The sequence below is a fragment of the Poecile atricapillus genome, chromosome Z (genome assembly GCF_030490865.1).
Source record: "Poecile atricapillus isolate bPoeAtr1 chromosome Z, bPoeAtr1.hap1, whole genome shotgun sequence".
Classification (NCBI taxonomy): domain Eukaryota; kingdom Metazoa; phylum Chordata; class Aves; order Passeriformes; family Paridae; genus Poecile; species Poecile atricapillus.
This window is the reverse complement of record NC_081289.1, coordinates 26,247,794-26,316,973: the sequence shown is the minus strand read 5'-3', so window position 1 is coordinate 26,316,973 and position 69,180 is coordinate 26,247,794. Positions and strand designations below refer to the sequence as shown.

Sequence of the window (69,180 nt, the reverse complement as noted above, 5' to 3'; positions counted from 1 at the left end):
CCCTTGGGGTACTTTATACATCCTGAGCCATGTGGAGCCAGGAAGAGGCTGGTGGTCAAAAACGAGTTGGTCTGGTCCTATGTGGACTTGTCAAACCTCATGCAGTGAATTCCCATTTCTTGCTGCTTCCTGCCCTGACAGCCATTTGTCCAACTGCAGCAGTTCTGTTTGCGCCATGCAGCAGGGGAGGGGCCAGAAGGCACCTCCAAAGTGGCTCCAGTGTTTGGAGGACCCACCCCTCAAAACCAGCAGCTTTTCCATCTGTGTGTTGGTGTTGCCCTCCTGCCTTGCGAGTGGCCTTGCGCTTGGGCGACGAGAATGCTCAGAAGCGTTACTGACATCTTCCCTCGGCTCTTCTCCCATGCCAGGCCCAAAACTTCTCTGTCCCTGCTAACTATAGGGTGGAAAAAGCAGTAATACGAGTTGTGGGCACTCCCTCTAAGGAGACCGCAGCGTGTTTGGACCATCAGCCTGAGTTTCGCATCGCTGCATGGGGTCTGCATCCCACCCTGGAGCCTGCTGGCTTGTCCAGGCAGGTACAGCTGTTACCAGCACTGTAATACCTCTAAGGACTGGTTTGACAGGCTGCTCCTGCCTTTTGTAACTCCCACTCCCAAATTAATTTGGGGCAACTTGCCACAGGCTGCCCCATCTCACAGGTGCCCCAGAGCTGGGTTTCCCTGCTGTGCTCACACACTGTTGGCCGAGGGCCAAACCGCTCTGAGAATTATTGCTCTCTGTGCTGCTGGGCTGTTTCAACAGCATCTGATGTGATACCAGAAGTGTCACAGCCTGGGGGGAGCAAAGGATGGCCCCATCCCCATGGGTCTCCCAGGAACCAGCCATGCAATTGCATCTGAGTTGGAAAACCGTGGCTCTGAAGGGTAAGCTGCCCCCTGCTTCACCTACCCTTGCTGCTGTGCCCACCTGGTGGTAGAAATCCCTCCTGAGGAAGGCAGTGAGTGAGGGGGGCTCTGCATCCCCCTGTGCCTGAGGTGCTTTTGTCAGCCTGCTAGATCCTGGCTGATGGATGGCTGCAGGCAGCAAATTTGAGCAGCATCTCCATGCCAATTTAAATAAATAAATGAGTCTGAATGCTTCGCCTTGCAGAATGGCATCTTATTCAGCCGTTCAAGCATCAAATACCTTCGGGATTCTTTGGGTCTCAATTTGCAGAACTATTTCCCTTTCAAATGCTCTTTTATTTTTCTTTTTACTTATTTAAACCTGTTTTTCCTGTAGTGAACAATCCTTGCACGTGAAAGCAGGCAGCTTTTAGATGTTGGCGGAGCTTTCCTCCAGACTGAAGAGGGATCAGCAAACTCTATTTAAAAAGGTCTTCCCCAGCCCTTGCAGCTGGTGGGGATGCAGAGTGATGTTCTGTGGCTCAGTTTTAGTTGCAGCTCCCCAGGGCTGCCAGACTGCTCGCGGGAAGCTCATTGCTCACAGCCAAGGCTGAGTAGATGTGCTGGTGCTGAGGGGAAGCTCTTGCTCACTCAGGGCCAAGTAGCAGCTGTGGGAGCTACTGCTGATGGCAGCTGCAGCCCCCTCCTCAGCCCTTTAGATGGGTCTCAGGAGCTGGAGGGTGGGAAGAACATGTATATGTCCAAAATACCACAGATGCCTTGAGGACAGAACAAGCTCAGGCCTGGCAAGGTTGCATTTAGCATCAGTGGGATGGGGGAAATTGATGAGGTGGGGAGAAGGGTGAGGAGATGTCTGTTGGCTGCATCCCCTCTGCTGAGCCCCTTTTCTGGGAGCTCTGGGCCTCGGGGGTTGCAAAGAAGCACTTGGTTAAGCTACCTGAGGCACCTCAGAGGCTGGAAGAATGGAACACAAATGGAAAGAAGCCGGTATTATTTTTGCCAAACATGAGAATAATAAGCAATCTAATTCAATGTGTTTGAACACCTGGGCATGACACACAGCAGAGCTTCCTCAGAAGCACAGGACTTGCCCTGTGTATAATCTAAAACCTCTTCTAGCCGATCTCTAATCAAGGCATGATGGATCAGTGAATTAATGTAGGGGCTTAGTTATGTTTGCAAGATCTGTGTTACTGTTGTTGGTCATGGCAGTGTTTTTTGACTACTTCATTCCATCCACATAGCCCCTTAGGCTGATCACCCTCTCCTGCCCGCAGGTACTCTGCTCAGTGCAGTGGCCAGGCATGGCACATCACAGGTATTTAGGGACAAGCTGTGGGGTTTCAGGGCAGGACACTCATGAAGGCGCAGGCTCCTGCAAAGTAGCCAGGAGCAGTTCTCCCAGCACAGTTTCCTTTTGCTGGCACTTGCATCCTCCTGCTTTTGCACTGCACTTTTGTGTGCAGCAGCGCTGCTCCTGCAAGGCTGTGCTGGCCTTTTGCACCGGTGTAGGAGGATCTGCAGGTTTGTGCTGGTGCCTTTCTGAGGGTGTCTGGTCTCTCTCTAGCAGCAGTCACCATGGTCAAAATTCTGCACATCAGCCAGGCCATAAAGAAATGGTTTGGCCTTGTGTTTTGGACACACTGAGTAAACACGGTGCAAACTCTGCTGTATTCCTTCAGCTCCTCCATCTTCCTGCCAGCTCCTCAGGAGCCCCAGCTACCTTCCCTGTGCTGCAGATAATGCGGAATTGACTCTATCCCTGTTGTGGATCCTCCCCAGGAGCTGTGGAGAGGATATGCTCCCCAGGGGGCTGGTCTTCCCTGGTCTCTCTCATTTCCAACCAGCCTGTGTGCTCAGTGTAGCTGGAACAAGGGGAGTAAGAGTGTCTCTCTGACATGCCTCGGTTAGCCAAGGATGGCACTGCTCCCCTGTGGGAGTGCCACTGCTGCTGGAGTGATAAACTAGAGGTGTTTGGGGATTCGAGAGGAGAGCGAGGGAGCTGGCGATGAGCAATTCATTGCTGTACATCTCTGCAAACAGACACCACCAGCACGTGGGAGCTGAGCTCACAAGACTGGGGAGCCCTGTCCTTAGCTCTGTGGAAATGGGTTTCTGCCACTGATGGGGTGGTTTGCAAGTCTTTTCTTGGATCTCAGCCATTAGAAGGGGACTAAATCCATTTTATAGTCCTCAGCCTCCCAAGTCCGTGTTAGCACGTTGCAGCCCTCCCTGTCTGTTGGCAAGAGCCAGCTCTGGGAGCTGTTTGATGGGAGGAAGCTCAGGGCACCTTGGCCAACACTACAAGTGGCCAGGACCAGGACAAGCAGCACAGCGCAGTCACTCAGTCCCTCCTCAGCTTTCTTTGCCAGCACTATCCCTCTCTACCCCCCACTCTTCACAGCCCCTTCCTATCCTCAGGGTAGCAAAACCCAGTTTTGCCCACATCATCCCCCCACCATGACCTGTGCTGGCTCCTCCCCAGCTTCCCCTGTCCTCAGAGATGTGTATCTCGCTCTGACCCTTCATGTGCATGGTGCCTGTAAGGGACCGAGCAGGGCCAAGAGGAGTTTGCTGCATCTTGCTGATGTTTCCCAGGCCCCGTGCACTTCTGCAATTGCCATCCACACACAACCCCCACGGTGGGAATGGCTCCAAAACCGAGTGCTGCAAGCAGCTCGGCTGCACGTGAGTCCCTTCACCAAGTCCAGCTGGGGAACTGATCTGGCTGAAAAAAAATCCTTTTCTTTTTTTTTTTCCTTCTTACTTTTTTTTTTTCCCCCCTCGGTTATTTTTTAATCCAGATGAGCTCCTCGACCTGGTGTCCTCTGGCTCCTCCAAAAGAGCCAAAGGGCAGCCTGGGGGTAGGCTGGAGGATGGGGACACTGCAGAGTTCAGCCCACCAGCAATAGAGCTGCAGTGTCAGCAGTCCAAGGCGAGTACAAACACCAAGCTCTGGAGCCACTTCCTTCCCTTCCTCCCTACAGATCAGGAGTGACACCTTCCCACAAAATAGCTGGTGCCCAGAGAGCATGGCCACTGCTCCCAGCTCACAGGAGCTGGCTCAGATTAGAGATTCCTTCTCCTCTGATGCTGAAGCCCTTTGAAATGTGTTTACATACCAGGCGGCAATAAAAAGTCAGAATTTTATTGGTGCTCAGCCAGGGAATTATTCCCATTTGAAAACCCTTGTGTGACTTGGTTTTTTTCATTGTGCTAGCAAAAATAAATGGAGGCACTGAAGTGGGCATGGAGAAATTGGCAGATCAGGATGCTTGTTCGTCCCAGCTCCACAGGGCTGTCTCTCTGGAGGTTGTCTGACGTGGTGTGTCACACCAAATCCTTCTGGTTTCGATGCCTGTTATATTTTCCTAAAGTGGCAGTAGGTTGTCCCCACCAAGCCCGTGTGCCAGATCCCTCTTTTGTGCTACCTCCCTGCCACGTGCCCCTGCCAGATGATCTGCTTAACAGGGTTTGGTGAACATGCTGAACTTCTAATGAGGCCATCACAACCCCAGCATTGCTGCCTGGGAGTGTTTCTGCAGTGACACTGCTGCAGTTTGTGCCTCTCAGAGCTATTTTCCACCACAGGGACTTCATCAGCACTGGATAAGTTGGGAGCCTGGAGCAGCACCCTTTGCCATCCTCCTCTGAACTCATTAGTGAAGATGCCAAGGCTTGACTGGATATTTAGTTTGCTGGCACTTCCTTAGGCCTCTGTGCCCTAAATAGCACTCAGCAGTCATTTATCATCGCAGCCCAGGTCCTGCAGGCAGCGCGCTTTCGCATAGCTGTATTTATAGCCTTGTCAATTTTCATTCTCTTTTTCAGAAACAGAAGTACTGATATCCTCTGCTGAAATTTCCTGTCGAAGCTGCCACCCACCTGTGGTTCAATAAACACCAGCCACCTCTCAAGCAAAGTTTGTCACAACGTAATCTTCTCTCATCCCTTGATCTCCGCTAGCTGTGGCTGCTCTTGTTCTGGAAACTACCCTCATTTCTGTGCTATTGGGCACAAAATTGGCTTTCCCAGTGGATGCAGAACCTTACTAACCCTTGGACCTCACATCTCTCCCCTCTCACAGAGTCATAGAATCGTTTAGACTGGAAAATACCTCCAAGATCAAGTCCAGCCATCAACCCAGCACTGCCATGTTCACCACACGTTTTGATTTGTGTCACGGGGTTTGACTGCCCTGAGGACAACAAAACCAGCACGTGTCCATCTGGTAGTGAAGTGTGGGAAAGGCTGTGGCAAAAGGCTCAGTGCAGCAGCGTGACTCCCAGCTTCCCTGCGTGGGGGATCCTGCAAAGCCCACAGCCGGTTTGGCAAACAGCCCACGGGGCCATCTATGTCTACAGGAATCACAGCCCTGCTCCAATGCTCCGGCTCAAGAAATTGGTCTAATTAGAGAAGAGTGAAATGCTTCTCCTGCTTGGAGAGTCTCAGGTCCCCAGCCCACTTAAAGCTCCACATAAGACCATTAGCACGACAACGTGTCTCCCCAGAACGACGCATCCGCTCGCGCGCTTGGCAGGCGGCCGACCAGATGTAGCCAGGCTGTCCGGAGGTGCCAAGCATAACAATTAACAGCGCCTTCCTGGTGGGGCTGGCAATGGCAGCTGCAAACTGCAGGCACGTTCGGCCGCCCACCTTGCTTCCAGGCACGGCATAGTCCTCTTCTCTACTCCAAGAGACACTGCCGGGGCTCAAGGAGATCACAGAAAGGGTCTCTTGGTGCCAAACAGCTGCAGGACCTCGGTGACTTACCAAAATGAAGTCCCATGGTAAAGAGCACCAGCTAGTAATGTGCCTCAGCTAAATTACTGAATATTGTACCTTATTTCTGCCTAAGTGCTGTATCGCTTTGGTTTTTTAACATGCCGAAGCGAGCTGCAGTTCTGGAAACACAGAGTCACTTCAAGCAGGTGAACAGCCCTTTGGAGTTTGGGAGGAAGGCTGCCACGTTCCTTGCTTGCTGCAGCAGGCACAAGCTGTTTATTAGGTCTTAATTACGCCCTTGCTATCCGAAATTCTTAAATTTGCCACTAAAGACAGAATCAAAAATGTCACACTTTTGCAGTTCAGATATTTGCAGCTATGAATAATACACTCACGCACTCATTTACTAATGGATACACTTCTCCTCTAATTTCTTTCCCCCTCCAGACATTTGCAAAAGCTCTTTTCATATTCCCACTACATCTTTAGCAAGCAGTAAGAGCAGTAAGCCATTCTGTTTTGTTGCTCTTATCTCTTCTCTGAAAGCTTTTATTGACTGCATGTTGGTTTTGTCTCCTCACCTTTTCCATTTCCCATCTAGCCCTTTATTTTCTTTTTTTTCTCTTTTTTTGTTACTTTGCTGTTGTTGTTTCTAGCCTTCAGATCTCCAAGAAGTCCCTTGTGGAGCTATTTTGGTTATTCCTCAATGCAGCAGCTGAGAAATCCTGGAAGAGGTAACAACAGGAACAATAAGAAAAAGCAGAGTTGGCTCCAGAATTCATTTGGATTAAGGGGTGGGGAGTTCAGTAAATTATTGAACTACCTGAATGAAGAATTCATGTCAAAACCTATTTTGCCTTAGTGCCTGACTCTCATTTGCATTTAAGAGCTGTCAGTATTTTAGGGGTGAGCTCTGAAGCTGCTTCTCTATATGTTTCTTGCTTCAAAGAGAGGGATGAGCCACTTCTCTCCTTACATAGCAAGTGTCTGCAGGACTGGGGCCATCCTCCACGCTGAACCAATGAGCAGTGCCTGGCAAGCCCATTTAGAGATGAGTTTCTGTTTCTGCCCTCACCCTGCAGCAGCACCCACAGCAAACCTTTAGCCAAGGCTACACTGGGTGACCCAGCCAGTTTGCTCCACTTTGCCTAAAACTAGGCACAGAGGAATCCCTTTCCTGGCATGGGTGGCCCTTGCACAGCAGGTCTGGAGACTGGATGGAGACAAGGCCTTGGGGCTCTCCCCTCCCCTTGAACCCATGTGCAACCCTCTCCCTAGCTGTACGAGCAGGACCCTGACCATCCAGAGGTCATGGATGCACCGGGCCTTTGGCCATTTTGCTGAGCGGGTTTGCAGCCAAGACAGGCGTTGAGGGGCTCTGGTACCAACAAAGGCAGGAGGAGCCCCAAGCACACAGGCAAACAAGAGCAGCTACCTGCTCTTCAATACCAGCTGCTGTGGGAGCCGCTGGAGTGAGGGACTTTCCAAATCTCTGAGGCATGAAACCACTAATAGCTCAGTTTTGATCCCACTACTTTGAAAGGAGTCCTGATTTTTCCAAACTCTCATCAGAGGTTGGAGGCTGCCGCCTTTGCCCATTTTCACTTTGGTTGGGAACTCTCTGAATTGTGTGTCCAGAAATGCCCAACTACCTCAAGAAACCTCAGTTTTAGATTACTGGGCTTGTGGCTGCTTTTCAAAACAAGCGACAGTGGCTTCCCAAGATATTTTGGTGGCTGATGGCAACCTTAGTGCTGTAGTAACCACATGGGTTTTGTGCAGAAGCATTTCTGTAACTTCTGGAGTGGGAGGTATGAGGTTGTCTGCCCTTCCAGAACCTCTCACTCTCTGAGTATTGACTTCCCTCGTTACCAGTCCTTTGGACATCAAAGCAGCTGGTTCACTGAGGACCTTGTTCTGCAGAAACGGCCTGGTGTTGTTCTCTACTATCAATTGTTTTTTGTAAGGAAGAGAAAAACTCTTTGCCCAGCTCAGGCAAAGCTAGCAGAAGAAATGCAGAGTTTCTAGGTCATACTGTTTTTGAAAGATGAGACAAAAAGAGAAAACAGCTTAGAAGACTCTTGAAACACCTAGCAGCCCGAGAGCCAGTGGCCAAGCATTGCACATCCCAGAAGATCGAATCCTCTCTCACCTGCCTTGGAAACACCTTGTCCCTTCTCACAGGGCTCCTGCTGTTTGCACCCAGCCAGCCCATGGGTGAACTGATGCCTCTTTGGGGGAAGCATGGAAGGGAAGATTCACCTCCAAGCAAGAAGCCGTAGTGCTGCCTTCGTCCTATCTGCCCTGGCTCTCTGGAGCATTCCTAGCCTTTTTCTTTCCATGCTCCACTGGAGTCTAATCCTGCATGCAGAAAATTCCTCATGCATTTTGCTCTTATTCCTTCAGGGCATCTGTTTTCTCTTTCATTCTGTCTGGCTGTTCAGCAGCCTGAACTCAGTTACTGTAATCCCTCCATCTTCAGTGATGTTCTCAGCTTCACATAATAAATATTAACAGCTTACACGTATCTTGGGGTTCTTATGCAAGGGCTCCAAATAGCTTTATGGTTCATACGCACATGGGGCTCACTTTATTTGCCAGCAGAATACAGCCACCGATGAGACAGCAGTTGTTTAGCAACCTACAGTGACAACACACAATAGTTAAGACGGGAAGTGAAGATAAATATCGTATCCATTTGAAACTCCAGGAGGGGATTGGAGTTGGCAGAATATAAGTACTCATGCTGAATTTTTGCCAGAATGCTCTGAATAGCATTCCTATGCTTACAGAAAGAGTTATAGAATTTAAAATACCTAACCTGTCCCGAGCGGCTTATTTACAACTCATGTTGATGGCATGGAAGTTTAAGGGTGCCAGCAATGCTCTTCACCAGAGAAAGGTGAGTCACTCGAGTAATGAACTGTACAGGATTACTCTAAAGCCCTTCCTCAGACATTTTGAGGAAGGAAAAACCAGATTATTTTGTATAAACAACTATCTGTTATCTATCAAATAAAATTACATTTGTATCTTTTAGGCAGTCCCCCTTCAGCTATGGCTATCTCCACCCTGAGAAGACACCAGGCCAATTGTGGCATTTTTTCAGTGGTGCCACAAACTCTTGGATGTCCTAACACTGAAAGCCTTAATGTGGTGAGGAAAAGAGGAGGTGAGGGGAGAGGAACACATTCCTTCCTCTTCTGAGCTTGGTGGCTGAGGGAGCAAGGACTCTGGTTGAGGATGCTGCATTAGCCTTGCATGATCCAGGGAGCACTGGTGGTATCAAATGGCACTCACTCACCATATGCCTCTTCCCTGTTGGAAAGTTCAGGTGTGACAAAAGCAACAAAGTGAACGAGAAAAAAACAGCCTGTCTTAGCTTCAGCTGATGCCTTGGCTGCTGAAGAAATCCCAAGGCCTGTGTGACTTACCCACAGGCCATGTACTGGAGCTGAGCGTTAACTGCTGGCCATGACCCTTCCTGGCTATTCTCTGCTATTTAAAGATTTTGTTATAAATGGGTGTGCTGTTCAGCTAATGGAGAGCTTAAAATAAAGAGGTCCCTAGTAATCCTTTAGCCACAGAGATGCTGAGAACCTCAGCTTTAGGTGGCATCCAAAGGCCTGTCTCAGTGGCCTGAGTACCACCAGTGACTCTCAGCCAGAGCTCAGGGACAAGCAAAGCATTCCCACTACTCACATTTTCTGAGGATAGAATGTCTCATTTCTACCCTTGTCTTGCAGGGGGATAGCTCTTGAAAAATAATATTAGCTGCCTTTCAGACAAACTTATCCCAGATATTCGGATCTTAATTTGCAAGCTTCTTTCCAGCAGTCCTGTGAAGCATAGCTGCACTGTTTTTCTCTGTCTAGGTCTTTACATTTCTAGTGGTTTTGAATTTCACTACAATGCAAAAAGGCCCCTGCTTTTGTCTCTAGAGTTTGCTCTGGTTCTGTCCTCTTCCAGCCACTCCTTCATTTTAAAGGGGCAGGAGAAAGGAGGTTTTTCCACATTTGTTACAACCTGCATCTTCCCCTCGCTCCCCAAGGACAATATTAAATACCAATATTGGCTCATGAGCCTCCTGCCCCTGTACACAATGTTCAGTCTGTTCCTTTGACCTGGACTCCTAAGCCATGGCTTACAGAGCATGCACAGAAAACCTACTTTCCTCTTCTTTTTCCCAGTGGCTGTGCAGGCACAGCTTAGTGTGATCCACCCGCTCCTACCCACTTTATTTTTTTGTACTTCCTAAACTGGTAATGATGCCTAAGGATCAGTTTGTTTTGTGTGATCTGCTTTATATAAGTGTGTTGGCAACTCTTAAACTTTTATCTGGAGCATCCACTTGCTGGAATATTTCCCACTGGAACAGTTCTTAGTATAAGTTCACAAATACCAGAGATAAATGGGATGGGTGAATAAGCAAGAAAAACTTGTTTATACAGCTATTGAGATCTGTGTCAGGTTAGGGAACATAGAATAGGACAAAACCTTTTCAACTCCATTTCAGTCCATACCGGGATCAGACTATCCTGTTAAGTAGTCACACAACAATCTGGAGGATACGACCCCCAGGTCAAATGACATTTTGGAGCAGCCCTGGATGGCAAGGCCAGGCTGGGTTCAGATACCTGAACTCTCTGCTCCTTGCAGGGCAGAGGCAAGGGCAGAGGACAGGGTTGAGAGGCTGCCAGCCCCTGCCATGTTCAGCCTTGAGGACAAAGCACCAAACCTCCTGCCTTTGCCTCCATGCCACTGAGCGTCACCTCCCTGACAGGGCTGGAAGGGTCTCGACAGGAGGTGCCTGTGCTGGCACGTTCAGCACACCCAGCCTCCCCGGGAGCTACAGGGGGAAAGGGAAGCACAAGCTTCTGCAGGCAGTCCGGCAGCGCACAGAATCCCGCAGGGCAAAGCTGTGCCAGCGGGACCTGGAGGGGGCACCGGCAAAGAGCCACCCACAAGGGATTCCTGCTGTGCCTTCCCAGGAAACTGGCATTCCTCGCCGCTCTGATCCTGCCCACACGCTCCTCAGTGAGCTCAGGTCTTACCTCTGGGCACTCAGTGCTACTTCATTTACCCAAAGGGATAAATCCTCCTCTCCTACTTTCCAGGCTGGCATGCCACACCAGTGCATCAAACCTGCACACCACACACCAGGGCTTGGCTACACACAGGCCTTAATTACAGCATTCCCTGCTACATCACCCTAATCCCCTCTCATCCCCCTTCTTCCTAAGGTGGCAAGCCTAGATGCAAATATAAACGCAGGAAAGAACCCCGGCCAGTTCTTCCTCTTCCCCCTGCTCCTCTAATCCCCTCTAGCCCTCTCCTGGTTTTGCCTGGTGCCTCATCCATCCCAACGCCCCAGAGGTCCCAGGTGCTGCGGGTCACCCCCGAGGCCTCCCGCGTTTGCTGGGGAAAGGCTCGCAGGGAGTGAGGCAGGCTCAGGGGACGGCTGGAGCCGGGAGGGAAGAGCCTCGCTTGCCGCCTGCCGTCAGAAATCTGAACTGAAGAGGAGGATTGCCGTGATCCCTATGCCTCGGCCAGCAAATCCAGGCAAGATGGGCTCCTGTGTGCAGCCAGCAGGACACTCCTCTCGTCGCTGCACAGCTCCCCGCTCTGATGCGAGGGTGCCCATCTACATCTTCAAGGCACCACGACAGAGTTGTGACTTCCAGCTGTGCAGCACCAGGTGCTTGTACAGGGAAACTTCATTACAAACTCCATCCACCCTCTACACCTTTCCAGATGGCCTACATTAAGGGAAAAAACGTGCATTTTACCTACAAAAAATAATAACCCGTATTTATGGTTTGACTCTAAGCCATAATTCTCTGCCAAAGCTCAGGAAATAAGTAGACAAAGAGCTTATGCTTGTAAGTCACCTGCAAGGCTTCAGGCCACTTTTTCAGCAGCTTTCTTCCTGCAAGGTGCAAGCCTCTGTTCAGGAGGAATAGGTTTCACCAGGAGGAGCTGTCACACCCACACACAACATTATAAGGAAGAGAGCAAGCCACACGGGTGCCAGTGACTGTAGCTATAAGTTATTTATTCTGCAAAATAGAGGTATCTTCTATGGAGTTGAACACTGGAATCACAGCATTATGAATTGAGTTGTGGAAACATTATGACAGCACACACACACACACACACGCAGGTACACACGTGTACACCTACACACGCGCACACACGCAGCCTTCCTACGGGCCTGACTCCTGCCTGATCCACAAGGAGCCCTCTCCACACCTTTATTCGCTAAAACCTGCAGTGAGGGCTGCATTCAAGACCGCTTCCCCTATTCCCAGGGTGTCCCAGGGCTGGGCAGGATTGGGAGCATGGCAACACGTGTGTAGTGCACGAGATCCCTTGCTCAGTGTGCAGCACATCCTGGCTAGGAGTCAGCTCTGGGCAAACGCAGCCCTCAGTGCAACACTCTCTCTCTTGCCTCAGTCTTTGCTCACACAGACGAGCACGAGGCATCTGCAGGAGGCAGATACATGTTAGGACACAGTCAGTGCTCCCTGCTCGCCATGGTCCATGTTCCAAAGCCGGTAAAACTCTGCAAAATCCACGTAGGGCTCCACACGCCCATCCTCATCTGGCTGGAGCGAGTGGGTGGGTCGGGAGCGGAAGAGACCTCCATCTGAACTCGAGCTGCTGCTCTGCGTGTGAGTATTGGTCGACTGCAGTGTCACAGTTGGGCTTTGGCTAAGGAGGGAAAAAGAGAGAACATAAACATCTTTATTCTACTCCACCTGAGGCACTGGACAGGAAAAAGCACCAGAACAAGCACCAGTTTCTTCACAGATCAAGCTATCCTAGCCGACAGGTAAAAAGTTGCAGTCATGTGCTCTATGAGAGCACTAAAAGTGTCGAGAACTGATTGGAATTTGGTTCTCCACCAAAGGTATCTGATTCACATTAACTGGAAGGCCTTAAGTACAACCAGGCATCTGAGGAACAGAGAGGAAGCAGTAAAAAGCCAGGCATGCACTCTGCTGGCCTCCCCATACCCAGAACAGTATGAGCTTTACGGGAAGAGTCTGGCAGCCAGGAAAGCTATTCTTGCATGACCTGTGCTGCAGCCAAAGCAGCTCTAGTGCGTCAGCCTCATTGTTGCTGGAGCTACAGAGCACAATACCCACAGAGCTTCTTCACTGTGCAGTGTGTACACACCGTGCAGTGCCAAGGGCCCAACCTAAACCACAGCCACTAACTAGTATGACCCTGCAGAGTGGACCCAAAGAGGACCCAGTTCTAAGCTTTACCCACTTTTTTTTCCTTGGATGTGCCTGTAAGCAAATCAACTTCAGCAGCGCAGCCTCTCCAAGAGCCTTACAGGTGACCTGCATAATCCCTCCTCCTTGCTGAAATGAAGGGCACCCACACTCCCTCTGTGCACAGCACCCAACACACTTGGCACACGAGATCCAAAGAGAAGGGCTGCTCACTGCCCTCCAGCAACAGCAGCAGATGCTGCTCCCAAGGCATGTCGCCAGAGCTGGCCTCAGAGCTGCTGCTTCACTCATTCCCACTCCTCACACAATTGCTTTCCAGCTAACACATTATGCTGACTGTCAATACTGTAGTGTGGAGGGGAGCACGCTCCAGATAAGGGACTGACTGACAGGTAACTAACAGCTGTCTCTGCTTTTCAACCACTTCATACAGCATGAGGTGCAGGGAAAACTGTGGGAAGCAAGAGAGCAGGACTTTACTTAGTGAGGGTGGGGGTGGCTTCATCCAGAGTTGAGCTGCTGTGGGCACCATTGACCATCTGGCCTTGAGAAGGCATGACAAGAGACAGCGTGACACTTGTCTTGCTCGTGCTTTGGGAGCTGGAATATGGCACAGAGACTGGGTAGACACGGCCTCCTGAGAAGGGAGAAAACAGAAACTATAAAATGCAGTTCAGACATGAGCAACTGAGGGTGCAGCACAGCAGCAAAAAAACCCCAAAAATTTGTATCAAAGTGACCTTGATGCTGTACTGTATCCTGTCAAATTGTCACAGATTCCACATCTCAAAAGCCAATAATCTGTTAAATATGAAAATTCCTTCTACACCAACTACCTCCTGTCCCAATGTGAGGTGAGTGCTGGATCAATAAAGAGATCTTATCTTCCTCACCCCATTACGTTTCATTCTCTCCCCAACACACCTTGCGTTGGTGTCAGCGTGGGCTGGCTCATCTCACCCAGGGGGTACCCAAAATTCCTCACAAGGAGTGTCATGTCTTCGTGACGGGGACAGAACTTGGACCGCTCCCCACCACTGGCGAAAGTGTCACAGTGAATGCGCTTAACTCGGTCCACCACTGCTTGTGCCACAGCATCCAGTGACGTCTGTTTGGCAAACTCTGTGGCTATCATGGCTGCAATTTCCTGGGCACAGAAGGGGAAAAAGAAAAAAAGTCACCAGAGGAAAGATTTCTAGGAGATTTTGGAGGAAACCTTTTCCTGCCATCTGATCTAGGAGTTTTTATGGCAACTCATCTGACTGTGATGCTTACCTGCTGATATTGTGCTTTTGTGCCTTGAGTCATCCCACTTCCTTTAGTGGGCTACTACTCCTAAGGGACAGGCAGCTGCCTAGAAGAACTGGCTTGGCAAAGCAGCTCCCATATCATTAGACTGGAATGGGGTGGCACAGGCATTCAGCCTGGCCAGCACTGACAGCACAGATGAGGAGGACAGCCTGTATGAAAGGACAGCTGACACTGCTGGAGTGAGTCAATAGAAACAAGAATGTCTCCCTTGTGAGGAGGCTCACCTGGTTGGCCTGCCCAGGCCCATGAGCTGCCTCCAGCGCTTTGTAGAGCCCTTCTGACATGAGCACCAAGAAGCCAGTCACCCCATCCAGCGAGTGCCCTCCGTGGATTTCAGGCTCTGCTATGATGGGCTTAGATTTAGCAGCACTGGAAAGAGACAGTAATTTAGCATTTAATGGTGATGTAGTAGGTGAGAATGGAGTGATGATGAAGAAAAGGAGGGCTTAAAACCCCACAGCTGAGTTTTTCTCACCTGAGGAGTTCAATATCCGTATAGCCGTATTTGACTTTGTAATCTCCAATGCGCCGAGTGCTTTCCTGCCCACGAATAGTTCCCACTTGTTTTATTTTCCCTGCATCCAAGCCTGCCAGATTGAAAACCAAAAATGCTTCATTAACTTTGTGAAAGTTGCAGAACTTCCTCTGAGAAAAGAAATATCCACAGTTACACAGAACTGTAAGACAAAACGAGACACCGAAGAATCATCAGGAGCTAAAGAGGGAGAAGAGGAATAGCTATGTTCCAAGGAACACCTTTTCATTAGTTCCAAGCTGGGAAGGAGACACACACAACCCAGCAGGCATACTCTGAGTGCAACAGTTGGCCCTGAGACAAAGCCCACATCCTGGTCCAAAGCCACCAGCAGCAGCTGGCCTGGTTGCACAGGCATTTGCCGAAAAGGCAGCGGAACATCTGCGCCTGTCAGCTCTGGACTGTGTGATGGGAGAAGGCAGGAATCAGGAAAACATATGTGAAGGATTCTGCTTTTTCTACCACCTGTAACTGACCCCTGTTCCTAAGCTCCACATGACAATTTCACTAACAACAAACTGAACTGAGTATCTTGAATAACAACGTGCTCAGGGCTGACCCTCCTTGAGCAGGAGCTTGGACCAGATGACCCACAGTGGCCCCTTCCAACCTTACCCATGTTGTGATTCTGAGAAAAGGAGAACTATCTACAAGAGACACTGAATTCGCTCAACTGCTCAAATTGATGTGGGCTACTCCTAAAATAAGAACAATGATCAAACAAGTATTTATTTAAATAAACTTATAGTGATATAGCTCTGGCAGGGCCTAGGAAGTAATCCCATCTAGAGGAAGGTTCTAACAGGAACCATCTGAGTGCTGCTACTATTTGAGGCAGGACTTGGAGCAGTTGATCCACTTACCTGGTCTGTTCTGGCAGCCCCCCTTCCTCATTATACCTAGAGCAATCAGCCAAAGCACCGAGATTTTATCTAAGGATGATTGTCCTCAGTACAAGGTGAAGGCAGGGGTCCAGCTGAAATTCTCCCTTTGAGCCAAAGCAAGCCTCACTGCACAGATGGCTCCACACCTACCCCAGCAGTAAGACACAAGTCCTCCATCTGCTGCAGACCACAACTGACTCATCAACACAGCCTGGCTCATTTGCCAGCTCCTGGCAAGGGAGGTACATGCCATCGACAGACACAAACACAGGGAGGCCCACAGGATGCCAGAGAGGTCATGTCTAAATCACAGCAACTCTCCCAGGGCACTGAACAAGCTGTGATGTGCTGCCTGAAGAACCACAAAGCACAAGAGCTCTCCCATCCTTCCTCCAAGACAGGGGTGGCACAGGCACCATCATGACAGATGCTGTCCCCACTACCTCTTACCGCTGTGCTTCAAGCTAGCCCAGAAACAACCTCCCTTGGGCCCCCAAAACAGCCTGTGCACACTGTCTGGTTCCACAGGATTTTCCTTCTGCTGGCACTGTAGGCAGGAGCACCAGTGCTGCACCAAGTTAAGGTTGGTACATCTAACAGTTCCCTGTTTTCCCATGGACTGCAGCTAAATTCTGCATTTTTGGTAGTAATTCCCTGGATTCTTGTATTCAGTATTCTGTTTCACAGCATGTAACCCTAAGTGCAGGAGTAGGAGTGGGAATGAAAGAGAAATAGAATAAAACAAGACCTAGCAGCAGAAATTGCACATTAACAGCCTCACCCGATAAGAATACATCTGCCAGGTGAATCTAATGAAGAATGCCACCTTAGGTCTGCCTAAATGAAAGTACAGGACCCAAACATCTCAACAAGAAGAATGTGGTACCAGCAATCACACAAGTGGGTCTGGGTTAGCTCTAGACCAAGAAAGCAAACATGTCAACCACTGTAAAGGAAAAGAGAAATTGCCTAAAGCAAAATGTCAGCATTAAGAGTTCAGTAGTTACTGATGTGAGAGGAGTAAATGCCAATGCTTGGCCTGGCTCTGTCTGAAGTGAAGCTGCTTTTTTTCAGCAGCAGCTCATACAAAGGCAAATTGAAATGTACCATCCTGAGGGTGAGGCATCACACAGAACTTAAAGCAGCATAACTGTGGTTTGCCTCCACAGGAGCCGTCATACATTGTCTACTTCACTTCTACCCTCTGGCTCTGTGCTTCCACTCCTGCCTTCCTATCGACTACAGCAACAGCTGGAGGGCAAATCAATGCCACTTTGGCAGCTGGACACAAAACTAACACTCAAAACTTGAAACAAAAGTGTAGTTTTCTGCTGGGTCAGTGAGATGAGCTTACCCTGTAGCCCCAGAATGGCTAAAAAGGCACAAAAAGAAAGCACTGAACTTGTTATCTGAAAACACAGTAAGCTTCTTTTTATGGTTATTTATTGTTCCTGTGGCTTAAGTCATTCTTGGTCCCAGATAAACAGTCATGCGATGTTCTCAGCTAAGAACACGAAACCCAAATACTCACCCAGCTGAGAGAAGCGAAAAAGTTCATCTTCATTCTCTGTCGTATGGTCCACATTGAGCTGGGTCACCTGCAGCCCATCCACTGTGGACTTGCACAGCAGTGCCCGATTGGTACCTGCAGTGGGAGCAGCGAGATGAGGCACCAGATAGCCCTGCTGTTAACAGGGAGAACATATCCAAAGGGAAAGGGAACAGAGACGGGAATAAGGACAGAAAAGAAGAGAAAGGCTCATGTACTGTCTCATCATGGTCTCCAAAAGGCAGCCTTGCTAGCAGCATAGTGGACCTGCTAGGCAGCTCTCCATCCAGACCTGAGCTGCTACTTCCCAAGAAAGTTTCCTATTTCTCAGTGAACCTGCACTACTCCTCTCAACCCCTTTCCCCTCTGTTCTTTAGCCACATGCACCACATCAGCCAACATCTGCAGGGACGAAGAGCCAGGCTGATTTCAAGTGCTTGTGTAAGTAGCAAGTATATCACTGCTTGGCCACAGACCAAAGACGCTCTCCCCCACACTCAAATTTCTTTTACTTCCTAGAACCCCTGCCATCCTCAGGCATTCTGAGACTGAGCCACTGACAAAAAACAACTCACCCACATTGGCGATGTAGAGCTTGTTGTTGAGAACAACAGCCACAATAGCCATGGCTCCTCCAGAGATCTCCTGCTCTACAACTTTCAGTCTCTCTACAATCTTCTGGTACTGAGGAGGGAGCTGGTGGTGAGGGACGCCCTGGAAGCCAAAATGAGGGGGAAGCTTAAACGCACAGTCCACGACACAGAAATCTCAGCTGGAATAAAAATTCTGTAGGGAGGGGACTCATCTTGACAAATCTTAGCCTTGTGTCATGCCTGTACAAGACATAAAATTTCCTGTTCAATCCTAGCAAATGACACAGCTTTGATGTCATTCTGGAGAGGACAGCCCAGTACACTTGAAGAATAGAGCCCATATTTGCCCAGATGCTGCACAAATTTGGCCTTTCCTCTCATCTGCACGGCTTTGTCCTGGAAGAGCCACACGTACAGGCTGAACTCTTTGTGATACACTCAGTTCCGTACTCAGATAAACAATGTCAGGTCTAAGGAGTGCCAGTATGAACAGGGGGAAATCTGGGAAACGGACCAAGGCACTAGCTTTGCTTCATGCAAGATTCCAGAAGAGAACCATGGAGAAGTAACTTTCACTTACAGCCTCCTTTGGATCAAACTGACTAATATGCCCAAACCTCATCCAGCAAGCTGGAAGGTGGGACCTCCAGCAAGCTCTACTCTTAAGGTACATTACCTCTGGTAGCTGAGACTGCAGGCTGGCCTTCTCTGCCAAGGCATCATCAATGGACTCCAGGAAACTTCTTTCCACCACATCAAAAGCCTAAAAAAGTCCATAAAGAGAAGCTAACCTCTTATCCAATGCCTACAGACTTTGGGGCAACCCATCCTCACCTCTCTAAGACCAGGTCATAATCACTGTACATACAGATTTTCAAGGACCACTACAGCACATTGAAACACAATTGTTTCAGCACAACTAGTTAACGGCTTGTAAAAACAATCTGCAACAACTCAAAACACCATAAAAATAACATTCACAGCAATGTCAGAGACCTATCTGATCTTGTGTGTTGATCCTGTCACTCAAGAAAGCACACTCACAAATCCATCTCCCCACACATTAAGTTCTCTCCTTCACTCACTGTCATCTCCTTCATAGGCTAACTTGTTCCTACACATCCAGGGAAGACTGGCTGCAGCTTCCTGGAAAGCTCTCAGCACTGTGCTGAAGGAGCCAGGGGACAGATGGGATGAGGCAGGAGTGAAACAAAGCACTACAGATGCTCAGGATGAGTGCAACTGCAACCACCAGATGTTTCCAACCCCCACAGAAATCAGATGCTGCTCCCCTGATGGCAAAGAGGAGGTGGGTAGTGCAAGAAGCAGGAGCTGCTCCCACTCAAAGCTTCTTTACCTGCAGCAGAACTCGACGCACATCAGCATCGCTGTGATCTGCATGGAGCTGGCCCAGCAGCAGTTCTGCAGAGAGCCTCTGACCCACAAAGTTGGTGACTCGGTTGCCATCATAACCATTGAAGACACCATAGAGGTAGCAGTTGTTCTCGCTCCTGCCAAGAGGGTAGAAGCAAAGAGGTCACAGATCACTGCAAGACACAGATACCAGTAGCAAGTTACCATAGACACCTCTTGCATGCTCAGGCCCCACCCTCTTCTTCCATGTCCCGTGTGACAAACTAAATACCTCTTTTACCTGCTCTGTGCCAGCAGGAGTTGGTGTCCCAGGTGCAACCCACTTACCTGAATTTTAACCAGTTATCTTCCAAGGGGTGACCCTCTGTCCCCTTGCCATCTGCACTGTAGGAACGGTTTGGAGCTGAGCCCACCCCAGAGAGATGGCAGGATGGTAAGTCATCTGTCCAACTGGGCTGCTGTTCCTGGCAGACAGGAAGAGGAAAGAGACCATGTAAACCCCAAGCATCATGAAGTGAGGATCATGGTCCAGTACAGGTTACGAGTCCACCCCTACTTTGCTAACTAGTAGCACTTCCAATAACTCTGCATTTCCCCGCTGAAGAACAGCATCGCTTACCACATCCCTTCCCTCTGAAGCTAAGCTCTGGATGCACTTCGGCTCTTGTTAACAAGAAACCAGACGCGAAATCTGCGCTCAAGTTTTGCACTCCACAGCGTTAGCTTAGCTATTCCGATGGTGAATCAGATCCTCAGGCACCCCTGGCACGGGAGTGCAGGGAAAGCTCTGGATTCTCCCAGGACTACTCAAGCAGGACAAGGGACCGGGGCCTGCTGCTGCAGCCAGCAATCAGACAAACATCCCCGGGCCCGCCATCTCCCGCTCGGCCTGCAAAGCCGAGCCAGCTGCCCCCTCACAGAGCGGGGCACCCCGACGCCCGCAGCACTGGCACGGCCCCCGCAGCCACCTGTCGCCCACCGTGCGCTGCAGAGCGGCCGCTCAGCCCAGCGTGCGGATCGCTGACCACGCAGGGACCTCCGCCGCCCGGGACCCCCTGCCCTCAGACGGCACAGCGGGCGACAGAGCAGCACCCCACCGCCCCACGGCGGGGGAACCTCCCCCTTCCCACACGGCAGCGCGGGGGGCGGGTGAGGAGGAGGCCCGGGGACTCCCTCGCACCCACCTGGGGGGTGCGTGTGCACGGAGGGGGGGAAGATGCCACTCACACTCTGCAGCAGACTCCTCCTCTGTGCCGCCATCTTGGAGCGGGAGCGGCCGCCTCCCGCCCGCCACAGCTCGGGCCCGCTCAGGCCCCGCCCCCGCGTGAGGCGGTGCCGGGCCGGGCCCGAGGAGAGCGCTCGGAGCTGGAGCGCTTGGAAATTTACCTGTCCTTACAGCTTCCTTCTGCTCTAGGCGGGGTGCGGGCAGCCTCATTTCTTACCCGTGGCCTTCAAGTATGTGAGAAAGAAGCAGCTGTTGGCCGCCGCTGGCAGCGGGTGTGTGTGTGGCGGGGGAGGAAAGAGGGCCAGGGTTGTGAGGTTCATATACAACCATGGGATCATCGGGGTTGGGAGAGGCGTTTGATATCGTCCAGTCCGACTGTCCACCCAGCACTGCCACTGTAAGCCCTAAGCCGCATCAGATGCTGTTTAAACACCCCCAGGGATGGTGACCCCATCACCTCCGTGGGCACCCTCTTCCAATGCCTGAATAGAATTCCATCCTATTCCACCATAACAGTGGGGAAAAAATGTCTAATACCTAATCTGAATCTCCCCTGTCTCAGCTTAAGGCCATTTCCTCTAGTTCTCTTACTGCAGGCACAGTAGAAGACACCAGCCCTCACCTCACTACAACCTCTTTCACATGTTTTAGAGAGCAATGAGGTCCTTCCTTAGCCTCCTCTTTAGACTAAAAAGTCTCTTTAGACTAAAAAACCCAGGTCCCTCAGCTGCCCCACATAGGATGTGTTTTGTAGATCTTTCACAAGCCTTGTTGCCTTTTGCTGGACCTGCTCCAGCATCTCAATGACCTTTTTAAAGTGAGGGGCTGAAAACACAGTCCTTGAGGTGCAATTGATACTGCAAATCCTGGATCCTGTGAAATGGGCTCACCCTGAGTGCCAGAGAGCCCTGAGGTAGCCTGGTGTTGAAATGGTTTTCTTAGTAGTGCATCATGTTCCAAGCAACCTCTAGGGAAGACTCAGCCCAGGTACCAGCTCTCAGCTGCACCCTGTTCCATAGGCACTGCATCCATGGCATCCATGTGTCTCAGCTTGTCAAGTCTGTGTCCTGCACTTCCCCTCCCTCTTTTGCAGGCCATAACAAGGATGTAGTTGGACCATGTCCTCAGGGAAGCAGTAGGAAGGTGTCTAGGACAGATGACAAGTGGTTCTCAATCCTCAGCGCAGTTTGGAGCAGTTCTTGGTAGTCTTGAGCCAGACACAACAGTAAAAATCACTTGTGTGCCTGCCTGAGCAATACAGACAAAAGCAGAGATCACTGATTTTGCTCTTATTTAAGATCCATTCTTGGCAGAGATAGGCTGTTTCCATTGAATCAGCTCTGCTGGGAGAGGAGGGAAGACACAAGATTCAATCTCACTGCTTTCTCAATATTCTAAGTCAGCAGAAGAGCCCTCCAGGAGCGTGAATGGCGTTTCTTAATGTGAGTGATGGCCAGTAGTCAGGCTGTGGCAGCAAGGGCCTGGGGAAGAGCCCTGTGTGTTCCCTGTGTGTATTGTGGCTGCAGGGGCTCCAACATGAGAGACGTGCAGTTTCAGTCATGGGTAGCAGTGCAGCTGTGATGAGGGTGGGAGTGTTAAATAGTCTTGACTTCCAGCAGTGGCTTGATACACTTCTAATGACATCTTTGGAGCAGATATATTAGATTCAGATGCACTTCAGAAATAATGGCCAGTTAATTAACCTCATTTTATGGAATGATGGCTTTTGCTGCAGGGGTTTCTGCCAGAGGATTCCCAGCTTCCTTTCTTGTAAATCCTTTGTCTATTGTTTTGTTACATTTCTTTCTTCAAAATATAGATCCTTCCCCTTCATGCAAGGCTCACAAATATACAGACATTCAAGCAGAATTAGGTACACTGGCAGAATTACTTTTATAAAAGCTTATATTATGCAAAGATAGAAGAAAATGCTATATTTAGAACCTGGGTCTACATATATTTTCCTCAGGTTTAGGCTTCTGTATAAGCTCAGTCTCAGTGATGTCATTCAGAGTATTCCTGTGGGTAAAGCTGTGAATAGGTACAAATAATTATAGGAATAGATCTGAAGTCTGTATTACAAGTAAGACGGACAGATTTAGTACTGACAAAAATTTGTTTTCTTGCTGGTATCAAAAGAAGAATTCCCAGTGCTGCAGAAAAACGCATAGCACAGCATTGTCCGTGTCATTAAAAAGCTACAGGCAAGTGTCTTTGCTTTAAAACAGGATGACACTTTTTCAGCATTGCAGCAGCAGCTTATGGTTATTTAATGCCATTGAAGGTTGCAGTCATGCACCTTGATGAGCACAGTCAGACTCTGTCCTTGCTCAGAGCGACACTGAAATCAGCAAGGCTTTGGGTGTGCCCAGAGACTGTCAGTACGTATTGCACTGCAGGACTGGGAATTCAGGAGTCATTTCTGTCTTCTTCTATCCATAAGTGAGTCCTTTTGCGACTAACAAGAGCAGAGTCTGTGTAAGAGTGTGATAAGGCAGAATGTGAAGTCAATGAGAGAGCAAAACAACTTTCCTAAAGATACAAGATAGAAAATGTGCCACTTCCCTTGTTTGTACAATGGCTTGTCACCTCTTGCAGTTAAAAATGTGCCCAGTTCCTAATTTAAATATCTGGCTTCAGCTCGTACTCACTGATCTTTGTCATTTGGGTTTATCTTTTTTCCTGCCAGTTTGCTCTGGAATGCAGACCTGCTGCAAAGCATTTTTTTTCTTGGTGAAAATACTTGTGCCAGATTCTGCTTGGATATTCCTGTGGTTCTGTCACTGAGCTTCTGCCCTAACCTTGAGCAAGTCAATTAGCTACTTGACTTAAGAAAAAAGTAAATAGTAGGTTTTAGCAAATGAGGCCATTTGCAGCATTAAATGTGTGTTTGTCCAGCATTTCACAGTCCTCCAAAGGAAAGTGTTACAGAAGCTGGTGAGCTGCTCCATTAATGTCTGCTCATTGAAAGCTTTATGCAGCACTTGAAAGATGAAATAGTGCACTGAGTTTCTGCTGGCTGTATTGATCAAACTTATTTTAACCTCTATTTATGCTTGTTACTTTCTGCAAATCCTCTCAGAAATTGCTGTGCTGTATTCCTGTGCAGCCAAGATCTCCCCAGGAATGCAGGACATTGGTCACTGAACCTCACCATCCATGCACAAGTAAATTAATTACATGATTCAGTGGCTACCAGATACACAGCTCTCCCTCTCATGTTAAATTCCCACATTTCTCGTTCCTCCCTCTCTTTTTGTAATCTCCCATTTTCTCTGTCCCCAGTGCTAGGGATTATACACACAGTGTTCCTGGTGACAAGCTGTACTGCTGCCTTCCTGTTTTTATGGAAGTTTTCTCTGCAGGAAAGGAAGCATGGCCACTGCTCTGCTGCTGGATGAAAGATGAACAGCATGACTGAGCAACGTGCCACCGGGAGCAGGGAGCTTGGGGCAGCCCCTGCACTGTGCTCTTGTAGGCACTCAGAAACCAGGAACCATTTACCAGATTTTTTTTTCTGTTTTGATGCTAACAGAGGCTGGGGCTGGAAAGGAAAGCCACGATTTTTGGCAAAGCTTGCAGGAGGTGACATGGAAAAAAGGAAAGGTGTCTCTGACAGAGCCAGCTTGCCATACTTGCTCTGCTCCTATGGCAGGCAGAAAGGTATGGTGAGGGCGTGGAGCTGTGAGTCCTCACACAGCTCCACCCCGAGGTCACCTCATCTACCAGCTTCAGCCTGATGCTTCCCACAGGTACAGGTGCACTAATGTTCCTCACTTCTTTGCAGGTCACTGTTTCCAGGCATGCTGGAAAGTAAGATGAGGCAATAAAAAAAACAAGTGTTAAGGAAGAAAAGCTGGAAACAATAGATTCTTTCCCCCAGCACCCTCTTAGAGTGTGTGTGCCAATGTGGAGAGCTACTGCCAGAGAAAGGGGAAATAATGAGAGTCCTGATCCCCCCAAGAGAGAGTCAAGACCTCTGCAAAATAGTTTGTACAGTTTTAGGCCAGATGGATTTTTGAGGGAGGGAAATGGGTTGTTTCATGTAATTTTATTGAACTCCTCGATGCACTAAACAGAGTTTCATCTCCTTGAGTCCTGGGATTATGTGAACTTTAAAAAAAAGAAAACAGCTTTATAACAGAATTGTTTCTAGATGTCATGGCTGCACGGAGAAGCTTCAAAACATGACTCATAAGCATGTGAAATACCAGAGAGCAAAATTAAAGAGATTTTAAACGATTAGAAAACACAAACAAACTAGTAATGTTGGAGTCCTACTCATCTAAAATGCTTGTTTTTGGCAACATCTTGTCTCACCAGTTCTTAATTCCAATTGTTGCCCACACAGACATTTGCCTTTCTGTGGGCTTGGTATCTCCAGAAAACATCCACCCCAAAAGCTGTGACTGTAGGAAGGGTCTTTGTCCAAACAAAGATTAATCATGAAACAGATGGGTCGGTCCACCAACACTTTTGCATATAATGTGATGTGTAGCTGCAGTGTGTGCTCAATAGTGGCCCCAAGAGGGGAGACAGTTTGGGGGATGGCTAGAGCCTGCTCACCATCATGTGCCTCTGTTTACTGTCCTCAAACCTCACAAAGGTTGGGAAATGTGATACTCAGGTACTCGGGTGACAGACTCATTAAAAAGGGATGAGAAGGAAGCTTTAGCTAAGCATCAGCACAGGATGGGATTTTGAATTTCATTTTTATTGCAAAGCCCGTTGAAACAAGATCCTTTTTAGTGGTGGGCTACCAATCACTAACACCCACTGTGGCCCTGAGAGCTCATTTCCCAGGATTTGATTATGTTTTGAAAACCTGCAGTACACCAGACACCTGAGCAATGGTCACACATAGATGAACAGAGATAAAGACACATCAAAGGACTAAACAGATCTGTTTCCCTGGGTGTGGAAATACAGGTGTTTATTTTCATATGGATTTGTATCCTATATTCCTCTAAGTCCCCCATCCACACCCCCTATTGCAACATCCTTTTCACAGTGAGAGTTCACTTCTAACATGGCATGTCAGGTTCCTCAAGTTTTCCTACTTGAGAGACACTTGATGTTGTGTGTGATTTGAAACTTAGGCCAAGTAAAACATGTCACCATTAGCTTCCACTGAAACATATCAATAAGGGCAATTCTTTAGGTTTCTTTCTTCCATCCAAGCCACTGATTGTTACTAAACTTGCCAGCTTGGCCATGCAGGAGCACAGGAGCCAATGGTCTTGTAGCAAACCAAACTAAAACTGCATCCCTCCCCAAAGAAAAAAATCCAGACCATTTTTTTTTTTTTCCATATAGTATGGTTATTTTGAACGTCATAACTTTATTGAGACACCAGTAGTTACCACCTTCACTTTGTTAACCACAAATATATAGGACATTGTAAACACAGGTGCCGAGGTGGCGGGGTTTGCTGTAGTTGAATTTTGGAACGGACAGGGGCAGGGGGAGGGGGAGGAGGGGTGAAGGGACACTCGGGCTTACACAAGACCACTCAGAGGATCCTGTATGCGGCAGGCCATCCATGAGTCATCGTATATACGCATATATGTATAGCTTTATATTATACATCTTTTTAAATATATATATATAATATATATACTATACACAGGCAGTAATGTGGCAGGGGAAGGGGCAGGGCAGCCCAGGTGGTGTTACAAATGCCACACAGGCAGCAGGGAGTTGTCTGGATGTTTGAACTTGCTGCATGAGGTGGCCTCACTGGGTTCCTTACCTTGTACCTGCTCTGGGGATGGGAGCTGAGACTCCTGTGGGAACCACCCTGCAATGCTGCCTTCCTGGGTCCTCCCAAGTGCTTGCAAGGGTATAGGGACAAAGACACCTCCTCCCCTGTGGGAACTGCCAGGAATAACGCAGAGAGGAAGGGCATGTAATGAGGTGATGAACAGGGTGATGGGGATACGGGTGATCCAGGGATGGGGACACATCAGGAGGCTGAATCCACAGACAGAACTGGGGCAAGGTTTCATCATCTCTTTGCCCTTCACAGCCTCTGCTTCCATGAAACAGTCCCTTACTTGTGGTCTTCGTAAGATAAGAAGACATCAAGGGGCCATTGCTCCCAATAAGGGATGTGTAATCCTATAATGTGGATCTCTAATTGGAACAAATGGCAGAGGGGGAAGAAAGCCACCTTATCATTTTGCTTGTACAGCCTCCCCTCTGATCTCCTAATCTCTAGAGTAGGGCTGATCTCACCCACACTTAGAATGTAAAAGGGACATGTTCCAGTCAGCTGCTCAGGTCTCGCCTATGATCACCAGAAATAGGCAGCGTCTTATCAGAAGCACCTAAGATAAGATAACCAGCCCTTTAGGTAGGTCTGTATGTCTCATCAGCTACAGAACCAGCCAAATGCCAATGGAAATTGCACTCTGCATTTTAAAGGGCTACATGCAAACAAGCAGAATCCCACTCCCAGGTCGGTCACCACCAACCCTCCACTGCAAAGGCTGAAAGCACATGAACCCAAGCAGAGTATGTCTTCTCCCACGAGCAAAACAAGTTGTCCAAGTATCTAATGTTGTAGAGTGCCCTGTCACATTAATGCTCTTCTTATGACACAAAGCAAGGAGAACAGCGAGATGGGAGGTAACCCAAGATGAAGTCACCTGGCTCATGTCTCACTGAAGTGGTGCTCTGAGGGGGAGGCTCATTCCTGCCTCAAGCCCACCTGAGCCCATCAGCTGATTACATGAGGGAAGCAAGCCCAAGAGGATAAAGAAAAGCTTGCTCATTAGTCAGCCCCAAATGGTGTTTAGACACCTACGTAACTCTGATGGGAGGAGGGGCATGCAAGCTGCTCCTGCACCACACCCCAAAACAGATCCCCCACATACTGCCCATACCTCTCCTTATGTGCCTAGTCACTCACAGAGAGGGATCTCCCAAAAGGTACAACACATTTTTGTGCTGAGGGATGGCTACTTACAGCCTCCACCTCCTCTTGGTTCCCTCCCCACACCCCAAATGAAAGCATGACACAGATGAGTCTGGGTGAGTATAATAATTTCTCTCCTCCTCCACCTTGTCAATCATTCTTCTTCCCTGGTGGGAGACAGACAGGAGGGTGTCCCCCCACATCCAGTCACAACAAACCTCTCTCAATAAAGTAAACCCATCCCAAGCCTAAATATTAGGCTGAACCCACAGAAACTGAAGCTCAAGGGTCTTCCTTCCAAAAAGCACCTCTCCTATTTACAGTATTGCATTCACTTATAGCCACAGAGCAAGGGATGTGTGCCTGTGCCCAGTCATTCCTGCTGTGTCCTTAGGGCTACCTGATCCCCTGTTCCTGTCCTCACCAGTGGGTAATCACCACCAAGGCAGAGCAAGCCTGTGGAGGACAAGCCATGGGGACAGCCACTGGCAGCACAAGTGTGCCGGTAGGAGCAGGGAGAAACAGTGCCTGTGTAGAGAGGAGAACACTGCTCCACTTCCCTCTGGGGGCCTGCTGCTCTACAGTTTCTACCCCTTCCCTATCTATGGGGCGCTGGGAGGAGGGAAGAACTGGTAACCTTGGTGTCCTCCAAATGAGATGTTCACAGCCACAAGCCAGACCTATGTCCCATTCTCCCCACTCCTAGGGGGAATATGAGGAATAGGCTGAATGTGCATTGCAGGCACCAACAGATTTTGGATCTGTTCCTGACCTCTGCCACTGAGACTAGTGTTGCATCAAGCAGGGTGACTGCCTAGGGGATGGACCTCCTCACTGCTGCAAGGTAAAGCCTGCTTCTTGTGCTCTGAGATATGTCTGTGCCTGGGAGAATTGTCTAGGTAGCTATTGCTGATTTATTTCCATTTAGGGGAAATCTGGGAATCTGTCTTCACACACAGACCTAACTTCTAACTTGAAACAGAGAGTGGGCTTACACAGTTGTGTCTTTACTTGGAGCAAAATCATGAGGAGTGTGGAATGACGCCCATACAAGCTCTATCTAAGAGTCACTGCTGCCACCTAGTCGAGGCTTTTAAGTCAGCCAGGATCTGAGATGTTGCAGAAGAGCACTAAGGTATGGTCTATGGCAAGTACAGAAAGTCCAGTTTTCAGACAACTCAGTCTGGCCCAAATCAATTCTCTGCACACCAAGACCTCCTCCCTATCTGAGTGGGAGGCAAAGTGCAGCCGTACAGGGTAGGACCCTTCCCAGCTTGCATCCTTCCCTGCACCCCTCTGCAAGAGCCAGACACCTGCTGGCCATCCCAGCAGCAGTACTTCTTTCTAAGTGGGGTCCTGCTCCATTCCTGTGTTCTACACAGATGGTGTCAGCAAGAGGCTTTGTACTATTTTAAAGGAACAGAGGCATAGAGGAAGGTTCAGCAGGACCTGAGGAGCAAAACTATCTTTCTCCTCCTCCTGCCCTGGGTGAAATGACAAAGCTGCCCTTTCCCCCTTGAACCAGCCCAGCTGGAGTTGAAGGCTCTCAGGGCCCTCTAGAAGCCCACCTCCTCCATCCTGCCTCCACAGGCACTGGATCTGGGCCCAGAGACTGTGTATGGCTCCCCTCCTGCCTCATCAAACACTGGTCTGGGAAAAGCAGTGACTAGCAGGATGTACAGGTGAGAGGAAATCACCTCCACCTCAATCCATGGGGGCTGAGGAAGGAGTGAATCTCAGAGCACTACCCCTCCACTCCGCTCAATCTCTTGCTGTAACCTACAGACGTGCCTGTGATTTCTGATTGTACCTGCAAATCTTCTGTTTTCCCTTCCCATTTTCTCTCCTTGTGCTCCTCCCCCTCCCCAATACCACTTCTCCCAAACCCTCTAAAAATAAAGCACCCCTCCCTCACTAGCATGTGGCAGGGAAAAGCCCCCATCTTTACATGGAGGACATTGATCCTTCTGTCCTCCAAGCCCCTCCTCACACTCTTCAATGCTGACTCCAACACCATTCTCCTCCCTGAGCCACGAGGTGCTCCAGACCAGTTTGGATGCTCCCACATCTACTCCAACCTTTAGTGATACCATCTCTTCTAGGAAGGTCCCCAGTTCCTCTCATTTCTTCTGTTCTGCCTCCAACACCCTTTCCCCTGCCCTGCCAGTGCCATAGCTCCTCTCCTGTCCACAAGACAGACTCTGCCCTCTGTAACAAGACAGGAGGGAGAGGAGGAAAGGAGGGACCTTCCTATCAAAATGCAGATTTTGGAAAAAATTGATTCTGGCAGGTAGCTTGGTGGGAGAGGAGAAGGAATAGGTGATAGGACCTTTTTTCCTTTTTTTTTTTTTGCCTTTTTTAAAAACAATAAATAAAAACAGATGACCCAGAAGGCTGGAGCATAGCTGAGAGCCACCTCTTGTACCACTATGCACGTGTCTTGTTTGTGCCTCGGCTTTCTGCCGGCAGTGGGAGCAGGGGCAGAAGGGAAGGGGGAAGGGAAAGGGGCATCGGTGGCTCAGTAGTTCTGCGTTTGGTACCCCTGTGTCTCGGTGTCAAAAGCATCTGCTGGAGGGGGCTGCTGGTATGTCCCCACCGCATCTGTAGCATCCTCCTCGTTCGTGTAGGGAGCATAAGGCATGCCGGAGTCCTGGCTTGGGTCCATGTAGTCCTGGGAGAAGAGGGCCGAATCGGCACCCAGCTGGAAACGCTGATACGCCAGGAATGCCTGGCCCACCTTTAAGGGAGGAGGTGAAGGGAGGAGATGGGAAGCACAGAGGGGAGGGAAGAGGAAAAAGAGGAGGAACGTACCGAAAAAGAGAAACAAACAAAAGTGGTGTTAGTAGTGGTTATGGATTAGTGTGCAAGGCCCACCTGGCAGATTGCCGGTGAAATGCCCCAAGAGCATGGAAGTCCACACTCTCCCACAGAAAGCACGAGCCCACAAGGAGAGAAGAAGACTGGGCAAGGATGGCTGCAAGACCAGCTGGCTGTGTGCAGCCTTCCAAGGCTCCCTGCTTTCTCTGGGATGTTCAGGGCACCTCCTGTCTGCCGGTGGAGTTTCACCAACATCACACAGGTCGAGGAGGCTCAGTTGGCATGTGGTTATCCCAGTCAGCCCCTCCTGGCTGTGGGAAGGCAATCTGCCTCAGCAACACCAGAGGGCTTAGCTGCTGGGCTGCGTGTACCAGGCCATTTAACTTGTAAAGGCCAGTAAGGAGAGCAGGATTTGACACCAAGTACTGAGGTAGAGGTCACCCCCTGAAACACTTTCATCAGTCAACATCCACAAGATGTAGCACAGACCTTGGGAAGGAGCAGCAGGAAGCAAGGCAGCTGCTTCCCAAACCAGGGGACAGTTTGCAAGTAAACTGCTGTCTCCTGCCTCAGGCACTGCAGGCAGGGCACCTTTTGGTGGACTGGGGGAGCAGGGTGGCACAGGGTTCAGCAGGCGTGGCTCACTGTCCCAGAGCATCCCTGAGAGGTGAGCAGTCTAGCAGGTGATGGGGGAGAGATTTTTGGGGAATGAGGTTTGGGAAGAAATGGAAGAGATAAAACGATGGGAGCAGAGGGCATCTCCTGGCTGAAGTATTAAGTCTGAGCAGTCATCAAATAAAGGCACAGTGGTGTTACATAGCATTAGTTAAGGTATGGGTGAGGGAGAGAAGGGAGCAGAAGAGGAGAAGAAATTGCCAGTTCCAACCTTCCAGAGGGAGACGCCCTGTTCAATGGACAGCCCCGCACCAATTCAATGGCCCATATCTTCCCATCCCATGCCCTGCAGTGACCACACACTCATAGTCAGGGCATTGGAACCAGCTCTGCTCAGTGACCTCCTCCAGCTGCATCCCTCCACCCCTTCCCCCAAATTCTCCTGTCAGCAAGGGGCACTAAGGCAGCAAGGATGGGGAGTTAGGGAACAGGGTATTGTATTCCTCCTGAAAATTAATGTCTCTGAGTCTCCGGAAAGCCAGAAATGCCAGGAAGCCCTGTGAGGAGAGAGAGTGGTGTGGGAAGGAGAATCAGTAAGGTAGAGCAAACCAGAGTGTTTGACTAAAATAAAAACAAACCTCAAGGAACCAGGGGAAGAGGATGCCTGTTTGGCCACTTGCAAGCCTGTGCATGGGAAAGGATCACTGCAGGTGATGACACCTCCCAAAGTGTCCTGAGGAATCTCTTGCAAAAGCCCTGCTCCTTGTCTCACTTTCTGCTGGAGCTTTCAAGGGGCTTTTGGCAGCACTCGAGTGCAGCACACAGCTCATGAAGGGAATACACACTGCTGTTCCTCAATCTTGCTTGGTGTCACCATGGTGAGGGTGCTGACAGCACAACCCTTTGCAGCCCCACTTCCTCTTGGACAGCTCTGACCTTTCCTATCTGGCCCCTACAGATAGGGCCTGTAGGAAGAAGAGAAGATAAAGCCCCAAGGGCTTATGCATGGAGACAAGGTTAAAATGCTTTCCTGCTTGGCACTATCCTGTCACTTGACAAAAAAATCACTTGTGCTTGGTGCTCTCAGATGCAGGAGGGAATCAATATTTATATTGCACCCAACAGTTTTTCTAGGAAACTAGCAATAAAGAACTGCTGGGCAAAGGACCATCTTAAGACAGCACCATCACCTTCCTAAAAGGTGACCCAGTGAGGTGGCAGTCCAGTGGTGGGTAAAGAATCCAGAAGAACAATGAAGACATCTTGCATGACGGGAGCAAAGGTGGAAGGGAGATGGGTGCAACCCCTGGCCTGCAGGTCCCTTCTCTGTTTAGTGTCTGTAAGGTGAAAATGAAGTCCTCTGACACACAGAGAAAACAGTAACAGGCTGTCCAGAGAGGTGGTAGATGCCCCATCCCTGGAAACATTCAAAGTCAGATTGAACTGAGCTCTGAGACACCTTGATCTAGTTGCTCTTTGCAGGGGGGTTGGACTTTAAAAGTCCCTTCCAACCCAAATTATTGTATGATTCTATGACAATGGTGGCTGGGGAGCTGGCTTGTCCAAGGCCATATTAAAGGTCTGTCAAGAACACTCCTCACTGGGATATGGGACTCTCTTTCCCATTGTGCTTATTAGTGCTCTAAAACCTTCTTCCATATAAGTTTTTGAGTCCCTGTTTCGTTCCCAACCACCTCCTCTCCTGCTTTTCTTTCTCAGAAGCCATGTGAACTGAGATCCCAGAGGGAACCACTCTTAGCCAGTCACCTTTCATTCCCCACAAGATAATACAGCACAGAGGACATTTGATCCAACATCATGGCTACTGTACTCACCCAGGTAAAGATGGAGAAGAATGAGAATGTGATGGCTGCTCGGGCTGCATCTCCTCCCTCATTCAGTGGGTTGTCCTCTGGTTTTGAAGCTTGCCACTGGTTGGTTAGAAAGCAGAAGCCAACGAACCAGAGGAATGCCCAAAAGGCTGGGATGGACCACCACCAGCATGCCAAAGGGAAGGACAAAGACGAGAAGAAGATATGTGTGAGCATAACATAGATATATTACATTTCTCTGGAAATTTCAATCCTCTGAGACCCACCACTATGTTGCAGATTGAGCCAAACTGACTGCTCAGCCAGTCTGAGCCCAAGTGAGCTGGCAGGCTCCCTGACAGCAAATTGTCAAGGTGACCAAGAGGTGTCTGCAGAAAGCACCTCAGGAGAGTTCATTTGCTCGTGTTTGGATTGATCACAGGACTTGCATTTGGCCTTGGGAGGGAGCCTGAAGGGCTTCCAGTACTAGAGACATCACCTGGGCTCTATGAAAGAGCCACTGCTTCACAATCCTGTCCTGCAAGGACAAGCAAAGAGCAATTCCTTCCACAGGAGCTGCAATAGAGTGGGAAGCAGCTGGTCTGCAGTTACAGAGACCAGCTTGTACTCAGGACAGAACAGCTCAGGGACTCACATCAAGGAAAGGTGCTGAAAGATCACTAACATGTTGTGTCCCCAGGAAAGGGGTGAAGGTAGAAGGTACTGACCCTCTGCCAAGCACAGTGAGAGAAATGGGCATTCCAAAGCAACAGAAAAACAGGGCACAATCCTTCCTCTTGTCTTGTCAGCTCTACGTAGGATTGCTAGGCAAGGGGCTAACTGTGAAAGAACTTGCAAGCCTGAAGTCCTTTGCAAATTCAGGTGCTTCACCTGATCCTGCCCTCACTCCATTCCTGGCCCCTTTGACATACTCCAGGGGGAGCCTGACATGGAGCAGTTTGCCTGAATGGCTGGAATAAGCCAGGAGGAAGCTCACCCGAGACTCCGATGTCCGAGAGCACTGCCTTCTTGCGGTCCTTGACGCTGCTGATCTGCGGGAAGTAGGCATCCAGAGCCAGGTAAAGAAGGCAGCTGAGGAAGGCGAGGACACCCACGGTAATGCCATAGTTGCAGGCATTGTGATTGCGGTTGAAAATGCAGTGCTCTTCTACCTCATCCATGCGGTTCACGTACCCTTCATTGACAATGGAGCCGAACACCACGATAGAGAACACCTGGTGGGGAGGGAGGCCGGAGACACATCAGGGCAAGCACCATCTCTCTGGACTGGCAGAAAGGAGCAGAGTTCTACAGGGGACAGACACCCTTTACCAGCACCTTTCTGCTCTGCTGAGCTCCTGCCCTGCTGCCTTGCCCGAGTTGTAGCCACAGGGAATTTTACATGGTCTCATTTTATTTCTGAGGATTAACTTAAAATAGGACATTTTTAGATTGAACCTTCTTATCCATCTGACCTAAAGTGATGCAAAGCAGCTGCAGTCTGGAGTAAGGGTGGCTTCCCACAGACACACAGGGAGGTGACATGGAGTATAAATTGGGATATGGTTCTGGTGCGGGTGCCTGCATACAATGGCTTCAAGTAGTGGAAATCCTCTTAGTCTGCTCTTACTCTCCCACTCACTCCTTTCTCTTCAAGAGATTAATTGTTTCTACCATGCATTTGTTCACTGATTTTATCTATCAAGCTACTACGTTCTTTTCCCCATCCACCCTCCCACAATCCACAGCCCTGTTTGCTCTGCAGCTCCATTCTGCTGGGCTTCCATTCTCCCCATTTCCCCATGGCACACACCTCTTTCCACCAGTTTGCCAAGAGCCTGCTTCATGACAGCACCTATCCTTCTGTCCAACATATAGGTGCCTCCAGATTTCAGAGGCCAAAACAATACTTCAGGACCCTACTCCAGGTCCATTTTTCAGGGCCATTGTGAGTCGTCCCTACCTGTCACTGCCACTGCCACTGCATGTTATTTTAAATCAGGCCGAATTAAGGATGAGTCCAGGTAGAAATGCCCTAATCCGCAGTTGCTGGTCTAATCTTTGCTCATGGGCTTAGCCTTCGTCGCCTGCCACAAGGCTGTCCCTCTTTGACACAGCAGGTTCACCAAAGCAGAGAGCTATTTACAGCAGCCCCAGTCCTGCACCTTGCATCTCAAACAAAAACGCTTTCCCTTCCCCACAGAAGAAAGCGGGGAATATTAAGGCAGCATGTACAGATTTTTCTTTGCAGGGCATCTGGAGATCCTCACTAGGAACAGCCGACTAGATGCTGCCTGCAAGAGCCTCAGAGAAATGGGAATGGGACTTCAAGTATGGGATGAAATTACATATGACGTGCACTAGAACATTACCAGGGTACTCTGCCAGCATGGGAAATGTCTGCACAAGACCTGGCACCCTTGGAACCACCAACCCATCCCCAAGGAGAAGCAGCATGTAAGAAGATGAGGAGGCCAAGTCTTCTACAGAAAGTGGAGCTAGGTCTGAGTCTTTGCCTGCTCAGGACCCCAGTTCCACTTAACCCAACCAAGCACCAGAAGACAACCCAGAAAGCAGAGAAGGAGCTTTGTGAGTGCAGGGAAAATGGTTGATGAATGCCAAACCAATACACCACCTATCATCAGTGAGGCTGGATACCTGAGATCCAAAGCACAGACCTCTGATGCATGGCCTGTGACATTAAGAACCAGAGAAAAAGCCTTACTCACAGTCCCCCAGCAGCCCTTGAGCAGATACTCAACATCAACCACATTTCACCTGCAAAACTCTAACAAATATCCATTGACACCAATATTATTTTTTCACCTCAAGTCTCATAATTGGGTCACACTTGGGTTGCTGAAATTGGGTGTATCACGCTAGAGCAAACTAAAAAAAGCTGGAAGCTGGTGTTCCCAAGCGTAGGAGCTGTATGGGTTCTCTGAAAATCACAAGAGCTTTTTAAGTTTAGAAGTAAAATAACCAATTTGTCCTCCTCCTCATCCTTCTTGCAAATCTAGATGGATCATATTTTGCAGAAATTGCCCGTTTAAATTAAATAAGAATGTCTTCTGCTAGAAGCAAAAATTTCATCCTCAAAATTTTAGCCTGAATAGTTTGGAAAGCAGCAAAATTACAATTACAACTGACAATTACAGCCAGGCTCTTCCAGTGGGATGTCTAACACACCTTCACAACAGGCTGGGCTGACAGGTCTGCTTAGGGTCATTGACAATAACACTCTGTTCCTCTGACCCAAGGAAGAGCTGACAGACTCTCATGATGTGACATCCCAGTATGAGGCTGTGACCAGCACTGATGCTGACACCTGAAGTACCAAACTCCATATATTGAGCCTACAAAATGGGTGCCCTGTTTTCTGCAGCATTCGACAGAAAGCTTATCTTCTTTTAGGAAGATGAGGAACAGCCTCTAAAGTAGCATAGTCTGGTGTTCAGTTTTGGTTTAGGACTCAAAACTGGTAAAATGTTGATTCCCTGAGTCAGACAAACCCTTGCAATGAGCTGTATTGTGAGTCTCTGCTTACTCATTTGGGATGAATGAACTTCTGTAATGGTCTCTCCCCAGAGACACATCTGTGGAGATACATCCTGATGCACATCTTCTCTCTGCTTTTACCTTTGGGTTTGCTGCTGGGCTGGGCAGATTAATTTCTTTTTGCATTTGCTCTTTCATACCTTTTTATGCTGGCACATCATAAAGGCACAACTCAGAGTCACAAGACTAGAGGAACATCTCCCTCTCCCTAATTTCCAAGCAGAGGTGGCATTCCTAAGCTTCCTTTCTCCATCTGCAGACAGCCAAGATGCCAGACTTCTCTCCTAGGAAGAGAAACCCGTTTCACAGCCTGGAGGTGCCCAAGGTATGATTTACAGGCAAGCATTTGATTTCAGATGGAGTTTTCTGTGGAGATTCCACTAAGCATGTTCTCACTTGTGAGCAGAGTAAGACACTGTGGATGCTTATCTTCTCTGTCCCAAAGTACTCTTTGTCCTTAGGAAAGTTTTCTATGGACCAAAGCACAGTAGCTTAAGAGATGTCTCCTTCTCTCTGTGTTTTCCTCACCATTGGTATCAGCTCTGATCCATGCTCCACTCCATGGTACTGCAGAGAGGACAAAAGAGGGGGCGTGCTCCCTTTGCCAGCCTGTCACCACCCTGATGGCACAGCAGAACGCTGTGAGGCCCCACTGTGCACAGAAGCCTTGAGCTGGGCTGGGTTACACTGACTGGGCAAGAATGAGCACGCTCAAACCGGAGATTCCAGGCAGAGCTGGACAGCAGAAGAAGCAATTGCTGCTGCTGCTGCTGCTGCCAGGCAACATCACCTGTTTTATTCCCATGACGTCCATACCCGGAAATTGTTGTGACAAACAATGTTCTGAAAAAAAAAAAATCATAGTTCTGAGAGCTTAGATCTTGCAGTCTTTAGGAGAAACAGTTGCACACTTCATCCATGGCAGCTATTTCTTGTTGGTAAGGGAGCACCAACTGATGTGGCAACCCATCTTAGAAAGAGCAAATATATTTTGTTTCCTTGATTTCACAATCCATGCCCTGCAAGATGATCCAAGCAGCAGATGCAGAATGAATGACTGCCTAGATTATAAACAAAGCACCAAGTTTTCAAGGATTAAGTGTTTATGTTCCTGTCCCTATCACATCTGCAGCACTTGTAAGGAAATGCCAGCGACCACCAGCACTGTTCTGGCTTCTTCTGCTCTGTTACTGCTGCTTGTGTCTTCTCCTGCCATTTGGCACCCGCTGCATAAAGCCTTGCCTACGGCCACTAATAAAGTGGCCCAAAATACACATTCAGCTGCAAAGAGGAGGCAAGGAGAAGATGGCAGAAGTCTTCTCCTGAGTGAGCAATGAGATGCAGGCAAGTGGCTTGTCTGCAGACTAAGAGGAGGCCTTCCGAGGCTTCCAAATGCAGCCCATCTTTCCACTCAGCAGAGGGAGATCACTGGCCACTTTCTTATGCTTGTTAACAAAAACCAGCCAGCCATCCCCAGCTTTGTGCACTTAAGCTGCCTCATTTCTTCAGCAAGGCTGCTTCGGTCAGTTAACAGACTTGAACTAACTAGATTTTTAGGTTGAGAGGGTTTCTTTAAGCCTCCAAGAGCAAAATCAATTGGGCAGGTGTGCAGCCTGTCTGGAGGTACACATTTAATAAGCAGTAATATATTTGACTACACTCAAAAAAGGACAGAAAAGAGCACTTGGAAAAGATCTGACCAACTCAGCCGTGCTGCTAGGACCTGGCTTTGCTCCACTTCACTGCTCCTTAAACACCACATCAACATAGGTTGTTGCAATCATTTTCTTTGATTCCTGTTTTCATCTAAGAGCTTTGAAGACACCAAGTGTAGCCCAGAGCCAGATGCATTGCAAAGCTGACAGAGGCAGAGCAAAGTGCCAAAAGACGCAGCAAAATGAACTTAATGCTTAGCACTGCGGGGAGGAGACAGAGAAGATGAGAGTTGTCCTCTCCTTGTTTTTCAAGAGGCTCATGCTGACCCTTACAGGCACATAAAAGCTCACTACAGTGAGAAAAGTGCAAACTAGGCAAAATTCTGCATCTTGTCATAAAATACCCTTTTTAACCCCCCCTTGGTAAACTAGGTAATATGATTTTGCCAAAAGCTAAGGTGAGAGATGGGAAGAGAGGCTCTCCAGTCCCTCCCCACTGCAGGCTCAGCCCTGCAGAAAGCCAGGCAAAACCTCCTGAGCATCATGTGAGGCACTTTCCACCATGCTGCCCATCCCCAGCTGTGCATCAGATGCTCCTGAGCATCATGTGATGGATGCAAAGCACGGCCAGCCTCTGGCAGTGCACTAGGTTTTTCCTGCACCTCATCCCAGGACTTTGTCATGCTGCCTTCATGACTTCATCCCCAAGATCCCCCTGATGGCTGTGGTGGGGATGAGACTGAAGAGGGTTTCTGCTGAGCTGCCTGCTTGGGCTTGCCGCGATGCCCTCCAGTCACAGCCTCTGTCGCACTGCGTGCTGCCTCTTCCTCTCACACACCCCGCTTTTTATTCTGTTATAGAGAGGAAATAGTTTGATGACATAATGTTCCTCGTGGGACTTCAAATCAAATCCCCCTCAGGCAGAACGAAGCCATAACCTCTTCTGAGTTTGATCTGGTAATGACCAGGAATAAATCTGTTTAAAAAGAAAGCAAGAGCAGGAGATGGTGCAAATGACAAACTGGCAGAGATGATCTGACTTTCATTTTCATTCAGCCACTTGCAAATGGAGTCTCTAGAAAGCTTTGGAGTGCCCTGCGCAGACATGGAATATTATTATTATTACTATTATTATTGTTGCTGTTATTATTATTGTTGTTGTTGTTGATATTGTTATTTTCATTAAATCTACTTGTATTTAGTTCATTTTGAAGAAAACACATGCAGGTTTTGAGATGCATGGGACTGGCAGCTTGGAAACAGGCGGCCTCTATTTATTCCTCCCAGCCAGCACCATGCAGGCAGCCTCCTGCCCACAGTCTCGACAGTCTGAGCCTTGTGCAGGTGCTGCAGGAGGCCAGTCTCCCTGGACCTCATTTCCCTGAACATGGGACAGGGGGAAAAGCACAGGTATACCAGCACCTCCCTCCCAGCTCACCCTCCCTGGCCATCAGCCACGTGGCACCAGCTCCCTGGCCAAGGCTGAGCCGGAGCAGGTGACTGAAGGGAGAAAGGCTCCGCATCCCTAATTCCTGCCATGGGATCTGGGACACACTCTCCTGGCCAGCCAGCTTTTTTTTCACACATGGTTTGGCAGCTGACTGCCTGGCCATTAACCCTTCTGCCTCCCACCAGACCTGTGCTCAGGTCTCATGCACTTCCCATGGTTGAACAGCATCTTCTGTCCCACCACTGCTGGTGACAGCCCTCCACAATTACATGTCCATGGTGGTATCCAGGTTCCTCTGTGCTTTCTAGATGGTCCCTACATTGCTGTGCCACTTGTCAGTGAAGTGACCACCCAAAAGCTGCACCTTTCTCCTAGATGAAAAGTTCAGTTTTCTTTCTAGCAACACATCTCGCCCTCCTTGGCTTGGCTGTGCCAGCATAGGCAGACAACTGCACCCCGTGCCACCTGCAGTGCCTGCTCTTCTTGCAGCCACGTGGGTCCACTCTGCTGCCTTGTTTTGACACAAAGATTTCCCTCAGCCATGTCCCATCACCATGCAATTCCTCTGCTTCTCTCCCCTGTATGCCTCTCATGTTTTGAAACAGCAGATTACATATGGTTGTCTTATTTTTTGTTCATGTTTCTGACTGTCTTTGGTCCCTATTGCTACTTCTCAGACTTTTATCTGGAAATATCATTAAAGAGAGATTTGTTTCTGCTCCAGATCCTTCCTGGAAATGCTATGCTGGAAACAACACAACCTGCTGTATCCAACCTGAATCGGTGTGCAACTGTGCATATCTGTTGTTCATCTTCTGACACAGCCTTTCACCCAATCTCAGTGACAGCAAAGCTCCAAAAATCCTTTTGAAGCTGACCTAGGCAAGGGCATCCCATGAAGAACTGTCCCTAGGGCTTGACTGAAAGCACGTGCTTTGAACTGCCGTATTCCTTTCATCTGCACCAATTTACCTCACAAGCACACAGCCAGCGAGTGTGGTGGCTGCAGCAAAAATGGGGTGGAGGAGCAGAGGCAGAAAAGCATGAGCTATGGGTCAGGAACATGGGCAATGCTAAATTAACTGAGGAGAGAAAGAAGGTGGGAGCCCAGTTGCAGCTGCTTTTAGACTAACAAGGCCTCCAGGCTCTAAGGCTCTGTTTAACCGCCATTGCAAACCCATCCTACGTGTCCTTGGGAAGAGACAAGTGGTATTGTAAGCCAAACATGAGTGTGGCAGGCCAGGGATCTGCTGGCAAGGCAGGGCATGGGGCTCTCTGCCATGCTGTGGCTAGTTCCCATCCTCCAGCTTTCAGGTGCCAACCTCTCAGAGGGAAGCCAGGAATGTGGTTCCTGTCCTTCACCTGCTGTGTCTGCTCAGCTGGAGCGGCTTGGGATGTGCTGGGGGTGTAAACACAGGGGCCAGCCCTTCTGTACTACTTCAAATCTTCTGGATGCTCCTATCAGACAGAGAACATGGTGGCAATAGCAGCAAGTGATGGAAAAGGAGACTGAGTGCCTCCCCTCACCAAACCTCCCTTCGGAGAGGCAGTGACCTTGGTGTTGGAGGGGGAATTGGCACCTCAGCCTGTGTGACAAATTTTAATGGGCTGCTTTGTCTGTGCAGCACTGGTTAGAAATACTCTTACTCAAGCTCACATCAAAGCAAGCTGGGCCTGCTTCCAAAAACTGAGTTACTTTTGCCTTGTTAGGCTTTTACATCAAGCAGCACTTCAGTTTCTCCAGCCAGCAGGTTTCCAAGCAGACAGGAGCACCTGGAACAACCTGTTTCGATTAGCATTTTACTTATTTATGGTGCCAGTGCTATATCCAATGCCTGTTGGTTGCAGAGGAGCCACCCAGCTCCCCTGCACTGGCTGTGGAGAGCGCTGCTGCACTGCCCTGTGGGTCAGGGCACAATGGGAATAGGTAGGGACGTGCTCACACTCGCCTGCTTTATTTCAAGAATAATCCTGGAGCTGTGCAGCCCTAGCTCAGTGTGGGTCACCCAGCATCACGAGCTCCAGCTGTAGCAACAATAGCTCCAGCTTCTGGGTCACCTAAACATCCAAACCTGACATGGCAACCCCACAGAGCCACCACTGATCACCAGCACACACACCAGGCAACCTTTCTGTAGGGAGACACTCTGCTGTGCCTGCTGACCTCCAAAGCACCCACGAAACCTGAGCTGCCTCACAACGCTGTCGTGGTGGACAGATGTTCCAGAATTGCTAAACTCTTTCCATAGTTTAGCATTCTCCTTGTCAAATTTACCCTATCTCCTCTTCAGCAAGGAGCAACATAAATAATCATCGGTCATCCCATCTGTTCCTCATCCTGCAGTTCTCCCTGGAGATTTGCTGCCACCTCAATTGGGCTGTGAACTCCCTGGGCAGGAGCCACTTTTGGTGCCTGTTGGTAAAAAGCCATATGCACCTCTGTGCCATCATGAAGTCTGCTAAAAGGCAGCATGACCCAAGCCCAAGGTCAGTGCCTGAGGAAGCAATCATGGGAATTTCTGCTCTCAGTGAAGGCTCATCACGTGAAACAGGCCAAAAGGAGCCTCCAGCTTGCCCTGGAGGGACAATGGACCATTCATGCCATGAGCAGGATAAAGGCAAATGAGATCTCAGGAGATGGCAGGCAAAATACTTTCAGTGTGTGCAAAAGCATGTGAATGGAAGGATTCTCAGAGAGACCACGAGGAGGGAGAGCCCTTGGCCACCAGAAGAGTTTGGCTCATAGAACCTGGCACTAGAAAGTCTAAGTATGGGTGCAATCACAGTTTATAAATACCCAGGGGAAAACACCAGGGATGGAAAAGCACCATTTAAATTGAAGGGCAAAAGATCACAAAAGTAAATGGATACTAAAGAGATTAACAGTGGAACCCTCTCTCAGAGGAAGTGAGAAGGGAAGAAAACCACAAACTAGTCTTTTCTCAGCAAAGTTCCTCCAATTTATGGAAGGGGCCATAAAGGGTCTGATGCTTGTGACAGCCTGAGAGAGGATTTCACTGCCCACAAGGTCTCCTCTTGGTCTCAAGTTTAAAGAGAAGACCAAAACTTCATCTAAATTTTTTATATTTGGGATCAGCTTTTGGTTCCCCTGCTTTGTTAAAGGAGAGATGCTCAGGAGGACACACAAGACCAAGACAGTGGTAAAGCTGAAGAAGGAAGGCACAGCCTTGCACCATGATGGTCATGGTGCACCCTCCCTTGCTGAACTGCTGACCTGGAGCACCTCCAGCCTCTGCAAAAGAACTTTAATTTCTAGGGCCGAGTGAAGTGCCTGGGGTAAATCCCATCTTGTCCTCTGTCAAGGTCAGATGGGCAGGGAGAAATAGCATGGGGTCCCAAAGAAATGCTGCTCTCCAGAAAGTGTTTCCTGCCAGAGGAGACCTTGCAGGGCACAGAAATGAGCTCAGCAAGCAAGCCAACAGTGTCTGAGATACTCTGAAGCAGATTAGGTGCCTAATTAAAAAACAAACATATTTCTCATTCTCTCTCCCTCACCTGGCGCCTCTGGGAAGCCAAAATCCTGCAGTGCTTGGATGAAGGGGAAAAAAACCCCACCAGACTGAGAGACAGCTAAAGATAAAATTCTGCCACAGAGATTAGCAACGGGAGAGCCTTTGTAGGTCATATCACGTCCATCATCCCTGGGCACACAGGCTGGCTCCACTCCAGCCTCCCAGGGGCGGGGGGCACGCGTACCCCCTCGCCTGGCGCCCAGCAGCAGCCCCGACGCAGCCAACCCGCTCCCAGCGTGATGTGCTGTACTGTAAACAAGCTCAGGCAGATGGACAGACAGACAGAATGCCCGCATTAATCAAGTCCTCAGCTGTCCTGGGGCTTTCCAGCCGCCCCTCCGAGTCACCCAGAGGGGATATCACGCACCCACCCGGCTGGGAGGACAAGGGCTGCTTTCCCACCACCACCAGCAAGCCAAGCCACCTTCCCTTTTCCTCCTTGTTTCCACCTGGCACCGCTTTTATTTTATTTCCCCAAAGCCAGCCTGCTGCTTTGCCTCCCAGCTCCCCTGCGCATGTGTCTCCCCTGCGTTCTCTCCCTGCCTGCCCTCCCTTCTCCGCTCCCGGCTGAGACCTCAATCTCTCCCCCGCCAGCTCGCTGCTGCAGCTCTCGCTCCCTTAATCCCAATGACCTTCTTGAACAAACGCGCCAGCCCCATGGGCAGCCATGGGATCAGCGTCACGAGAAGAGGGAGAAACCTTCCCAAGACACCCCAGTCAGGCTCCTCTTTCCCCCTGCCCCCTTCCCCACGAATTACAAAGAGGAAAACATTACAGGGAAAGCAGGCTGGGGGGCTGAGAAGGTAAGGGTAAAACACAGAGCAACATCCAGCCCTCACAGCCCGCCTCAACTCACCCCAGCACGGCCTGAGCCCAGCACTCTTTGACCCCTAGGAAAGCAATTCCAGGACTGCAGCATCCCTCCTCCCGGGTTCCCCCTGTCACCCCACATCCTGCTGTCTCCCTGCATCCACCATGAACACACAGAGATGGAAGAGTGAGAAGACATCCCACCCTGGAAACCACCAGAGATGGAGACAGGGTCACGGTCCAGCCTGACTCACTCTTTCCCTCCCCACAGAACAAACCCCAGACCAGCCTGCTCTCACCCTATATGGGCCTACATCCACACACACAGATAGACGTACATCCAGCTGTACGTCTGTGTGCAGGTATACCTGGAGATTTATACATACAGAGATACATAAACCCAGAGACAGATCCCTATATCCAAACATACCTGCAGATATATATAAGAGACAGAGCCATAAATGCTACAGAAGCATATACATACATATCTCTGTGTACAGATCTAGGCTGTGCAGAGACCTATTGATGGACACATGCATATTATATACGTGGATAAATACGCATACACACGCATATATAAAGCATATAATAATAAATATGTAATACATAACAGCATACGATGATAACATATAATAACATGTAATGGGATAGAACATACAGCGCAATGGTTTTATATGTGTGTGTATGTATGTAGGTGTGCGGGAAGGTCAGGTGTGCGCCCTAGAGGGAGCCCCGCGCCCCCCGCAGCCCGGCGGGTCGCCCCCCGCCCAGGTGCCGGTGCCGGTGCCGGTGCCGCTCGCGGGGCGGCGGGGCCTTACCCAGGAGACGAACCGCAGGATGGTCTGCGGCTGCCGGATGAAGGCCTGCGGGTCGAAGGCGCCGCCGGCTTTCCCCGCTCCGAAGGCGCCCCCGTCCATGGCGGCGCGGGGGTGGGCGGGAGGCAGGCGGGGGGCTCGGCGGGCGGTGCCGGGCTGCGCCGAGCCGAGCCGGGCTGCGCCGAGCCGCGCCGAGCCGAGCCGTGCCTGGCAGCCCGGCGGCGACGAGCCGCGCGCGCCCGCCCACGGGGACGCGCCGCGCCGGGAGCGCGCACCCACCCCTTCCCCCCGCGCCGCCGCCCGCGGCACATGGCGGGGACAAACGTGGGGCCAGGCGGGCCGGGGCCGGGCGGTGCCCCGGGTGCGGGCGCTGCGGGGGTGGGAACGCCTCCCGGCACTAAGGCGGGCCACTCCAGACCCCCGGGGGAGGGATGGGGGCGATGCTGCTCCTGGTTTCTGCCGGGCCCCTGCTCGGCCTTAGTGAGAGAGGCCGCGTCTGGGGCCGTGTCCGGTCCCGGGCTCCCACGTACGAGAGCAAGAGCTACCCGAGAGGGTCCCGCAGAGGCCACAAAGATGGTTTGGGGTCCGGAGCATCTCTTAGGAGGAGAGACTGAGGGAGCTGGGCCTGTTTAGTCTGGAGAACAGAAGACTGAGAGGGGATCTCATTAATGCATATAAATATCTCAAAGGTGGGTGGATGGTGCCAGACGCTTCTCAGTGGTGCCCAGCAGAGCAATAAACTAAAACGAGAAATTTCACTTGAACATGAGGAAGAACTTCTACGTTCAAGATGGCAGAGGAACTGGAACAGGCTGCCCAGGGATATCATGGAGTCTCCCGAGACACCTGGGTACCTTCCCGTGTCACCTGCTCTAGGTGTCCCTGCCAAAGGACTAGGTGATCTCCAGAGCCCACTTCCAACCCCAGCAATTCTGTCATTCTGGGATGCTACCCCACAGAAGCCCCCATAGAGGACTAAGGCTGGGCTCTTGGGCACAACCTATTATCCCTCACCAGGTGCCTGCCCTGGACAAAGATGCTCCATGAACCTCAAAATCACTTTACAGCAAAGCCTGGGGCTCTCATTTCCAGCATCTGCCACCCTACCTGCACTGTGTCCCTGGGAGGGAGAGGGAAAAGGCCCTCTGTGAAAATGGGGAGTCAAGATTTTGGAGGGATCCCATGACTCTAGGAGGCAGAGACTGCAAGATGCACACCTTGCACTCCTGAGGCTGCAGCCTTGGCAGTAACTTGGGCTTCTCCGTTGCCCACATTACAACCATGGCCACCTGGCACAGCCAGGAAGGGATGTGTGAGGAGAAGCCTTCCAGCTTTAGGGACAATTCCAGCTCCTTGGCCTGTGCCTGTTGTTCAGAGCAGCTGCATCCCAGTGGTCTGCTGGCTTCTGCAGAGTCCCTGATAATCTGTTTTATCGGGACTGAAATGGGAAGCAAGCCCTTGGGTTGTGACACAGTTCCCTAAGCTCAGCAGTGGAAGCCAAAAATGTACAAGAGCTAAATGTGAGTGTATGAGGGAGATGGAAGAGCATTTAAAGCCAACCCATGGGCTCCCATCGGGAGTTTCAAAAAGTGAGCAGCCATTCCTCACCTTCTGTGGGGCTCCTTTTGAGGAGAAGATGGACTTTCCTCCAACACAGCCAGCCACGGAATCCTAAGATGTTTTGGGCTGGAAGAGACCTTAAAGGTTATCTTGTCCAAACCTCCCTGCAATGAGCAGGGACACCTTCAACTAGACCAGCCTGCTCAGAGCCCTGTCCAGCCTGACCTTGGATGTTTCCAGGAGTGGAGCATCCCTGTTTTAGGAAGATGAGCTGCAGTGCCAGCACAGCTGGATCCTTAGCTCTCCAGTTCGTTCTGGGTGCAGGAATCTCCCCGTGATGTTGTGTCAAACACATCCTTATCCATGAGCCCTTGGAGATCCTGAGGGCAAACTCTGGGTGCCCCGTGTGCAGGAGGCTCCAGAGCACCGGCTCTGGGTTCCACTGACACCATTGCCTTGGGTTCGCATCCCCTTCCATACCACAAGCAATGGTGGATTAAGTCCATGTTAATTATAATAACAAGATGAAATTTCACAAAATGAAATGAAATTTTGAAACTCCATTTCAAGAAAGGAAATTAAATGAAAATTAATGGAATGAAATTTCAAACTTTCATGAAACTGAGTGAAATTTTGAAATTTCATTAAATGAAACTAACATAGTGAAAAAAAATTTAATTAAATGAAATAAAATGGAACGATGAAATTAAATTTGATGAAATTAAACATTAACAATTATATAATAAACAATTAAACAATGTCAAAATTCCATGACAAGAAATGAAATGTCAAAATTTCTCTCATTTAATGAAATCTTGTTGAATGAAATGGAGTGGAATGAAGTGAAATAAATATTATCTTATATGACCGGTCACGATGCGCACTGAAGCGCCCCACAAGCGATGCCAGGTGGCTTGTACGGACTTGTTTTTCCGCGCATCGCTCCCCGCGCACCTTTTTGGCCGCGCTCGCTGCCCGTAGCGCCGCGCGCTCCGCCGCGCCGCCCGCCCTCTCGCGAGACCGGGGTGCGGAGCCCTTATAAAGGCTGCGCGCGGTAGCGGGGGCCCTTCCGGCCCGGCGCGTGGACAAGATGGTGAGTGCGGAGGTCTCGGGCCTTGCCGCGCATCCCGCGGGCATCGCCGCCATCCCGGCCTCGGCCGCCGCGCGGCCCCGCGCCCGCCGCCCCCGGCACCTGCGGGACGCCGTGCGGGGCTCATTTCGGGGCGCGGGCGAGGCGTTGCGCGGGGAGGCCGGGCGGGTTTGTGCGGTGCCGGGCGGGGTTCGGGTGGAGCGGGCGGCTGTGGGGGCATTTGGGGATCCTTTTTCTGGGGAGGGGGGGGCAGCTTTTGTCTGCAGAGCTCCTGTGGTTATGGCCTTTTTAGGGCTTTAAACTTCGCTTAGGGTAGCTCGTGACGAGTAGTTTTGTTCTAAATAAAACCCTATATATTTTTAGTTCCGTGTATAGCTGCACGATATTTTTCTTTAATTTGCGTGTGAGATTGGATGGGTAAATCTTTCTTTGGGCTGAGAGTTCTCCGGATGGAACCCTGTCCTCACATGGTTGCAGAGGGAAGGCTGCAGGGGTGGTCCTCGAGGAGAACAAATAGCTGGAAAATACAGTGGAAAAAATACCAAAATAACTTAGGAAAAAATACTGAATGATTGACTCAGAGGTGGATGTTGGGGTGCTGGTTTTACTGCAGTTTTGCAAACTGAAATTGTTTCTGTAATGCTTGTTTTGGTGCCAATTCATTGAAGAATGTGAAGTTGTCTGTGCTGCATTTTCATTTCCATTTTTCATGGACTGAAATTCTGGTGGCACGCTGTTGCCAAATCACAGCTGAGGTTCCCTGGCTGGGGTGGGACTTGGTGCCATCTTTGAGTAAGCTTGGAAAGGGCATTACAGAAGTCTGAGAGGTACATAGTTATTGCATGGGGATTACATTCCTGTAACATGATGGAATTGAGAAGCCCCGCAGCTGATAATGGGAATTTCTAGAACATGAAATGTCTTGGATATATGTAATATTCATGATCTCAGGCAAGGACAGAGTTGGCCTTGGCCCTCAAGTGGGCCTAAGCAAGTCTGTAGCAAGCCCTAAGTGTCTGTTTTCTCTCCACAGTCTCACCGCAAGTTCTCAGCCCCGAGGCACGGCTCCCTGGGCTTCCTGCCCCGCAAGCGCAGCAGCAGGCACAGGGGCAAGGTCAAGAGCTTTCCCAAAGATGACCCCAGCAAGCCTGTCCATCTCACCGCCTTCCTGGGGTACAAAGCTGGCATGACCCACATTGTCCGGGAGGTGGACAGACCTGGATCTAGTATGTATCAATATTCCCCTTAAAACAGGAGGTGGGTTTGGTCAGGAATGGTGGCAGGTGGCCCCTTCAGTAGCAGCTCTGGGTTTTAGTTCTAGCTTGACTTCACCCTGTTCCAAGTCCAAGTAGGTGGTGTATTTTTGCTGTAAAGGCTAGTTTGGTTTAGCTGCACAGTAACAGGCTTCTCCTTGGGATGACTCTTCTGGATGTTGGGGACATAAGTCAGCTGCCTTCAGTGCTTTTTCGGAGATTGTCCAGTCCTGGATCCTTGCTGACATCCATTTTGCCTGTCCAGTTTTGCTGATCTTTCTCCTGAGCCAGCCTCAGAGTTTTGCATGGCATTAAATTATGGCTTCAGAGTTGGTTGTTTTACCCTGCATCATCTCTGTGCAAAGAACTTGAGTCATTTAACCTTCCACATGGAGGACTTGGGAGTGAGAAAAAACAGGTGGTGTTAGAAGAGTTCCTGCTGGAATTAATTGTGCTGCATTTCTGTTTCCATCCAGAGGTGAACAAGAAGGAGGTGGTGGAGGCAGTCACTATTATAGAGACTCCTCCCATGGTCATCGTGGGCATCGTGGGATACGTGCAGACTCCTCGTGGTCTCCGTAGCTTCAAGACCGTCTTTGCCGAGCACATCAGTGATGAGTGCAAGCGCCGCTTCTACAAGAACTGGTGAGAGAGCAGGGCCTTGACTGGTCTCAGGTCGTGGTTCATATTTTTTACTGCTGGGTTGCAATGTTCCTAGCACAGCTTTTTAGCAGTTAGTGTTTAGATTTGATGGAATGGCTCCGTGAGGGTGGCAGCATAACTTTAGGTAGTGCCCTTCTTGGTGTGGGTGTGGTGACTTTGGGTTTGGCCTGAGAGCTCCTTAACAGGCTACACGTGATGATACTTCGACGGGCGGACATAAGGAAATCGCCTCTGGCGCTTGTTGTTGAGTGTCGAGTCCTGACTGTAGCCCTGTTTTCTCAGGAAAGGGGAAGACAAGTGTCACTTGAGATTGCTGTTCCAGGCACTGTTGCTGTGTGCGTTTGCCCAAGTGTGGCTCCAGCGTGTCTGGAGCTTCCAGCCTGTTTATGAACTTGGCAGACTGAAAAGTCGTCAGAGTGGAGCAATAAAGTTCTCAAGGGTGTTTTAGTAACGACCTTGCTGTTGGCCAGACAAGGGGGGGAAATTAGGTTATTTTGAAGCAGATCACAGTCACCTCACAATTGCTTTGAAAATCTGTTTTTATTCTGTTATTGTTTGACATCTTCTTACAGTCTTTTGTTTTCTGTAGTGTGAATGTTAATGTGCTTTGGAATTCATGGCAGCTCCGCTCAGCTTTGGCAATTTTGCCACTGTCTGATGAGCTCCAGGCTCCGCTTGCCAGTGGAAAAGAGTCATTAGAAGCTGGCAATGAGCCAAAGCCAACTGAGGTGGCAACTCCTTCCGCTCACCCCACTCTCCTGGGGATTGATGAAGGGCTTAGCCAAACCTTGTCTCTGCTCTGCTCCTGAAGGCACAAGTCCAAGAAGAAGGCCTTCACCAAATACTGCAAGAAGTGGCAAGATGAGGAGGGCAAAAAGCAGCTGGAAAAAGATTTCAATAGCATGAAGAAGTACTGCCAGGTTATTAGAGTTATGGCTCACACTCAGGTAAGTGTCTGTGGGTTCATTTATTCTGGAAACCTCTGAGAGAGCAGGCTTCTCCATCTCTGTAGAGAGATTTCTGCCCTCCCCTGCAGCTTGATGCTGTTCATTCAGCACATTACAATTTCATTTTCTGCAGAGCTGTGCTCACAGGATATTTGAGAAGCCTTGGCAACCTCTGTCTCATTTTGAAGGAGTGTCTGAAAGAGACTGAGCTGTAGTAGAAACTTTCTGGGCTCAGTAATTTGCTAATTCTGTGTAGATTTGGACTCTATTTCCGCTACAAATAAAATCAGACAACATTGAACTCGGGTTTGTGTGCTCAGCATCGTTTCAGGCTGCATTTTGTTGGGATTGCAAGCACTCAGACTTCAGTGGCTTCTCTTGCTCAGCTGCGGGGAGTGTTCTGCTGAGTGATGTGGTGTCTCCCCAGCTGTCAGTGTTTAGTCTAACTTTCTTGGGAGATGCATTAAATTTTCAGTTGGCTCTAAGTGCAGTAAGATGGCTGATTTTACTAGAATTAATTTCCTACAGTGTTGCAACTTCTATTGATATTCTTACTGGTTCCCTCTACTAAATACAGCAGAAGTAACTGTAAATGAGATCCAACCCAAAGTGGCCTTAAGTGTGGCAGGCTTTATCAAAGGATCAGAATTGTTTGGGTTGGAAGGGACCTTAAGGATTGTCCAGTTCCCATGCTATGGGCAGGGACACTTTCTACTAGACCAGGTCCCTGTCCAACCTGACTGAACACTTGTAGGGGTGGGGCATCCAGAGCTCTACTGGGCAGCCTGTGCCAGTGACTCATGACCCTCATAATAAAAATAATCCTCCTTATGTCCAATTTAAATCCACCCTGTTACAGTTTAAAACTATTGCCTCTTGTCTCTTGTTCTTCAGTGGAATTTGGCTGATGGCTGTGGGTTTACAGAACTCTGTGCTTCTGTGTGTGGTTTATAACTTCCAGGTGCAATGACTTGCAAACCACTATACAGCCTTCTCCCTTATTGTAGGGCCTTCTTTAAGTTTTACATTTTAGAAAAATAGATTCGGCCAGGGCTAAAAGGATGCTGGGCTTATTAATACAGGGTCCATTTGAGAAGAGCAGGAGCTGAATGTTATGCTTTCTGTGTTCTAGATGCGCTTGCTCCCCCTGAGACAGAAGAAGTCTCACCTGATGGAGATCCAGGTGAATGGTGGCACTGTTGCTGAGAAAGTGGATTGGGCCCGGGAGAAGCTGGAACAGCAAGTGCCTGTGTCAACAGTCTTTGGCCAGGATGAGATGATAGATGTCATTGGAGTCACCAAGGGCAAGGGATATAAAGGTAAACACATGGAAGTCCTTCTCTTTGTGATAGGATACAGTTTTTAGTGAGATCCTGGCCTTGAGTTTTCTTAAGTGCATGTGCCAAGAGCTGGATAGGTAAATCCATACTGCTGTCACAGTTCAATGATGAGACCATGGAATGAGCGCTGGGCACAGCGCCTGACATCCATGAGGAGTCATTCCATGCTGCCTTCCTTCTGAGAACACAGCCCAGGGACAGCCAGGGAGGGAGCTTCACCAGGAAATGTTAATTCCTGGGATGCTGGGTCTATGCTTCCCTTTGTTGCCTGAGGGGACTGCAGCTTAAAAGATGTAGAAGCTTAAACTGTGGTTGAAGACTCTGGTGACATCTCAGCTTGACAGCAGGCTGCTTTGGTCCCTTGCAGGTGTCACCAGCCGCTGGCACACCAAGAAGCTGCCGCGCAAGACTCACCGGGGCCTGCGCAAGGTGGCCTGCATCGGTGCCTGGCATCCTGCCCGCGTGGCCTTCTCTGTGGCCCGGGCGGGCCAGAAGGGCTACCACCACCGCACTGAGATCAACAAGAAGGTTGGTGTCTCTCAGCTGCTGGGGGAGGACGAGAGCTGCCTGATGTCACTTGCTCTGTGACAGTGAGCAGAGTGGGGGAGCTCTGCTTGGGCTGTTTTGGTCTGTTAGAATGTTGTCTTGGGGACAGTGGTCATGGTTGCTTATGTTGGATAACTAAAATTCTTGCATGGCCATGTGTTTTCTAAGTGTAGCAGACTCTTTCCTCTGAGGTTATGTAAAATTCCTTACATTTTATCTGATGACAGGCTCTTCTGCCTTGTGCTAAGTAGACTTTATGTTTTTAGATTTACAAGATTGGCCAAGGTTACCAAATCAAGGATGGAAAGCTGATCAAAAACAATGCATCAACTGATTATGACTTGTCTGACAAGAGCATTAACCCTCTGGTGAGTTGCTGCAGCTCTGTGCCAAGTGTCTGCTTGTGACCTGCAATCTTAAGAGGCAAATGGGCTTGGTTTAAGTCACAAAATAATTGAATGAAGAGCTCTTGAAATAAGTCAGCTGCTGTTGGAGGTGGTGGTGATGTTTAGTCATCCTCAATATTGATTTGTATAACATGGAAATTGCATTTGTTACGTGGCAGGACAGAGATGTTGCAAACCTTGAATGGTGCTTGTACAAAGCATAACTTAGCAGGAGAAGCTTTTGCTTTTTTGTCAGCCTCTTCTGCTGTTCTTAATAAAAGCCCTCCAGCAACAACTAAATGGCTACATCAAGAAACTTGATCAGTGAAAGGCAATACTGGAAACAGGATTTCAGTGGATGTGGGAATGGTCAAGGCCCAGAAGTGCTGTGGATCTGTAGGCAGATGTGGTCCTGCTGGGTACAGGGCACTGATTGTTCTCTCCTTGCCTCAGGGAGGCTTTGTCCACTACGGTGAGGTGACCAATGACTTCATCATGGTGAAGGGCTGTGTTGTGGGGACCAAGAAGAGGGTCCTGACCCTGCGCAAGGTGAGTAGTGCTACCTGCTGTCACATGGGCTGGAACAGTTCAAAGGGAGCTGTGCTGCCTCTGGTGCAGGTGGTGTGTGCTGTTCTGGGGAATCAAGTGGTTTGCTAGAAAGATCAAGCCTTCCACACAAACCCACCTCGTAGTAATGCCTTTGGGACTGGCACCAAGTCATTTCTGCAGGTAGCTCTGTCCAGGCTTGTCTGTAGTGATGGTTTAGGCTTGAGAAGTCTTGTGACCAGAAGGACACTGGCAGAGTGGAGCTCGTGCTGCAGGGAGCTGACCAGTCTCCAGCCTGGGAGGACAGAGGTGCAGCATAGATGGCTTATGGTCACGTGTTGATTGCACATGGATTACACATGCTGAATTCTGAGATCAGAGGGATCAAGGAGGCATTAGCCACAGAGGTGACAAGAAGTAGCCAGTGTACTGGAAGCTAAGAGGCTGCTGCTGCTGCATACTCACCTGGCATCTCTCTTTTCAGTCCCTGCTTGTGCAGACCAAGCGCCGGGCCCTGGAGAAGATTGACTTGAAGTTCATTGACACAACCTCCAAATTTGGTCATGGCCGCTTCCAGACAGCTGAGGAGAAGAAGGCTTTCATGGTAAGGGCTCTTCCTGGCACATTTATTGTGTTCTTTGAGCTCATGGCAGCTGATGGCTTTTGGGCTGTCATGTGGCCCAGGTTCCTGTGAAACAGAAACTTCAGTTGGGAGGCCTCCTCCTGCCAGCTTGGTTATAACTGCAGGGGGCCTGGGGTCCCACTTCCCCTGGGACAGCTCTCAGTGTCGGAGGGTTTGCTGTGTTTGGGCACAGGTTGTTGAGTGTTGAAGCACGGAAACAAGCACTGCTCCATTTCCTCTAAGAGCAGCTCACGAGGAGGGTGCTCACAGTGGTGGCATTCCCAGTTTGTCACTTGCTGGAGAAGGCAGCTGGGAGTGCTGTGAGGGAGGCCCTGGCAGGAGCTTGGGGCCGAGCAGGAGCTTCCCCACCAGGTGGCACCAGCATTGCTGCTCAGACATATCCAGAGTCGGCCAGTGTGGCTGTGCCACGTTCAGCTTTCCCCAAAACCTCTGGGGATGAGGCATGGGGTTTCCAGTGGGTTGCAACATGGAGAGCTCTTTTTGCCTTGATTTCTTTATCTTAAGTCTTCATATTTCTTTATGAGATGTGTCTTTGGTGCAGATTGCTGTTTACATAGCTTGTTTTTTGTGGTTTTTTTCAGGGACCACTCAAGAAGGATCGCATCGCAAAGGAGGAGGCAGCCTAACAGGTGGAATGGTCCTGTGCCCTGTGTGCTCTCAGACCAAAAAATAAATATTTTAAAGAAATTAATTTTGCCTCTTTGTGTATATGTCAGTGTGTCAGGCCTGGTACTCTGACTGAGGGTTCTACATGTGGATCAAACCAAAGAAGCCCATAAAGTTTTAGCTCATGAGCTAACCTTATAGCAGGGTTGCTCTAGAGAAAATGAAGCTGCTATAGTAGTGCTGGTTTTGCAGAGCAAAGATTGTGGGTCAGAGCAAGGCATCTCTGATTGTGTGAAATAGTAAAACAGCAAGGGCCCTAAATGTGATTGCAGTTGCTGAGATATTACTCCATCTGTCAGTCCTCAGCTGGGTGGACAAAGAGCTTTGAGTCAAATGCGTTTTGAAATAAGCCAGACACTTCAAAGCACTGAATTTTAGGTAGCTGGTTGTTGCCATGGAAACCTTCCAGTGTCTGTGGCAGGGGCTGTGGCCTGCACACTTTGCAAATGCAGTTTGTTGCTGTCCCTGAGAGCAGCAGAAAAGCAGCAGGTGGTGTGAAATGTCCCAGCCTCAGAACAGCTGGATTTTTCTGAATGCAAGCAGTTTCCCTGCTGAAAGGTGACCGGAAGCAGGCCTGCCCGGGTGGGGAGGGGGATGATCTGCATCCCACCCTCTGAGGAGGTAGAAGATCTGTGAGTGCCGCTGGTGTTGTGTTACTGCCCGACCTAAAATACCCTGCTGGCTCCCGGGGAGATGGTTTGGTGTGTCCTTCACTGACCATAATTGGAGACATGGCAGCAATTGAGGCTATAACTCCAGACCTTCACACCAAAGTGTAGCATGGCCCTGAAACAGACCTGGCTTGGCCCTATTTGCTCTTATCTGAAGTGCGGAAAGGTGGGAATGTAGAGTTTTTTCCTGTGGTGGTGCGTGAGAGCCTTCTAAGAGTTAAAAGGTGGCAAGAAGGAGGAAAAACATTTACCTTGTCTCCCTAGAAACCAGACCGGGTGAGTGAAAGAGCTGCCTGGCTCACTGTCAGCCTCATTTAACACATGAACCTGCTGGCTGATTTCAGCCAAGTGAAATAAGAGAGGTCTCACCTGCTAATTTTTTTTCCCCTTGTCACAAGTCTCAAATTGGCAGGTAGGTGGAGAAGATCCATCTTAATTTAACACTTAAATTAGTATTCCTCTGATGTAGAAAAGTGGAATTCCCAACTTCTGTCCATCCTGAGCCTGCCGTTTTATGGGCAGCTCGGAGCAATGAGTTTTTTTCCCCCACCTGTTAGCCTTAGGTGGGCTTTTCCTTTTTTAAGGCTGGTATGTACTAGCTGACTAGGGAAGGCATGACTCTGAGCCAACCCTGCCTGCTGCTGCCTCCGTCTCACCAGTCAGATGCATCCAAGGGAATTGAGATTATCACGATAAATTGATGTGCTGGGAGCGAGCATCCATGACAAACTATGGACTATCATGATGAAAATCTCTAAAAGCACTTAATTTTACTGTGGCTTGTGGTGGGAGCTCTGGGGTGCTGCTGATTTTGAAGTGACAATGATAGCAGAGAGAATTTTTAGTCAAATTGGCACCTAAGTAGGTGGAAGCAGTCCTGGAAGAATGTCATTGTTGAAGATGCTCGGCGTGTGTCTGGCAGGAGGAGTTACTTTGTCTTGGAACCCAGTGCCAGACTTGGGTTTGTTTATTTTTGAAGCGATTGTTGCTGACTGATAAAACAGCGGATGGTGGGGAAAAAAGCCCCACAAAAGCTGTTTCCTGGAATCCTGGGGACATCCAACGTCAGGAGGTGGCGCTCCTTCCTCTGTAGACACTTGTCGCCGAGGGCTTGCTGGTGGGACTGGCCTGGAGAAAAGCCCTGCTCAGCGGGGCACAGGGCTCTGTGGATCCTCTCAGCCCCTCTGAGCGCTCCCCGGAGCCCCAGGATAACGCCGCAGGATAGGCAGGATAGGTTGCTTTGCTGGGGAGCTCCTGGCAACCTGGTTTGGAAGGTCCCTGCCAAGCTGTGTGGGTGGGGAGTGAAGCCAAGGGATGCCAAGCTGGCTTTGGCAAAGCCTCCCACTCCTAAAACCTGAGTCCACCCTGCAACTCTCATCTCCCAGCCTTCCTGCTCCTGCGAAGCATGGGGACAATCCCCAGTGCAACAGGCAGCAATTGTTGCAGATGACACATTAGTCCAGCAGCTCCTGAGAGCCAACATTTTTAGGGTAACTTACATTTATTTTTAATTACTTTGGGCTTTTCTTTTTGGTCCTGTCATCTCATAGCCCACAGCTCCGTGAATGCTGTGGTGGTGCTGCTTGCATCTTCCCTGCTCCAAAATGTCCAACAACATCCCAGTCCAGTCAGAAAAGATCCCACACCCTGGTGATGCTCAGACCAACCCGAGAGCCACAGGAGGACAGGGACAGCCCTGACCCTGCTGAAATAACACAGAAAGCCGTGGGAATGTGCCCTGTCCCAGCTGGTGGTGGGAGAGCTGTGGCTGGGAAGCGGGACTGGGTTACACCCCCAGCACCCAGTTCTCCCCAGCTGGCAGCAGTGCAGGGCTGGGACCCCGCTCTCCCAGCTGGGGGGGGGGGGGGCTTTTCCAGCAGCATCTGGCCCCAGCCAGCGCTGCTGCCTCTTTTCTTTGCCAAAGATGAAACGAGATGCAGCTGTGATGCTGGAGCGCAGACCTTAGAAGTGTGTAAGGATGCCTGGGGGGGGGGGGAGGGAAATGAGTTCAAGTTGGAGGTCTTGGCTCCTGCAGTGAGCTTCACAAGTGGCCCAGCTGACACCCTGCCTTCCCACCCCGGCCCCTGCCTTTGATCCCAGTGACAAGCAGGGAGCTTCAGCTATGCTCGATGGGGGAGAAGGGCTGACGAAGGTGCCCCGGGGGAGGCGCAGCCGGGTTCATGCACCGAGGCAGCTTTTCTGCCAGAGCAGCTCCACCGGGCTGTCCCGAGGGCGGCGTGTGTTTGATTTGCAGCCCCCCCCAGCCCGAGGACTTCTTTTGTACCTGACAACTTGCTGGCTTCTCACCAACCCTTAGAAGTGCCTGTGGGACCTGGGGGCATGGATGTGGTGGGGTGTGGTTCCCCACAAAGGCATGGGGCAAGGGGGTGGCAGGCAGCCTTGCTCCAGGACTGCAGCTCCCTGTGCCAAAGCAGAGCCAAAACTGAAGTTTCTCCATTCCCAGGGCCACCAGGGCCTCCTTGCTATGGACATGCATCACTGCTCCCTGGCTGGGCACAGGACTTATGAGAGCATATGTGAGTTTTGGGAAGTCTTTTCATTCCTTCCCCCAGCATGGCGCTGGGGAATCACATGTTTCTGTGGCCACCGATGGGCACACGGGGGAAGACTAAATTTATCTTCCACAGGCTCCCAACTTCCCCAAAACTGCATGGGACTGTCCTCCCTTCCTGGTAGGGACAGCTCCTGTGTCAGGGTCCCCTGGATGCCCAGGTGCCACCCAGCTCCCTACAAGCCCCAAAGCACTCTAATGTCAGGCAGCATTCTTAGCAGCATGTGTGGCATCAAATTCAAACCCAAGGATTGAATCAGGGAAAGACATATACCTAGACCTGGCTTGGAGATCTAAGGGACACCTCTCTGAGACTGTCCACTGCTCAGACATAATTTCACACCTAAATGCCACATCACAGGGCTTTTAAAGTACATGTTTTTAAACTTCTTTATTGACACCAGTGGCAGTAGAGACTGAATTGAAGCCAACAGGGGATGTTGCTGCTGGGCACAGCCGTGCAGGCAGTCAATGAGAGAAGCTACCCCCACATGTATCATTCCACAGGATAATTCCCCCCTCAGCTTTGTGGCTGGAGCTGTGTGCTGTGCACTCTTGCTCCTCTCTGCCACTGTGTTCGAGAGGTGGATGGAAACCAAAGCTCATTATTCCCCTTGGGAATCAGCCAGCAGCCGGGGCTCTGGCAGGCCAGGTCGGCGAGGAGCTGTTGATGGTGGAGGTATTTATAATCTTTGTTTGGTTCCAGCAAGGCTGGACGCCCACTCCCGCTTCCCTCCATACAATAAGATCAAACAGCTCCGGGACATTTCCTTGCTCCTTGCAGATGAAATTCTTGCATCTGCCGACCTGCTCCACCCTGCCTGGGGCTGCAGCCTCTTCCTTCGCTCAAAGACATGGAGGGTTGCTGCTGATGTTTATTCTGCCCCTAAACTGGGGATTTGCTCATTTCCCCCACCTCATTCCCCACCATTTTCAGAGCTTATGGGCGAGGGGTACAAGACTAGGACTGTGGCACGTTACCCACCTCAGCTTCATTCCCTCTCCCACTTCTGAAGGACCTCAGCTGTGTTTGATGGGTCACATGTGGGCTTTGCCCATGGATGTCACAGCAGCCAGAGCAGGAAAGCAGCAGTATGCTTGCCCATGGCAAGGGCAAGGTGCCTGGCAGAAATGTGTATCTGTCCCACACATCCATCCTCTTCTTTGATGCCTGGCCCTGGTGACAAGCAGGGGATAAGGAGAGGATGAGGTTCTAGGAAGGCAGTTCACCTGTGCTGGGCAGGTTGTCTGCATTGCATATGATGAGGATGCAGGGTGTACATCCTTGGTGCTGGAACCTCTTGCTGCTGGCCTCATCCCAGCCCAAGGCTCTCACCATGCAGCTGTGTTGGGGATCTCATCAGACCCTTCCACCAAAGGCCATTTTGTTCTGGGGATCCCTCCCAGGCACTCAGCAATGGGAGACCACCACTACCACTACCTCCACTGCAGCCAGAGATGCAGGAGGGACAGCCTGCAGCATCCCTAGGAAGGTGACACTGAACACTGGCAGAGGCTGACTGTCCCCCAGGCTCTGTTTGAGGCAGAGTGGAATCATCCCCTGGCACCCAGCCACTGGCAAATACCAGCCCAGATTCACCTGCCCCCTCTCCTAGAGGGGTTTTCCTGCTGGGCAGGAGCAGGCCCCAGGGATACCAGCCAGCTGATGGAAGCTGTGGCTGACCTTACCCCAAGCAATGTTGTGCTGTCCTGTCCATCTCCCAAGGAGGTTTCCGTTCCCCTCTCCAAGCAGGAGCCTTCCCAGGTGACCCCAGTATTGAGGGGCTGCTGGCATGGCGGAGGAGCCTGGCTGTGGGTAGGAGACACAACTGCTTTTCATGTCCCCCCTCACAGCACAGCTCATGCTCAATCTTTCAGCAGGTCCCTGTGATCTAGGGGTAAATTATGGGTGTCAGGTTTGGGGCAGCCAAGAGGGGATTTTGGAAGGGGGAGGTAGCAGGGAGCAGCACGTGTGAGTGGCTGGGGAAGGACAGAGAAGGGTGGTTCACAGGTGGATTTTGGAACCTTTACAGCATCTCCTCCTGGAGCATGCCGGGGTTTCGGGCTGTGCTTGGAGGGCCAAAATGCATGTCACCCCCACTTCGAGCCTTTGGCATCCCTTCTTCTTCAACCCAAGCCTTCATCCCGAAAGGAAACCCTCAGCACTGTCCCCTCATTCCTTCCTACTCCTCCTCCTTGCCCCCAGGGCGCTGAGCTGGGTCTCTGCGGTGCGGAACGTGGGATGTGTGCCACAGGAAACAGTGGAGACGGCGGCGGGGCAGGGGCCAGGTGTGAACCCGCACAGGTAGCGGGGCTGTGACTCAGCCATCCCAGAGAAAGCGCCGCGGTGCCCCAGCTGCTGGCACGGCCGAGGCCGGGAGAGCTCCGCTGGGGAAACCAGACACGCCACTGGCCTCACTGCTCACCAGCCTTTTGCTCCAGCAGCCGTGCATGGCTGCCCCAGGGCTACTGCGGTGCAGGAGCACTGAGCTTTCAAATTTAGAGCTTTTCATTTCCATGGGAAAAAGCACCTCTTTCCCCTGGAGACCCAAGAGACACACGTGCCCCAAAGATTTTCCACCCCTGGGTCCGGCCTCCTGTCAGAATCTGATGGGGTCCAACCATGGAGACCCTTTCTCCCTGCAGGCAAGCTTCCCTCCTCCTTCTCTTTCTCTGCAAAGAGTTAAATCTCACTCCAATTCAGCACCTCTACCCCTCCCTCCTGCCCCCGGGATAATGTTTAACCGAGCTCATTGCTAATTAAATATCGATGACCTCAGGCAGGTTTTGTTATCGTCTGGAAACACCTGATGCATGTGTCACCAGAAAGAGTTTTTCTTGTCTCAAGTACACCGGCAATCCTTGAACTCATGTTGGCTTTTCCCTTCCCACCCTGCCGGCCGCCCCTGCCCATGAGCACCGAGGCTTTGCTGGCAACCAAGCGACTCCGACTCGTGTGGGCTTGTTGTATCCACTCCTAATTGTAGGGGACAGACATGGTGGGAAGGAAAGTTTTATTCCTCCTTTCCTTTTCCCAAAGCATGGCCACTGCTGCCCACCATCCATAGCTGAACAAGCTCAGCTTGGACTTGGTGGACTTTCCTCCTCTGGGCTGAGTCTGTTCTTTCCTGCTTCCTGTGAGCATGGGGATGACCCATCTTGGAGTTTGGCTCTCCAAAATATCTCCTGGGATTTCCCAGGGGAGCAGCAAAGTCCCACAGGGAAAACTCCCTATTCCTTCTTCTCTTGTCCTTGAGGGCAGACTTGGACCAACACTGCCAGGATGAGCAGGCAGGAGCCAAAACCCTTAAAGGCTGCAAAGAAGAGCGGGATAGAAAAAAAAAAGGAGAAAAAAAGAAAGTGAGGAAAGGGAGGCTGTGGAGGCGTTAGAGGTGTTCTGGGAAGGAGCTGTGAGTACGTTTTAGGCAAGATGGACGTTTACAGGGCAGAGCCATGTTCTAGGTGGGTTTGGGACAACTGCCCCCCTGAGCTGAACGTGTGGAAGTAGAAGGGACTCCTCAGGAACTGCACAGCAGCTGGGTTTTCCTGCCAGGTCCACCAGCCTTGTGAACGGCCTCTGAACCTTTCTGATCAAGGAGGTCTCTCAGCCCAGCAAAAATTCTCAAGGCTGGTTTTCTTTGTGGCGAGGAGCAGAGGCTTTGCTGACATCATTTTCACACTCTGCGGTATAAATAGCCAACCTGAAAAACAAAGGAAAACTCCCCATGAAGACCATGTAAGGCAGAGCTACAGTTGCACCATTTATTTGTTCGCTCACCGTAGCTATTTCCTGCCTCTGTTGGTCAGAGACCTCCTGTGTTGGCCGAAAATCATATTTCCTCCCTTGCCAGGAATTTCTGGATCAGCAGCACTGATGGTAACGAGGGAATCACAATCCCTTGGCCCTGATTAGACGAGCTCCTGTCTACAGTTGACCTCGGTTCCACCAGTTGCTCCAAGGCCCAAGCACATCTGCTGGGCATCTACAAGGTAGGGCAGTGGTGATCTCCCCTTGGAACAGCAAGGTCAGGGCTGAGGCTGGAAGGTTCAGTAGGGCTGGAAGAATCAGTAAGGCTGGAGGCAGCATCTCGCACCCTCCATCAGCTCTGCAAGTCTGGTGTTCGCTGGATGCTGCAGCAGGCAGGACTCCTGCAATTTCTAGGACCTCTCTCGGTTTGCACCACCTCCGAGCTACCCAGAGCCCCAGTGGGAAGCGGGTGCTGTGTCAGAACTGGGCACAGTGGAAAGGTTCCCAGGCCATAAAGGCAGGGGGGTGTCACTCAGGCACACACAGAGTCAGTGTCTGCTGTCCCCCACTCAGCAGGTCCCTGCCGTGCGAGACAAAGGGAGCACTCGGTCAGGAATGAGCTCAGCACCTGGGAGGGGGAGGGCGGTGCAGACACAGACCTGGCTTGTTCAACAAGCTGGAGCGTGGCTGCAGATGCACCTTCTCCAGGCTCCAGCTGCGCTACTGCTCTGCAGCTCCTTCCCAGTGCTCGTTGCTGCCTCCAGACCTGCCAGCAGATCAGTCTGTGCATGTGCTTCCTCGCTCGCTCCAGGCACCATCAGCCAGGCTCACTCGGGCCCCTCTTCCCTTGGCCCAGCTGTGCTGGCCAGCTTTGGATGGAGTGAAGTGGGCAAAGCTTCCCCCGTGGCTCCAGGAGTGCACTGGGAGGGCGGCAGCTCCTCGTCAGGAAGTGGTGGCCAGCAGCTGGGGGTGGGACCTCCTTCAGAAGATCCAGGCAAATATTTTGGGCCGTGACCGAGGGTTCCCTGAGTTTCAGATCTCCATGTAGGATGCTAAGCAATCCCAGCTCTCCTTTGGGCATGCCTGGGGTGGAGAGGTGGACACACAGCACTGCTGCTGCATGGGAACTTGTCTGCAGGCATTAGCTCCCTTGGTCCTGCCTGTAAGGCAGAGCTGCCTTCAGCTCTGTTCATGGATGAAGGCAGATTGCAATTACCCTTGCCTGCTCCCCAAAAATGCTCTGTTCCCTGGGAAATGGAGCTGGGCTGGCAAGGGAGAGCATGGCATGGTACCTTGTTGCTCTGGTGATGGGGACACCAACTGGGAACACTGGGGACATGTCAGAGCTGCTTTGCCTGGCCACCATGGCCAAGGTGTGGGGACGGAAGGACCTGCTGGCATGGAGCAGTTCCCCTTTCTGGGTGCTCACTCCCCTGCCTGAAATCTCCCCTGTGCACAAGTAGCTGCAGGGGCAGGGAGGAAGGGGATGGCAAAGGCTGGTGTGAGCTGTTTGGAGGTCTGACTCTAGGGAGGGTCCCGTCCAGAAGACTGTCTCCTTGGTCATTGTTATCAGGATAATTCTCCAGGCACTCAAATCCTGTTTTTGTGCTGGTGTTGCCTGGCTCTACAGGAGTGAGGGGGGAGAAACACAGGAAACTCTAGCGACGGAAGCAGAATCATCTCCTGGAGGGAGCGAAGAGCTGCTGACGCCACTGAGGGGAACAAAGACATTCAGAAGGAGTTAGACATGGGTTTGTGCTGGAGACAGCCCAGACAAGTAGTCTTAGTCCCAGCATACAGCACACCTCACATCCCTCACACTGCACACTGCTCGTCCATCTCCCCCAGCCCAACCTCCTGCACTGAGTTCTGGGGTGCAGAGAGACCTCGGGGGAGTCCCCAGGTGAGGAGAGGAGGCAGCTGCCAACTAACACTGATGTTCTTGCCATAGAGGAGCCCTGGAGGGGGTGACCTGGGGGAAGTCCTCTATTCTATCCCCAGCTGCTGCAAAAGCTTTGGCTGCTGAGGGTGGCCATGGGAACAGCACGGCACTCGATGGCAGCGTGGGCGCCAGCCTCGCTGCTGCCTCAAAGCTCTCCCCTCCAGCACCCCCGAATGCCAGGGGGGCTGTCCCCACGCCTTGCATGCACAACAGGCCCTCTGTCCCACAGGCACAAAAGGAAACTCTGAGTAAAAAGGTCAGAGGGCCTGGCATCCATCTCACCCAGGGCCAGGAAGAGCGTGCAAGCCCCTGCTTGGCAGGGTCACAAGCTGTCCCTGTCCTCATCTCCATCCATGGCACCTTTCAGGTCCTAAGGAAGCCCCCATGTGCTTCCTCTCTCTCGAAGGTGCAGGTCAGGAGTGCTGCATCCCAAGAGCCAAGGGATCTTTCATGGCTCTGGGGCAGGAAATCCACTCTCCCAGAAGAGAGCAAAGCCCTTGGGTCTCCTAGCTGCTGGCCTGATTGGGTGCAAGTGCCTCAGCTAGGCTGGGCTGGGGAGCTCCCTAAGTCCTGGCCTTGCATGTGGCAGTGGAGTGTGATGACAGTGGACATAGCCTTCTCCTCAACACACTTGTAATTCCAAGGTAATTCCCCCCATCCAGCTCCCATATCCTGAATTCCAAGAAGAGGATGTGTACCAAAGCTGTAGGTAATGAAGACACATTTTCTGTTACAAGGGGCAGCGTTTACATCTCAGATCCTACTGTGGCTTCAGCCCATTCCAGCTCCATCAGATGTAGACCCCCCTCCCTTCCATAACCCCATTCCCATGGCATGTGCCTGCTCCAGAGCCAGGGAGGAGGATTTCTCCCATCAGTGATGCATGAAGCTGAGTGATGCTGTGGGACACTGGGGACCATTTGGGGCAGCACTGGTGGGGAGCAGCTTACAGCACCCCTACCCTGCTGCCTGCAGAAAGGGCAGCACAGACAGGATGCTGCTGCTACTGCCAGGAGTGCCTGCAATCCCCAGGGGTCTGCCTCCGTGGGCAGTGTGTGTGGCTGGAACATAAGCGTCAAAATGTCATCAGACCCTTATCTGCAACGTCTCTGGGTCCTTTTGGTACCTACTCAGCCTCCAAAAATAGCCTAGCAGAGAAAAAGAATACATTCCTAAAATAGCACCACCACTTGGGCTCGCCAGTGCTGGAGCTGACACCTGGTTGAGTGCCCACAGCAGCTTTGCTGGGAGATTTCAGATCCATTCTCCTGTGCTTTCCCAGCCTAAAATAGCAGCCACACCTCACTGCACTGGCAGGCCAGCAGGTGCTTTCCAACTTTTGCCCAAAGCAGTGCCAGCTGCTGCCTGGCCACCCTGTGCCACGGCGGGACAGCACCGTTTGCTGTCCTGTGTGAGCCCCGGGCATGTCCCTGTGCCCACGCGGCTCACACGTCCCACGCAGGGCAGGGAGGTGTGCGGAGCCCTGGAGCACTGGCCAGGTGGGTCACCCCTAGGGGTGCAGCCAGTGATGGGGGAGGAGAGGGCTGGCTGGCTGCCTGCCTCTCCTGAAAAGGAGAGCTGCTGAGGAGGAGGAAGCTGGGAGGAAGGAAGGCCTTGTTTGTCCGTTCCCAGAGCGGTGCAGGAACTGCTATATGAGGAATTACCTGACCTCAAATCTCCAGATGCTTTTCACTAACTTCCTCATTTGAGTCTCCCCCAGCTCCTGCAATCTTGCCCTGTGCTCTGCTGCTGCTGCCTTCCCTGAGCTACCCCAGCACTGGCAGCTGGTTTCCTCCAGGCTTCAAGGACTCTTCCGCCTCCTTATGCTCCAGATTTATCCACACCTGCTCTTTCTCCTGGATGGGCCACATTCACTCTGCATATGTGAATGCAGAAGCCCAGCTCTGCCCCACAGGCAGGGCTTGGGCACCTGGGGAGGCAGAGAAAGCCATGGTGAGTGGGTGGCTCATGAGCTTCCAGTTACAGGGAGGATGCTGCAGGTGTGGGGTGTCCACTGGGATGCTCTGTGGGACCCAGGTGGGAAACTGGGGACTCAGGATGTAGGAAATCGATGCTCTGCATCTCTCACTGGCACATATTGGCCTTTCACACGTATTCCAATCCTACATACCTCGTGTTGCTCCCCGTGCCTCATGCAGTGTTGCACAGCCAGACTTCTCCGCATCCGTGAAGGATGAGGGGGTAAGACCATGACGCAAAGGCTTCATGCTCTTTGGAGACTACTGCTTCCTCTCTTGCCTGGCCCCTTAGAAGGCCTGGGCAAAGATGTTTATGCAGAAGACAAAAGGTTTAAGGATGTGTGTTGGATTCTGAGGGATGGAGCCCAGCATGAGATAAATGCCGATCTGGAAGCAGGATCCAGCACTGCTGTTCTTCATATTGAACAGTGTTTCCTGGGGCAAGTGGTGGAGGAGGGGTGAGGCTGCCGAGTTCAGGAGGGCTGGGAATCATCAAGTTAAGGTGCTCCCAGAGAGGAGGATGTCGTCAGGGGCTGGGGTGTCTTGGACAGCAGGGATGGAGACACATTTTACTGCAGAACAAACCTGGCACTGTCATGAGTGTCCAGGAGCAGGGCTGGGAAAGGACGCATGGAAGGGTGTGCAGAGGAAGGGGAGATCAGCAAGGGCATGTGCTGAATGGAGGTTAGAGCAGGGGTCTTTTTGGATCAAGGAAGACTTCTCTTTCAGCAACCATGCTGGCTATTGAGTAGGTGCTCAGAGTACCTCCTGGGACAGAGATATCCTCAAAAGCCAGCTTGAGGGATAGAGGGCAATGGAAATGGATTGCTGAGGTATGTGAGGGAAAGCTGGGAAGGTAGGGAATGGCAAAACCTTTGCTTTTCTACAGGGATGATCTGTTCAACTGCAGACTCTCCAGTTTTTTGCAATCTCACAGCACCCCATCAACCCATGGTTAAATTAGGGTCTGAGACCTTCCAGGCTGAGGTAGGAAGGGGGGGGATATGAGTCAAAACAACAAAAACAGCACTCTTGAGGATGCTAATTTCAAGGTTGGAATGGATCTTTGTAAATAACAGGCTATTTCTAGACTTAGGAAATGAACCAAGTAGCCCACAGGCCCAGAAGGAACCGTGGGGAGGTCTCATGGTCTCATACCTCTGAATTCAACAACCTGTTGTGTAAGCTGAGGTCACTGGTCATTGCAGATGACAGGAACTCAGGGAGAGGAAGAGGGGACAGGATGCTTTGCCAAAATACCTTAAGAAATGATGTTAAGGATATCCCCTCTCCTCCAGAGCCAAGATGTGACAGTACCTCCCCAGGGCTCCATGAGGAGCAGTGCTGAGAGAGTCGCTTGCAGCAGGAGAGGTTGCCCCAAACCCCTTCCCAGCTCCATCGCTTTTCCTGGCCTTCCTCTGACTATAGTGCTGGTTTCCCCCTGCCCCTTTTTTTTCCATTTCAACATGAGAAGCAGCAAATGAAACCTTCTAAGCCCAAGCAAACAGGATAAATATGGGTCAAGACCGAGTGGGGGGTGGTGTAATGGCAGGGTCATGAGATTGCTGACCTGCAAGAGGCCAGAGAGACAATGTGATGGGTTTTAGGGGTTTGGAAGAGCAAACAGGCTTGTGCTGCAGCAGCAGAGGAAGCAGGAGCCAGCCTGAACATCATGCTGAGCCCTTCAAGCACAATAGCCTGTCCAGCTCCACTGCCCATCTGAGCAAGAGTTTGCTCAGGTAACTGTGGACCCCAGCACTGCTTTCCCAGGGAAGTGGGAGAAGCCCTGCCAGCACAGGGATCAGAAGTCCTGAGGGGCTGTGCCCATGCTTCTTGGCCTGCCTCTGTCTAGCAGAGAAGTTATGGCTGAAGGACTCAGGTCACCTCAGGCAGGGAAGGTGGTGCAGCCCCTTAGGGTCCCTTTGGTCACCCAATGGACAAATGGGACTATTTGAACCTTAAAATCCACAGTGAAGACCTGTGAAATGAAAAGATGGTTATCCAAAGAGAGGGGGCTGAGGTCATGATTAAGAGTGTGGCAGAACTTGAGAGATGCACAGCTTTCCTGGTTCCTGGGAAAGGAAGCCACCATCTGTTATCAGAAAGAGGAATAATGATGGAAGAGCAATTTCATTAGATAACCTTTCTAATTAAGACAGGTGACAGGATGCAAATTTCCCTCCTGGAGACACCTTTGAGGAGACCTCAAGCAAGGATGCTTCTGACCTTGTTCTTCCAGTCAAGGCCAAGTGCCAGAGCAAGAAGAGAAGCTGTGGGTCCCCAGGACCCTCCTTGCTGCTCCCCAGTGCCTGAACCCCTGTGGGGCTGGATGGGATCACTCTACAGGCCTGGCTGGGAGTGCTGGGAGCCAGCAGCCAGACCAAAACAAAGTATTCCATATCTAGGATAGAGAGATCCCACGGCACCAGGCGATGTGCAAACCTGCCTTCCTTTGCCAGCCAGCATCTGCTGAAGGCCCTTACTCAGGCTGTGCTTAATTCTGGCAGCTGTGTCATTCATCCCCTCTACCCAACCCCCTTTTTCCCCTGAAGAAATTTCTATGATTTTTCTTTTTTTTTTTTTTTTAATAGGCTTTGTCTGTTTGATCCCTAGTTCCTATCCAGGGCAAACAAGGAATGCATCTTACTGGAGACAGGATAGAGGACTCTTGGAGTTAATAGTTTTCTCCATTGTCTTTCAGATGTGTGCTGAGGTAGCTGGGGGACCCATTGTGCTGCCTTCCTGCTTGTTTTTCCAACAGTCTCCAGTGAATAAAAGCAATGCAGAGCTTGTAATACACTTTCCATGACCTCTAATCTTGTGTACGATCTATCTCAATTGGCGGGTCGAATACAGTATTCCTTAGCAGTGGTTCCACCTCCATCTCATCTACTTCTCCAAAACCCAGCCCCAAGCTATCCCTGGCTGCCTCCAGCTTCCTTTGGCTGCACCACCATCTGCACTGCCCTCATCCATACCTTCTTGTCCCTCCTCCCTTTTTTCTGCTCTCCCAAGTCATGTGTCCTCCCCTCTTCCCCTGAGTGTTTGGTCTCTGGAGGTGCTGGCACGGGCATGGCTGTGTCAGGGAGGTGACAGATCCTGGTGAGGGAATGCCTGCACTTTCAGGAATGCACTTCCTGGGGACCATCCTACCTCCCCATCCCAGCACCAGTGGGTCGGGGTGATGCCACTCAGTAGTTACCAGCACTGGCAGCACAACAGGGAGCCAAAGAAATGTCTGGACGGGACTTGAGGGCAGACAAAGGCTCTGGGTTTGCCTTCCCACCCTGGCTATGAGCTCACTCTGCTGCGTGGGCTTGATGAGATTCCCAGATGCACAGGCACACAATGCAGCAGGGAAACCCTGTTCTCCTGCCATTATTTTGCATTCTCTGGGAATGACTGCCCTTCCTACCGCTTTCCTGTGATGCTGGAAGCCCTCAGGTGTCCCTCAGCTAGGACGGCCACCTGGGCTTTAAGGATGAGTCACCCTCTCTTCCCATGTTCTCCTCAGCCTTCCCTTTGGCAAGGACTGGCAACAAACAGCAGGAATGAATCAGAGGCCAGGGTAGCTGAGGGATCAGAAGGCCATCCCTGGGCATCCCAGCCTATGTGTCCCAGCTACAGCACCACAGGGGACTGGGAATTACCCATCACTGAGTGACAAGGACTGGAGATCCCAGGGGACAGAGGAATCTCCAAGCATCTCACTGGAAGCTGTGCTTAGTAAATCCCTTCCTAAAAGGACTGAATTCAAATTGTGATATTTTGCAGCACCAACAGGACATTCCCAGAGCTTCCTCTGGACAGAGTAAGGATTGAAATGTTTGAGCCCAGGCCAAGGTTAAAACACCAGATTCAAGCTTTGGTCTTCTTTCTCCATCACCCAGGCTCTTCTCTTTTTATTTTCTCCCTCTCATTTACTTCTTCACACCAATGGATAGACCCTGGCCTGGATGTCTGTGCCCATCTCAAGCTGGCAGGGTATCCCTCTCAAGCTGCCAGACTCAATGACCAATGTCCCAGCTCTTGTCAAGGGGGGTAGGCAGGAAGGTGTGGAGCTGGGACACCACCACAGCCCAGATCTCCAGACAAACTTTGTCAGTCACATCTGCTGAGGAGACAAACCCAGTCTAGCTCTGGGGTTCCCAAGCACTGTGCAGCTGAGCCTGTCTTCAGAACACTGGGAATGGCCCGAGCCACACTGGGTCTGACTGCCTGCAAGTCTCCCATTTTCCTCCCACTTCCCAGGGATCCCGTAACACACTTGTACCTCACTGTGCCACATGGCAAGGATTGGTCACTGGAGGCACCACAGCCACAAAAACATGGGCTGGGG

General features: G+C 50.6%; 3 protein-coding genes and 1 non-coding gene across 5 annotated transcripts; 2 read left to right on the top strand and 2 right to left on the bottom strand.

The window, feature by feature from the left end:
• Window positions 1–11,619: 11,619 nt before the first annotated feature.
• Window positions 11,620–20,388, bottom strand: LOC131592909 (TGF-beta-activated kinase 1 and MAP3K7-binding protein 1). The gene is made up of 11 exons (XM_058864829.1): window positions 20,309–20,388; window positions 19,409–19,545; window positions 19,065–19,218; window positions 18,384–18,470; window positions 17,690–17,828; window positions 17,097–17,210; window positions 14,622–14,733; window positions 14,371–14,515; window positions 13,760–13,982; window positions 13,316–13,472; window positions 11,620–12,305 (listed from the first exon to the last, which is right to left on the bottom strand). Exons 1-11 carry the CDS (start codon window positions 20,339–20,341, stop codon window positions 12,098–12,100), a joined length of 1,509 nt encoding a protein of 502 aa, XP_058720812.1. The 5' UTR covers window positions 20,342–20,388; the 3' UTR covers window positions 11,620–12,097.
• Window positions 20,389–28,153: 7,765 nt separating this feature from the next.
• Window positions 28,154–44,523, bottom strand: LOC131592910 (synaptogyrin-1-like). 2 transcript variants are annotated; one of them, XM_058864830.1, is made up of 4 exons: window positions 44,293–44,523; window positions 33,466–33,703; window positions 32,493–32,638; window positions 28,154–29,962 (listed from the first exon to the last, which is right to left on the bottom strand). In XM_058864830.1, exons 1-4 carry the CDS (start codon window positions 44,389–44,391, stop codon window positions 29,744–29,746), a joined length of 702 nt encoding a protein of 233 aa, XP_058720813.1. In that variant the 5' UTR covers window positions 44,392–44,523; the 3' UTR covers window positions 28,154–29,743. The 2 variants fall into 2 exon arrangements, with proteins under 2 accessions (XP_058720813.1, XP_058720814.1); XM_058864831.1 differs by lacking the exon at window positions 28,154–29,962 and adding an exon at window positions 30,800–31,214 and having other exon boundaries at window positions 44,293–44,522.
• A 2,328-nt stretch (window positions 44,524–46,851) lies between these two features.
• On the top strand, window positions 46,852–53,954 carry LOC131592941 (large ribosomal subunit protein uL3). The gene is made up of 10 exons (XM_058864890.1): window positions 46,852–46,942; window positions 47,973–48,165; window positions 48,669–48,837; window positions 49,667–49,802; window positions 50,935–51,121; window positions 51,510–51,670; window positions 51,955–52,056; window positions 52,528–52,623; window positions 53,105–53,224; window positions 53,845–53,954. The coding sequence occupies exons 1-10, from the start codon at window positions 46,940–46,942 to the stop codon at window positions 53,887–53,889; spliced, it is 1,212 nt and encodes a 403-aa protein (XP_058720873.1). The 5' UTR covers window positions 46,852–46,939; the 3' UTR covers window positions 53,890–53,954.
• On the top strand, window positions 51,239–51,331 carry LOC131573935 (small nucleolar RNA U83B). The gene has a single exon (XR_009276311.1). It is a non-coding gene; the product is annotated as a small nucleolar RNA U83B (small nucleolar RNA).
• Window positions 53,955–69,180: the final 15,226 nt, after the last annotated feature.

Bases quoted from the DNA above. Each gene is read 5' to 3' on its own strand.
- LOC131592909 (XM_058864829.1), bottom strand. From the start codon at position 20,341: ATGGCGGCACAGAGGAGGAGTCTGCTGCAGAGT. The intron at 17,829-18,383 runs GTAATGTACCTT...TTTGGCTTCCAG, and splicing joins TGCAGTCTCAGCTACCAGAG to GGCGTCCCTCACCACCAGCT. The intron at 13,983-14,370 runs GTGAGCCTCCTC...TTCTGTGCCCAG, and splicing joins GGCCTGGGCAGGCCAACCAG to GAAATTGCAGCCATGATAGC.
- LOC131592910 (XM_058864830.1), bottom strand. From the start codon at position 44,391: ATGGACGGGGGCGCCTTCGGAGCGGGGAAAGCCGGCGGCGCCTTCGAC. The intron at 32,639-33,465 runs GTGAGCTTCCTC...GGTCCATCCCAG, and splicing joins CTCGGACATCGGAGTCTCGG to CCTTTTGGGCATTCCTCTGG. The intron at 29,963-32,492 runs GTGAGTACAGTA...CCTCCCTTAAAG, and splicing joins TCTTCTCCATCTTTACCTGG to GTGGGCCAGGCATTCCTGGC.
- LOC131592941 (XM_058864890.1), top strand. The intron at 52,624-53,104 runs GTGAGTAGTGCT...CTCTCTTTTCAG, and splicing joins GGGTCCTGACCCTGCGCAAG to TCCCTGCTTGTGCAGACCAA. The intron at 53,225-53,844 runs GTAAGGGCTCTT...GGTTTTTTTCAG, and splicing joins AGGAGAAGAAGGCTTTCATG to GGACCACTCAAGAAGGATCG.